General features: G+C 37.6%; 2 protein-coding genes across 2 annotated transcripts; both read right to left on the bottom strand.

Moving 5' to 3' along the window:
• Positions 1–3,136: 3,136 nt before the first annotated feature.
• LOC115218989 (putative zinc finger protein 702) lies at positions 3,137–21,698 on the bottom strand. The gene is made up of 2 exons (XM_029789028.2): positions 21,220–21,698; positions 3,137–4,019 (listed from the first exon to the last, which is right to left on the bottom strand). The coding sequence occupies exon 2, from the start codon at positions 3,985–3,987 to the stop codon at positions 3,472–3,474; it is 516 nt and encodes a 171-aa protein (XP_029644888.1). The 5' UTR covers positions 3,988–4,019; positions 21,220–21,698; the 3' UTR covers positions 3,137–3,471.
• Positions 21,699–49,011: 27,313 nt separating this feature from the next.
• LOC115219162 (zinc finger protein 883-like) lies at positions 49,012–50,907 on the bottom strand. The gene has a single exon (XM_029789268.2). The coding sequence runs from the start codon at positions 50,780–50,782 to the stop codon at positions 49,439–49,441; it is 1,344 nt and encodes a 447-aa protein (XP_029645128.1). The 5' UTR covers positions 50,783–50,907; the 3' UTR covers positions 49,012–49,438.
• Between the last annotated feature and the right edge of the window lie 12,659 nt (positions 50,908–63,566).

The following is a 63,566-nucleotide window of genomic DNA, read 5'->3' as shown; positions in this document are numbered from 1 at the left end:
ATATATATATATATATATATATATATATTATATATATATATATATGTATATATATATATATTTGTGTATATATATATATATATATATATATATATGCAATGTATATGTGCACATGCTTGTGACCAAGATTGTAGATTCTTTCTTCATAGTTATTGCCTTGTTGCATTTTTTATACCTCTTTTCTGCTAATAATTTTTTTTTATTTGTAGTCAACTTCAAAGAATCTTTATTTTCCTCTCAGCTATATTGCTTTGAAATTGATATTGTTCTTTCACCGAGTAGGACAGCTTCGAGACTTAAATATGCTAAAACATACGCATATCATATCAGCCAAAACCAAAGATATATAAAATATCAAATAAAGGACAATCACTTAATTTAGTTTACAATATGTTGGTTTATATTATATTGTCCCAGAAGGACATCATTTTATTTTTGATTACCACATCAATTCTTCTTGGATGGAAGCAATAATATTCTCCAGATCCTTATCATATATGATTCTGAACTAGGCATTGATGATTGCTTTCACTGAATGTTGACCAGTTTGGGAACTGATCCCTGTCTCGTGTGTTTGACTATAAATTTTCAATCTGGTTAAGAATGCAACTGTTTCTAGGCTCTTTTAGAATATATATTCTGTAGTCTTCCGACCATTTCATTCTAGATTATGCTATATGACATTGGGTATTGCATATCATCATCTGGAAAAGACTTTCTAACTAGAAAGGGTATGGCCTGGTCAGCCTGTAATGACATGCATAAGATCTGGTCATCAAATCTAAGTAGAGACTTCAAACTTGAAATCTTCAAAGCCACAGTCGAACCAATTCTACTATATGGCTCAGAAACCTGGACGTTATCAAAGAAGCTTGAGAGGCAGTTGGATGGAACCTACACTCGCCTCCTTATGAGAGCTCAAAATCTCTCGTGGAAGCGCCATCCAACCAAAATGCAAATATATGGGAAACTACCACCTGTGTCACCTCTTGTGAAAGGTAAGAGAGTCCAGTTTGCTGGACATTGTTGTAGAGTGGAAAAAGAGGCAATTTCTACTCTTCTCCTCTGGAAGCTATCTACTCGCAATACCAGAGGGCGCACACTCTCCTAACCTGATGTAATCTCCAGGGATACAGGCATCCAGCAACAGGACCTCCGTAATGCCATGATGGCCCGTGAAGTCTGGCGTAGCATGGTAAATTCCATTGTCTCGACCACGGTCAAACAATGATGAATGATTGCCTTCCTGAAAAATTACTTCGGTTGAATAATGTGGAAACATGTCACAGACCAAGTAAAATTATTACATTGCCAAAATAGCTTGGTATTTTTTAAGCATTTAATCCTTTAGCATTCAATTTGTCTGTCAAATAAAATATGAATTTATTCACATCGTTTTGAAATTAATCATACACTATCTTGTAGCTTTAAGATTTTGATGATGTGTTTGCTTGCTTTTAAAATGACTTTGCAGTGTGTGTGAGGCCTGATCTGGTCAGTTTCAATACAAAACAAGTAGAATATTTGGGCCTGCTTGAATGCCTAGCTTCAATGCTAAAGGGTTAAAGATCCATTTATAATTCCAGTATGACCAACACCTCAACATACCACTGACAGGATGCTTCATAGCTACTGTAATACAGTCAAGAAATATATTTTCATTGATCCTGTGTCTCACATATTTTAATCCATTGCTTCTGAAAACTGAAATCTTTGTCTCATCTCATCATATGGACATAAGGATTTGTCAGTCTTCTGCTAGCCAGCATTTGTGTTGCCAGTAAAAGATGTTTTCTTCTTTGAAAAAAAACATTCAGATAGGCGCAGGCGTGGCTGTGTGGTAAGAAGCTTGCTTCCCAACCACATGGTTCTGGGTTCAGTCCCACTGCGTGGCATCTTGGGCAAGTGTCTTCTGCTATAGCCTCAGGCCGACCAAAGCCTTGTGAGTGGATTTGGTAGACGGAAACTGAAAGAAGCCCGTCGTATATATGTATATATATATATGTGTGTTTGTGTGCCTGTGTTTGTCCCCCTAGCATTGCTTGACAACCAATGCTGGTGTGTTTACGTCCCCGTCACTTAGCGGTTCAGCAAAAGAGACCGATAGAATAAGTACTGGGCTTACAAAGAATAAGTCCCAGGGTCGATTTGCTTGATTAAAGGCGGTGCTCCAGTATGGCCGCAGTCAAATGACTGAAACAAGTAAAACAGTAACAGTAAATAGGCATTTTTCCCCTGGTAATCTTGCTCAATGCCTTTCATTGAAGAGTCTGATTCCATGTCTATAAGGAATGGATTCAGACTCCTACTAGCTGTTAAAGTTGACTGTATTTCTTCTGGTGTTTTTTGATAATTAGGTAAATTTAATCTGATAAAATGTTAGTTATCTTGTTCACTTGTTTTGCATTTTCTTCCTGTTCTTTTAGTAGTTTTTCATGCTATCATATTCTTCCTTACATCAGATTTCGTTGCATCTTATCCCAGTCTTCTTGTTGAAAGGTGTATAGTTCCCAAGGAATTACAACTGTTTTAGCTTAGGCATGTCCAATCTTCCCTAACACCAGAGACCACGATAAAGAATATAAAAGCAAATTCCAATGCTAGCCCTCTCCCTTTCAATATTTGATTAGTAAATGGAAATAGTTTGATTGTATTTCAAAAATGACTGGTTCTGGACAATTGTACTTCACTGCCCATTGGCTACCAGTTCTCTTTCATTTCTGACTGGCTATTGACTATGAAGTAACATGATGCGTATTTACTCCTGCATTCTTCAGTTTCCTGTAACCTTAGCTTTATTTTTATCTGTTTTAGTATAAACATATTGTAAATTGATATAAATTTCATAGCAACATGAGTTTAAGGAACGATGAAATATACTTCGAAGATGACAACAAAAATAATTATGGGCAGGAAAGAGACGTAAAAGCCATCTAACAATAACTGTAAAAAAGTGCCCAGAATTGTGGCAACAGTTTTATATATATGTGTGTATATATATATATATATTATATATATATATATATACACACACATATATATATATATATATATGTGTGTATATATATATATATATATATAATATATATATATATATATATATATATATATATATATATATATATATGTATGTATATATATATATATATGTATGATAATAGTAATAAGAAATTAAAGAAAGAATATTCAATGCCCTATAGTAGAATATTTATTTTATTTGACTAACTAAAATCAGTGCTGTCAGTGATTTGCAGTTTTCTTATGCAAAAAATTGATGTACTTTATCAGGTTGGTCACACTGGAATGAACTTTTGTTCCAGCATAATGTCCTGACAAATTACTTGAATGAATCACACAAGGAAACTGTAAGCGGTTAACAGTACTAGTATCAGTCGACCAAATTAGATGGGTATGCGTGTGTGTGTGTGTGTGTGTGTGTGAAGTTTAGTATATGTAACATCACAGACATTGTTAATCACTATGTTTTTCTTTCTCTTTTGGTTCTTGTTTTTCATTTGTTTTATGAGTTCTTTTGTGTCGCAGGAGGGTGTCACTACGTGCAAACTGTTGTATACATACATCACAGTGAAAGGGTTTCTCGCCCGTGTGTATACGTTTATGAATTTTTAAATAGTTTTTTTGTGCGAAATGCTTTGAACAGATTTCACAGTAGAAAGGCTTTTCCCTTTTGTGTGTTCTCTCGTGAATGCGGAGAGCGTCTCGACGAGCAAATTTCTTTGCACATATCTCACAATTGTATGGTTTTTCCCCAGTGTGTGTTCTTCGATGGATTTTGAGATAATTCTTCTGAGCCAGTTCCTTCCCACATAAATCGCATCTGTGACACGGATGGTATTCGTGGTTTGTCGGTGGGACTTTGGACTTTGTATCCAGAACATGGATCTTCTTGTGTTTCTGCAAAGTTTTACTCAGCAAGAACATTTTGCCGCAGGTTTCACAGGAGAATCGTTTCTCGATCGTTAACATGTTTAATACTGGAGGTGAATTGTCAGTTTAATCTGGATAAGAAAAAGAATATGTGTTAGTATTCAGTATTAAAATAGTCTTTTGGGGCTGAAATCATGAATGGGTAAATTTGCGAGGGAGAGATACGAACAAAGAATTTTGTTGCAAAGAAGCAAAGAATTTTAAGAACACCAATTGATAAATATATTGAAATAGGAGCACTCCGTCGGTTACGACGATGAGGGTCCCAGCTGATCCGATCAACGGAACAGCCTGCTCGTGGAATTAACGTGCAAGTGGCTGAGCACTCCACAGACACGTGTACCCTTAACGTAGTTCTCGGGGATATTCAGCGTGACACAGAGAGTGACAAGGCTGGCCCTTTGAAATACAGGTACAACAGAAACAGGAAGAAAGAGTGAGAGAAAGTTGTGGTGAAAGAGTACAGCAGGGTTCACCACCACCCCCTGCAGGAGCCTTGTGAAGCTTTAGGTATTTTCGCTCAATAAACACTCACAATGCCCGGTCTGGGAATCGAAACCTGGGAATCGAGTCCGCTGCCCTAACCACTGGGCCATTGCGCCTCCACATATATTGAAAGAAGTCCTAATGTAACCATTTTGTTACCATATTTCTGTTGAAAGGCTCAGTCTTTGTTTTAATTAATCATGAAATCAAAACAGAATTTTGTTAAATAACTTTTATCATAATTTAGCTGGTGTTATAGAATAGAAATTAACATGAGGTGCAACAGTGGCTGTGTGGTAAGTTGCTTGTTTACCAACCACATGGTTCCGGGTTCAGTCCCACTCCAAGTGTCTTCTACTATAGCCTCGAGCCGACCAAAGCCTTGTGAATAGATTTGGTAGATGGAAACTGAAAGACGCCCGTCGTATATATGTATATATATACATATGTGTGTGTGTGTGTGTGTTTATGTCTCTGTGTTTGTCCCCCCATCATTGCTTGACAACCGATGCTGGTGTGTTTACGTCCCCATAGCCCAGTAGTTCGGCAAAAAAGATCGATAGAATAAGTACTAGGCTTACAAAGAATAAGTCCTGGGGTCGATTTGCGCAACTAAAGGCGGTGCTCCAGCATGGCCACAGTCAAATGACTGAAACAAGTAAAAAAATAAAAGACATATATATATATATGTATATACATGTATGTATGTGTGTGTGTGTTTGTGTCTGTTTTGTACCCCATACACCTTGATAGCTAGTGTGTTGGTTTGTTTATGTCCCTGTAACTTAGCAGTTTGCAAAAGAGTCTGATAAAATAAGTACCAGTCTTAAAAAATTAGTATTGGGACTGATTCATTTGATCGAAACCCTTCAAGGCAGTGCTCCAGTATGGCTGCTGTCCAATGACTGAAACCAGTAAGAGATAAAAACTATAATGTGTGTCAACATGGATCACAAATGTGAAGATGTTAGATATTATCAGAATTAGGTCTGGAAATAAAGCTCAAATATTTTGTCCTAACCATACGAAAATATTTAACCCTTTGGTGTTTAAGCCAGCCATATCCGACCCAAATATTCTACATGTTTTACATTCAAACTGGCCATATTTAGCCTCTCACACCTAACCTACATTGACATTCTAAGAATAAACTAACACACCATTGAAACTTCAAAGCTGTAAGATAATGTATGATTAATTCAAAATGATTTGAGTGAAAAAAGTATTACATTTAACAGATTAATCTGAACACTAAAGGGTTAAAGGATTAAGGTCCATATCAAATTTTTCTGTTCTACACTTGGAATTTTTGCTTGTACAGACTACATACTGTTGTTCTGAAGATATATATATATTACAGTGAAAGTTTGGCCTGCTGGGAAGAAATTCTGAGAAAACCTTCTTATCTTGACTATTTGAAGTGTAGCCTTAAAGGTTATGCTTATACTGTTCTACATTTGTAGTGCACAGCGCCCTGTGTAAGCGAAACCTGGTTTGAGAATGTTAAAGAATTAAATTACTTCAGTCTCGTACAATCCCTGGGGACATTCAAAGAAACACAAGAGCGACATCAACAATAACAATAACACGGAGCAACTCAACCTTAAGAATAGGCTGAATATAAATAAATAACAAAATGAAGATGATACAACTTTACAGTTTCATACCAAAGCATACGCATGAATAAGGAGAAACAGATCAGCATAAAAAGAAGAGGAAGAATAAGAAATAAAGGAGGAAGAGGAAGAGGAGGAGAATCATCATATACTCTTAACCTTTTCCCCAAACCTATATGATCCCCTTAGTTTAAAAAATCCTTTAACTCTTTTGATACCATCCAACCTGCCTGAGACTGCTCCTGGTTCTAAAACAAACTCCCTGTTTTAAAGTGATGCCAATTAAAATTTTGTGTTAATTTGTTCCAAAACATTTCATTTAATAATTTAATGATGATAAAGTGATTTTACTAAATTCTTCCTTATTTTAAAAATTAATTGAAACAAATGTCGTGCATTTCAACAAATATATATATATGTATATATACATCTATATATCTATGGAGTCATATTTTGTAGCGAAAAGAAATAACGGTCTTTTGGCTGCTATTTCTAAATTTTTCAGTATGTGGTTAAGCAACTTGTTGCTAAACCCTTAATTATTGTTATAATTATATATAAAACTTCTTGTATAAGTTTCTACCGAATATGGTTCCTAATTATAAATTAATGATTTTTTACCCTATATCTATAATATATGTATATCATCATCATCATTTAGCGTCCGCTTTCCATGCTAGCATGGGTTGGACGGTTCAACTGGGGTCTGGGAAGCCAGAAGGCTGCACCAGGCCCAGTTTGATCTGGCAATGTTTCTACAGCTGGATGCCCTTCCTAACGCCAACCATTCCGTGAGTGTAGTGGGTGCTTTTTACGTGCCACTGGCACAGGTGCCAGACGAGGCTGGCAAACGGCCACGATCAGATGGTGCTTTTTATGTGCCACCGGCACGGGGGCCAGGCGAGGCTGGCAACAGACATGATTGGATGATGCTTTTTACGTGCGACCGGCACGGGGGCCAGGCAAGACTGGCAACGGCCACATGTATATATGTATGTGTTTGTGTCTGTTTTTGTAACCCACACACATTGACAGCTAGTGTGTTGGTTTGTTTATGTCCCTGTAACTTAGCAGTTTGCTTATACTATTCTACATAAAATGGTAAATTTCAGAAAAAGATTATACTTGATCATATCTGTCCCCTAAAGCTTATACTCTAGAAGATCTTTCAAACTGCTGTCCTCTAATAGTGATTACTGATTCAAGCACGTGCTCACGATTTTGAGGAGGTGAGGAGTTTAGTCAGTACCATTGACCTCTGTACTTGATTGGTACTTTATTTTATCTCAGAGGGATGAAAAGTAAAGTTGACTCTAGTTGGAGTTAATAATCCATTTTTGTTTTGGTAAAAAAACCAGCAATTTCAGAGGGAGGGGGGTGAGGCAATTACATCAACCTCAACTGATCAGTTGCATCAATGCTCAACTGACACTTTTAATTGATTCTTTTATTAGCCACAAGGGCTTACATAAAACAACATTAAAGGACATGTAACAACATAAAAGACAAAGCAAGATGATACAAAGGGTTTTTCTCATGTAAACAATAAAAAATTAAACAACGTAAAACTCCCAATAGGAAAGGCACTTTAAAGGTCCTCATGGAAAACCCCACAAAAGCCACGGGTGCTTGTTCAACACGACAAGAACCCTTCTCCTTTAATTTTTCACAGGTGTATGCTCAGAATTGGTCCTTTCACACTGACCATTCTTCTAACATATACCCTTTCAACAAACTTGTTAGAAGGCAACACTTCCCTCTCCACCCTCACTTTCCTCTTCAATTGAAACTTGAAGAAGTTGCTGAGGGCTTGGCCAAAGAGGAAAGTATCTGACTTTAGCCCTTTCAAATGAGTCCACCATACTATCTCTTTTGCTACAGCCACCAGACAAAAAAAAATTGCCTGCCCAAAGGAGGGTGATGGGGCAATCTTCACTATGGATTCAGATGATAGCCGGATCCATCGTACATGCGACAGCAGCTGTTCAATACAAACCCCCAGGTCAGCAATGCTTGGGCACTGGATGACGGTATGTAGAATGGTGTCATCGCTCTATGTGCACCTAGGGCAGGCCTGGCTGTTGGCACTTCTGTGCCTGTAAAGTTTATCCCGAAAGAGCAGCACCCCTCGGTAGCTACTGCCAAGCAAAGGATTTCTGGAAGTTATCCATAAGCCCAGGTCTAAAAGTTCTCCGAAACAGACTGGTTGATCCTCATTGATGCCTAGAGTTTCTGTGAGAACATCGTCGCATTTTTATGACTCTGAAAGGATGAAAGGCAAAGTCGACCTTGGTGGAATTTGAACTCAGGACAAAATGCTTAGCAACATTTTATCTGGCATGCTAATAATTCAGCCAATTCACTGCCTTGGTAATAATGCCGTATATTTTATTCATGAAAAAATATCTTTATTTCTCTTTCTCTTTTTTACTTGTTTCAGTCATTTGACTGCGGTCATGCTGGAGCATCGCCTTTAATCGAGCAACTCGACCCCGGGATATATACTTTTTGTAAGCCCAGTACTTATTCTATCGGTCTCTTTTTGCCGAACCGCTAAGTAACGGGGACATAAACACACCAGCATCGGTTGTCAAGCAATGCTAGGGGGACAAACACACACATATATATATATATAGACATATATACGACAGGCTTCTTTCAGTTTCCGTCTACCAAATCCACTCTCAAGGCTATAGTAGAAGACACTTGCCCAAGGTGCCACGCAGTGGGACTGAACCTGGAACCATGTGGTTGGTAAACAAGCTACTTACCACACAGCCACTCCTGCGCCTTTTTATTTCAGATTATATGTGAATGTTGACTATACAAGGTGGTATCAAAAAGTTCCTGGACTAGTTCTGTAGAACACCAACAGATGGCAGCACAGGTTTGCGTGCGCAGTGAGAGCTAGCACTGACCTCCATGAGACAGTGTGTCAAGTGACATTGCTGAATTTATTTTGCAAGTTGTGAAATTTATGCTTTTTTGATCATGTGTATGCAGTAGTCTGAGATTTTGTCATGGAGTGGAACAAAGAGCCAATGTGAAAATTTTTTGTTAAACTTGGGAAGTCTACTGCAGAGACACTGAGTATGCTTTGGCAAGCTTATGGCAATGAGGTTTTGGGTCGTACGTAATGTTTGGAGAGGCACGGGTAGAAGAACATCCCTGAAAGATGATTAGTGGTCAAGAAGACCTGCCACAAGCATCACTCCTGGAAAAGTATTGTGCATTGAAGAATTCATCCCCCAGGGCCAAACCATTGACCAAGATTTCTACTGCAATGTTTTGAAGCATTTGAGAGAGGACATTTGGTGAAAGTGTTCAGATCTGTTGGGCAGCGAGCTGGCAGAAACGTTAGCATATTGGGCAAAATGCTTAGCGGTATTTTGTCTGCCACTACGTTCTGAGTTCAAATTCCACCGAGGTCGACTTTGCCTTTCATCCCTTTCGGGGTCGATTTAATAAGTACCAGTTACGCACTGGGGTCGATATAATCGACTTAATCCCTTTGTCTGTCCTTGTTTGTCCCCTCTGTGTTTAGCCCCTTGTGGGTAGTAAAGAAATAGGTATTTCGTCTGCCGTTACATTCTGAGTTCAAATTCTGTCGAGGTCGACTTTGCCTTTCATCCCTTTCGGGGTCGATTTAATAAGTACCAGTTACCCACTGGGGTCGATATAATCGACTTAATCCGTTTGTCTGTCCTTGTTTGTCCCCTCTGTGTTTAGCCCCTTGTGAGTAGTAAAGAAATAAGTATTTCGTCTGCTGTTACGTTCCGAGTTCAAATTCTGCCGAGGTCGACTTTACTTTCATCCTTTCGGGGTCGATTTAATAAGTACCAGTTACGCACTGGGGTCGATGCTATTGACTTAATCCGTTTGTCTGTCCTTGTTTGTCCCCTCTGTGTTTAGCCCCTTGTGGGCAGTAAAGAAATAAGAAATAAGAAAGTGTTCAGATCTGTGGAGCGCAAGACACTGGATCCTTCAATGAACTCTCCACACTCATGAGTTTCTTGTCGAAAACATGGTATCGCTTCTGCCCTATTCGCCAGATTTTAGCACCTTTGAATTTCCATCTCTTCCCCAAGTTGAACATGCAGCTCATAGGTTGCCGTTGTAACACCATTGTTGAGATTCAGAGTGAATCACAGAAGATCTTTGACTTACTTACGGCAAATGACTTCCAGGTGGGATTCCAAAGGTGGCAGGAATGCTGGGACCAGTGTATTGTTGCATAAGGTGACTATTTCGAAGGAGCTGATGTTAAAACTCAGGTAAATAAGTTATTTTTTATTAAGCATTACTAGTCCAGGAACCTTTTGGTACCACCTCATGATTACAGGTTGTCGTTGAGCTTCAAGTCAGCCTTGATTGAACTGATTTGTGACAATTGGCATTCCAGTCATGACCAGCTCATCTCTTTTTAACCATAGTGTATCTAGGACTACATAATCCAGTGTATTCCTCTCTCTTTTTAAAGATAGTAGGGTATGAGTTAAGAGAAATTTGGCTGCTATTTCTAGCAGGCTGAGCAACCACTTAGGAACTTCTTCGTTGGCTTGTGCAAATATAGGCAGGTTGTCTACAATATCAAAGCAGTTTCAAGACAGAAGTCATTCCTTTACTCTTTTACTTGTTTCAGTCATTTGACTGCGGCCATGCTGGAGCACCGCCAGTACTTATTCTATCGGTCTCTTTTGCCGAACCGCTAAGTGACGGGGACGTAAACACACCAGCATCGGTTGTCAAGCAATGCTAGGGGGACAAACACAGACACAAACACATACACACACATATATATATACATATATACGACGACCTTCTTTCAGTTTCCGTCTACCAAATCCACTCACAAGGCATTGGTCGGCCCGAGGCTATATAGCAGAAGACACTTGCCCAAGATGCCACGCAGTGGGACTGAACCCGGAACCATGTGGTTGATTAGCAAGCTACTTACCACACAGCCACTCCTGCGCCTATGTCCCTCTTTTTTTTTTTTTTTTTAAATATAATAGAAGAATCCAAAGTATCATAGATTGCAAAAATGATTGTAAATTTGTAATCGAAGTCCAGCAGTAGATTTTGATATATTTATAATTTAAAAGACTAGACCAGGAACTTCTTGAGGTGGAGTGCCTGCCCCACAAGTGGGATTGGCAATATTTTGCTGGGGGTGTGGGACTTCAGAATAAGGGGTAAGTAAAAAGTGAATGAAGCTTCTGATGAAGTTATACTCTTATACTTGTTTCAGTCATTTGACTGTGGTCATGCTGGAGCACCGCCTTTAGTCGAGCAATTCGACCCCAGGACTTATTCTTTGTAAGCCCAGTACTTATTCTATCAGTCTCTTTTGCCGAACTGCTAAGTGACGGGGATGTAAACACACCAGCATCGGTTGTCAAGCAATGCTAGGGGGACAAACACAGACACACACATATATACGACGGGCTTCTTCAGTTTCTGTCTACCAAATCCACTCACAAGGCTTTGGTTGGCCCGAGGCTATAGTAGAAGACACTTGCCCAAGATGCCACGCAGTGGGACTGAACCCACAACCATGTGGTTGGTAAGCAAGCTACTTACCACGCAGCCACTCCTGCGCCTATATATCTATCATCATCATTTTAATATGCATTTTTGCCATGCTTTTGATGGAATTTGTGGTAGATTTTTCTCTGTCCAAACGCCTCTCCTGCCCCCAACTTGCACTCATTTCCAAGCAAGTTAATATTTCCCTGATGAGGACAGCTGTGTAAAAAAAGTGCCGATCTCTTAACTGTAGAGGGAACCTGTGGAAGAGTTAGACCCAGGAAGACATGGTTAAGCATGATCTTTGAAAGCTGGGCCTCACAGAGGCAATGACAAGTGACTGAGACTTTTGGTGAAACGCTGTGCTTCAGAAGCCATGTCAAGCCAAGTGAAATCATAGTTGTGGCCAATGACGATGCCACATAACTGGCACCTGTCCCGGTGGCATGTAAAAAGCACCCTATGAATATTTGGGCCTCACGAAGGTGACGACAAATGACCAAGACTGTTGGCAATATGCTGTGCTTGAGAAGACTTGTGAAACCACGTGAAATCGTAGTTGTGGCTGATGCCAGTGTCACACAACTGGCATGTAAAAAGCACCTATTATACTCTTGGAGTGGTTGGCATTAGGAAGGGAATCCAGCTGTAGAAACCATGCCAGATCAGATTGGAGTCTGGTGCAGCCTCCTAGTTCTCAGTCGAACCGTCCAATCCATGTTAGCATAAAAAGCAGAAGTTAAACAACGATGGTGACGATTATGATGACATACATATATATATTAATCCCTTAATCCCTTCTCGGCATCACCCCGCCATCTTTCATCCTTTCGGGGTTGATAAGTAAAGTACCAGTTTCGCACTGGGAGGGGCGGCGGCGATGTAATCGACTTAATCCCTTGTTTGTCCCCTCTATGTTTAGCCCCTTGTGGGCAATAAAGAAATATATATATAATATATATATATATTAGTCAATTTAGGGTAGCAAAAAAATTCAATAGAAATTTATCGCAACCAGCGGCCGCTGGTTGCGATAAATTTCTATTGAATTTTTTTGCTACCCTAAATTGACTAATTGATAATTTTCTGAATAATTCTGAGATTGAATCGGCAGTTTATATTTACTGTTGATAAGTTTGGCGCGAATACGTCAGTCTTGAAAATTTTAAGTCAGATATCCCGTAGGCATCAATACAGACGCCTCGTGTATATTTGTCTCTCCCAGGTCTTTTACTGATGAAGTGTAACCTATGGTAGATTGGCTTAATTTAATTTAATTAAGCTAATTTAATCATTAATGACACAGAAACGTTGCAACGTCTAAAAGGATGAATTAGGGTAAATGTTTTTAAATTTTCACCTAATTTCTGAATTACTAATACTTGGCGGTGTGAGTTATGGCTGCTCTTTCTGGTGGACGAGTGACCTGTTGGGGTCACTCCTAAATCGTTATATATATATATATATATATATATATAGTGTTAAACTAATACACCTGCTTGTTGTTCCTACATCTGCCTGCTACTTTTGTTTACTGTAAATTTGAACAATATATATATATATCATCATCATCATCGTTTAACGTCCGCTTTCCATGTTAAAAATTATAAAATTAGATCTACTATGTATGAATAATAACAAACCTGCCAAAGGACTTTCATAGTTTACTACTAAATATAGACACAGATACACATCGTTATCGTTTTAGTGTCTCTTTTCTATGCAGACACAGGTCTAACAAGATTTGTTGAGGTTGATTTTCAACAGCTGGGTGCTCTTCCTGTTCCATCTTCCAAATTCACTCACAAGGCCACGGTCAGTCTGGAACTATCATAGAAGACACTTGCACAAGGGATTATGCAAATGTACTGAACCTGAAACCATAGGATTTCAAAGCAAACCCCTTAAGCACACAGACATGCCTGCACCTCTCTCTCAATATGTATGTATATTCGGTAATCTAAGCCCAAATGAAACGGGTCTCTGTTAGAAGCCCATGAAAATTCATGTCGCATGGGACCAAATCAAACTGTTTTAAATAATGATACATGTATCTCCTACTAAATGTATTGGATGGGTGCCTTCTTTGTCCACTCATTTGAATATACATGCATACATATCTATTTCTTCACTACCCACAAGGGGCTAAACACAGAGGGGACAAACAAATGGATTAAGTCGATTATATCGACCCCAGTGCGTAACTGGTACTTATTTAATCGACCCCGAAAGGATGAAAGGCAAAGTCGACCTTGGCGGAATTTGAACTCAGAACGTAACGGCAACGCATTTTGCCCGGCGTGCTAACGTTTCTGCCATCTCGCCGCCTTAAAATACATGCATACATATCATCATCATTTTATGTCCGTTTTCCATGCTAGCATGGGTTGGACGATTCAACTGAGGTCTGGGAAGCCAGGAGGCTGCACCAGGCTCCAGTCTGATATGGCAGTGTTTCTACAGCTGGATGCCCTTCCTAACACCAACCACTCCATGAGTGTAGTGGGTGCTTTTTATGTGCCACCGGCACAGGGGCCAGGCAACGGCCACGATCGGTTGGTGCTTTTTACGTGCCACCGGCACAGAAGCCATATATATATATACACACACAAACATGCAAAAACACTACTTTCATGTATGTATATTAATCTCTACTCTCTTCCTCTCTCTAAATATATATATATATTTCTTTACTACCCACAAGGGGCTAAACATAGAGGGGACAAACAAGGACAGACAAAGGGAGTAAGTCGATTACATCGACCCCAGTGCAAAACTGGTACTTTATTTATCGCCCCCGAAAGGATGAAAGGTAAAGTCGACCTCGGCGGAATTTGAACTCAGAACATAACGGCAGACTAAATACCGCTAAGCATTTCGCCCAGCGCGCTAACGTTTCTACCAGCTCTGTTTATATATATATATATATATATACACTCATGCAACAATGTTGAATATTCCATTACTACATTTCATCTTCCCATTCTTTGCAGTCCTTTGGCACCTGACACACAGAACAACAAAGAAGCATGCATATCTTCATTGCGCTAAAGAATCCCTTCTACCTGTGTCACTTCCATATATTTCCTTTTTGGTAGTGATGGTGGTGGCATGGCTTTTACAGCTGGATGTTCTTCTTCTTACCAATGCATACACTGCATCAACTGGATGAAGTTTATAATGCCATTATGCTAGAATCTTGACTCTACATACTCTTGACTATAATGGCATGACAAGACTAAAGAGTCCCCTCTACCATATATTGTTTCTACTTGTTTCTTCTATGTGGTTGTTAACCCTTTCACAGTGAAATCAAATTTCATGGTTATTCTACTAATGATGTTAATTATTGCTTTGTTTTTCTGGAAGTCATGTTACCTCAATAAACTTGACGTGTCAACAGAAAATAATTGCAAATATGACATACCTCAAGAAAAGATATATCATCATCATCATTGTTTAACGTCTGCTTTGCATGCTGGCATGGGTTGGACAAATGACTGAGGGCTGGCGAACCAGATGACTGCACCAGGCTCCAGTCTTAATCTGGCAGAGTTTCTACAGCTGGATGCCCTTCCTAATGCCAACCACTCTGAGAGTGTAGTGGGTGCTTTTATGTGCCACCGGCACGGGGGCCAGTCAGGTGGTACTGGCAACAACCTTGCTCGAATTCTTTTTTTTTTTACACATGCCAACGGCCATATGGAGGTCAATTGAAAACCAGTTTTAAAATATGAAATATAAATATCTTCAGAAAAGTTAGTTATGGTATACTACTTGTTAATGTTTAATCCAAAGGCAGCAGATCTATAACAGCCATGACTATCTGGTATTTTTATGGGTATCCATGACTATATTATCCAGTGTGTCCTTTCCTTTTCTAAGAAGGGAAGTTATGATTTGAAGAAGATTTGGCTGTTATTTCTTGTGGGTCAAATAACCATATAAAAAGCTCCCTCATTGGCTCATGATACAGCAGTATCCTATTTTAGTGTAGAATTATCTTCCATCCAGTTAATACTATTGAAATTGAAACATCAGCTTTATGAATGAACCATTCTATTAGCAAGTATTATTACAGAGCCAACAAAGGAGCATCATGAATTCACTTGAATTGCAAGAAATACCAACCAAATATGCTTAAATACATTCTACTTCCTTGAAAAAAAAAGGACACATTAGTCACAGTTGGAACATCTTCCAGCATAGATCTTTTTGATCAAGGATTATCTGAGGACAAACAACAACGACAATTGATTTTTCTATAGGCACAAGGCCCAAAATTTTGGGAGAGGGTTCTAGTTGATTACGTCAACACTCAGCACTCCGACAAGTCATCCTAACGAGACGTCTGCATTGGCTGGGTCATGCCCTCCGTCGTCAACCAGGAGAATTCATCTATGAAGCAATTGTCCCAGCTCCCCTTCAGGGTTGGCGAAAGCGATGTGGTGGACAACGAAAAACCTGTCAAGGCTGATCTGGAACCCAACCTAGGACCCCCATGTCTACGGCGTTCGCCACTGGAATAAGGAGTGATTGGAGATCACGTGGTCGTTAGCCTCAAATCACAAGGCCTGGTTGGCGTTTGTGAGAGATACAGCATTGAGGATGAATGAAGCCGGCTCAACCCACCCCGGGTGAATGCTGTCAAGTCAAGTCAAGTCAGCGCTCATCTAGTACTTATTTTATCAACCCCAAAAAAGATGAAAGACAAAGTTGACCGCAGAGGAATTTGAACTCAGAACATAAAGCTGGAAGGAAAAGCCACTAAGCATTTTATCCAGTGGGTTATTGATTCTACCAGCTCACTGTCTTAATGCAACAACATTAAAAGTATTAGCTTTTATAAGTGAACTCTTGTGAAGGCTGTTTTATGTTTGCTTGTGTACTTCATTTAAGTTCCATATTTAATAAATGTTGAGTCTATGTCATTATTATTTCTTTACTGCATCTTCATTAAAATTACACTTTCTTTGTATTTCATCATCACCATCATTTAGTGTCCGCTTTCCATGCTAGCATGGGTTGGACTGTTATCAAATTATCAATGAATCATATTTGAAGGAATTTTGATCAGCAGCATCTTCAAGAGTTGCAGTTTTTTCTTGTATGGTTTAGTAAAATGAGAGACAACAGAGCAAATGGTCTTTCTGAAGACTTCCAAGACTGGCAGGATCAAGCGATCCTTGGATAAGAAATTTGGCCTCAATGCTTCTTACAGAGTGTACACTGGTTAAGACATTCAAAGGCTGGTAATCTGTCAATTTGGGTGATAGATTAGGTATATGTATATGTTTCTAGCAGGGAATGACTTACAAAGGCTCAAGAGGAACATTAATGGCATCAATCTCATTGGTTTTCAAGGGTCTGTAAAGGTCATGGACACTGCACCTTCCTCCTGACCTACCAAATAAATAACTCTTTCTACTATAGGCACAAAGCCTGAAATCCATAGGGTGGGGTAGTGGGCTAATCGATTACATTGACCCTACTGCTGCAAAGGCGGCAGGCTGGCAGAAACGTTAGCACACTGGGCGAAATGCATAGCCGTATTTCATCTGTCGTTACGTTCCGAGTTCAACTTTGCCTTTCATCCTTTCGGGGTCGATAAATTAAGTACCAGTTACGCACTGGGGTCGATGTAATCAACTTAATCCGTTTCTCTGTCCTTGTTTGTCCCCTCTGTGTTTAGCCCCTTGTGGGTAGTAAAGAAATAAAGATCCCACTGCTGCATTATTTTATTAACCCTGGAAGGATGAAAGGTAAAGTTGACTTTGGCAGCATTTGAAACCAAACCCAGCAAATAAATAAATAAATAAATAATTAGAAATCTATTACAGTTTCAACTAGCTGAATGGCCAATAATTATCCTGTAACTGGTGTATTATGCCATTGGCAAAAACACTTAACTCTTTATGGTCAAGACCTACCACAAAGAGATAATCTCTTACTGTTACCAGCGTTGCCCTACTGGCACTTGTGCCTGTGCTAGTAGGGTGTCAAGAACACCATCCGAGTGTGATCGTTGCCAGAGCAGCCAACTGGCTTCCATACCTGTGGCAAATAAAAGGGCACCATTTGAGCGTGATCGTTACCAATGTCGCCTTATTGGCACCTGTGCTGGTGGCATGTGTAAAAGGATTCGAGCGAGGTCATTCGAGCGAGGTCATTCGAGCGAGGTACTGCCTGACTGGCCCCCGTGCCGGTGGCATGTAAAAAGCACCCACTACACTCTCGAAGTGGTTGGCGTTAGGAAGGGCATCCAGCTGTAGAAACTCTGCCAAATCAAGATTGGAGCCTGGTGCAGCCATCTGGTTCACCCTCAGTCAAAATCGTCCAACCCATGCTAGCATGGAAAGTGGATGTCAAACGATGATGATGATGATGATGATGATGATGTTAGCTGCAGTGCTTGTTGTTTAACATCCAGTCAACCCTGATGAAGCAGACCAATTCCATACATATGTTTACCACCTCAAGCATTGGATTATAAGATATTGCTGTATACATATTTGACACAAGCAAGCATGCCAAACAAAAAGAAAAACTTTAAAAAATGGAAATTTGGAATTCACATGAGCAATTATCTAGGAGAACAGCTATTCGATTACAAAAAGAAAAAGTGATATGAAATAGAGAGAGAACTCTTCCGTCCTGGTGCAGACAATCTCTCTCCAGTGCTGGTTGTAAGGTAAAATGCACCAAGTCCATACTTAAAGTGGTTGGAAACAGGAAGGCCATCCAACAAAAACAGAAACAAAACACACAAAAACATGACATACACAACAGAGAAAACCACCAATCTTTGCAATTATGTATGTCAATGATTAGCAATTTTCTTTTGTGTGCACCAGATGAGACCAAAAACTGCAATAAGTGGTGAGATGCTGTACTGCAATAACCCATCAAGCCATAACTGGCATAGAAGAACATATGTAAAATGATGATGATGAAGCCTGACAAATTCTATAGCAAACTTGATTATAAATCTTAAATGCAAATATATTCATCCAGTTGCCGTGAAATATGTTATTTAGAAACATTTATTTTACGTTTTTCTTTATTTCAAAGGCATCCTTTAAGCATGGCTGTTATACATGTGAAAAGATTCTTCATGCTATAGCAGAAATGTGATGGGACTCTACTGAAATAATTGTTATCTTTTACATTTATAAAAGCCATGAAACCTTTCTATAATAAATCCTTTATATATTTCAAATCTTGGAGTGTCAGTTATAATATTCCTGGATACATTTTCAATTTTTTTTCCGTCGTTGTTAATTATAACTGAGCTTCATTTGCTGCAATTAAATATTATTAAATATTTTTTATTTCAGTATATTGCAGATGGTTGAATAGTGAGCAGGCAGAATAGTTAGCATGTTGGACAAAATGCTTAGTGGCATTTCATTTGTCTTTAAGTTCTGAGTTCAAATTCTGCTGAAGTCAACTTTGCCTTTCATCCTTTCAGGGCTGATAAAATAAGTACCAGTTGAGCACTGGGGTTGATGGAATCAACTTACCCTACCCCTGAAATTGCTGGTTGTATGCCAAAATTTGAAACAAATATATTGAAGATGGTTGTGTTGTCATCATCATCATAGTTTAAAGTCCGCTTTCCATGCTAGCATGGGTTGGACGATTTTGACTGAGGGCTGGCGAACCAGATGGCTGCACCAGGCTCCAATCTTGATTTGGCAGTCTGGTGCAGCCATCTGTTGTGTGGTGTTTATTTTTTTTTCCTTCACAATGATTGCAATATCTGATCAGATTCTAATTAAGCTTCAGATTTTTCTCTTTTGATATGCTTTTCAATTAACATTAAACCTAACTTTCTTGATTCTACTGGGTTTTTTTAACTTTAACTCCAACAATAAAGATATTCCTTTTAACTAACAACCAAGCAAATTAGTTGTTAATCCAGTTACAAGATATGTACAGTGCTCTAGGGTCACTTCTTGTTTTCAGTGAGTAAAAATATTCTACCTAAGGTAAAATTTAAATAAAAAAATAAAGATCCTTCTTTACAGCGGATGCAATGCAGGAGTTCTTCAGTAAATTCAAAATACCTTGTAAAAAAACTTCAATATTTGATATTACATCCTTGCTCTAAGACATTTTAAGCTTAATTCCAAGGTAAAATTTTGGTGTTCTGATATTGCAAGAGGAAGAAGCATGTTTATGTAGTAAGGTATGTGTAATTCAATTCACACCAAGGATATCTTCATTTTAGTTTGAATTTTATTTGTTTACATACCCATATCATTTGTTTTTAATGTGGATATAATCATACAGAATTGGGATTGGCTGATAAAATATAGATTTAAACATTACTAAGATGAAGGTTGTATTTAACAGTTAGAACCACTAGAAAAATAGTCTTGCACTGTAAGTAGGAAGGTAGTATGATGAAACTTGGTTTTCAGGGCAAACAATAGGCTATACAGAATGCAAGATACAGTGAGATACAGTTTAAAACAGTGATGCATGCTGCGTGCAAGTGCTGGGAACTAGTAAAGGCTACCAAAAGAATGAAACCAAAGAATTTACAGATCAAACAATGAGACAAAGCAACATGCCAATGTCATTTTATTTACTTTAACTTCCATTTCGTGATAGAACTACTGCATATATTGTAGCAAACCCTTCGTATTTATATTCTGGTATACCCACTCCGGGCGAAAATACACTGAATAACCATGACCTAATTTAGATGTCAACTGCACTCACTTGCAATCCGAGAAAGCAAGTAACAAGAAAAAAAAGGGAGAAAATAATAATTTTGAATGAAGGCAAACAATTTCTTTGTTGTGGTGGATCCATTGATCACTTTAACAAGCATCACATCTGGCAATAAACAAGATGCAAAGTCAAATAAATACGAAGAGCCGTAACCAATGGGAATGGCTAAAACCAGGGTAGAAGAAGGAGCATAACAATTTTGAGGAGATAATTTACTAATTTAAGAATGACTGTCACAAATATTTGACAGCCAGCAACAATAGTTTCTTCCTTATTATATAGACAAGTCTTTCAGTATTCAGAACGAGTTCTCCAATGTCGAATAATCTTTTAATTCCTCAGAGATTTGTAAAATCATTGACAAGATTATTGCTGTGTCTAAGTTTTCACAGTATTCATACCTTTTTTTTAAGTGAAAAAAAATGATAGAACCAAAAAGTTTACCAAATGATCAGTAGAAGAAGTAACGTTCATACTTCAATTTTCATTTTAATTTCTGAAATTAATATCTTTAGGTAATGTTTTTTTAAAGCCAATAAAACTTTGGGCCAAAGAAATTACAAATATCTCAATGGATGAACTTCCAGAAAGAACCGAATTTGCATTGAAGCCAAATAAGAAGAGATGGTTGAAATAATAAAATCATATAATCATCAAGTTTAATATAAAGTTTTTTGTCAGATTTGTCTAGCTCTTGATAAATTATTATTACTTGAGAACATTTATGTTTTCACTTTTTGAAATTCAGCACGCACACACGAATACTTTGGCGTAGAATCCACAATTATTTACAATATTGAAAGCAAATGAATATATGAAAAGACAAGTAAAAAACGTTGCAAACACAAACAGTGGAGAATGGACTTGCTTTAATAACTGACAACTCATTGACGCTAACCTTTCTTGTGCTGTTTGCTTCAGGTGGTGCTTGTCTCCAATCTTTCAAAGTAGCCAATACAAAGAAACTGGGTAATGATTTTACATTGACCAAGGACGATCTTAAGATGTGGTTGAACTCGGTTAGTCAATATTGGTAGTCGTTGGGATGTACATTTTAGTAAATATTTAATTTTCCACTAATTATCCATCGAATATGAAAGGACCCCGTTCAGAAAGATGAGATTCTATTTGTATGTAAACACAAGGGAGATAAAGCGAAACAGAATTGTGCAACTGGCATTTGGATTTATTTTAGCTTTTGTTATTAAAACGATTATTTCAAGTATTTCTCCCTTGTAAAACATCTACGAGTGCTTAACACTTAGATAAAAACACTGTTGGTTTATCATCCGACACGATACGACGGAACTATTTTAATAACGCAATAATTATACTTTCACCGGCTTCTTAATATTTTCTTTGAGATCGAGTAAATAATGAAACAGCAAAGAAGAACTAATACGCACAAATAAAATCCCTAAAAAAACTGGAATTGTTTCGTATGTGATAATACCATTTTAAATTATGCAAAGTATCATGACATACATCATATATTATGTTTATTTTTTATCGTGAAGCGAAATACATTAAGACCATATGGTCATTTTTCATTCATTCCGGCAAACTCTGTTTCTGTTACTACTATACAATTTAAATGTCAATATGTCAATTGTACTTTCTCCTTTTTTTTTTATTGCTCCCTTCACAGAAAACTATGCTAATACTGTAGTATTTAAACCATTAAAAAGAAAAAAAAAAGACAACAAAACAGATAATCGAAAAAGTATAACGAACAAATTATTTATTGAAGTAAAAGCAATGAATGTGGGATGGAAGATCCTGACAATGGGTGGCTGCACTAGAATTTCAATATTTGAATTTTTTAAAGAATATAGTGACATCATCGGGATAGTTACTACGGTAGATATTTAGCCGCTAAGCCAGCTTTGGTAGAGCGTATCTATCTGCGATCGAACGCGCTCCAGCCGTACCCATTCGGTCTTTTTCTCTTTTTTTTTTCTCCCCCATAAAGATCATCCAAGATTATGTTTTCCGTTTTTTATTTCGTTAATGACGCACAGGGTATTATCGAGGAGTATTTGATTGTTATTTCTAGCAGGCTAAGTAACCATGTAGATGCTCCCTCACTCATCAAACAGGAGGTGTCACACTGTATAACACTTTGGCTTGGGTTAATGTCCTCTACTATAGCTTTAGGTTCGACCCAACGTTTGTGAGCAAAAGCAGGGAGACGAAAACTCCGTCAGAAACTCATTCGACGATCTATATCTGTGATTCGAAGACTTGTCTTGTCAAAGTTACGCGGGATACTACTGTAGACGTTCAACATAAGCAAAACTTTGAGCTATTCACTACCCAATCTGCCGAAGGAGGTCAATAACATCATTATTGTTAACAGTGATTAGTCTGTAAAAGACATTTTTATACCGCTATTTTATAATTTATTAGTCCCAAGTTAGTCCTGATCGATAATAGTTGCTCTACAGTTATTTATATCACTTATAGTGACTTTGGATTTTTTTTTTTGCTTCCTTGATTAAAAAAAAAAATGAAGTGTTTTCCTTGTCATATTTCATAGAAATATTGTGTATATTTACCCTTCTTGCACAAGAACAGTGGATTGGTAGATTAACAGACGAATGCGTTACAGTACCTTTATATGATTTTCTATTGTTAGTATTTGTAACCTAATGTACCAATGTTAAATACCATTATATTTGTATTGATTGATTAGCATAGGCGTGGTTGTGCAGTTGAGAAGCTTGTTTACCAACCATATAGTTTGGGGTTCTATCCCACTCAAAATACCTTGGGCAAGTGCACTTCTATAATAGTGCTGGGTTGACCAAAACCTTGCATGTTGATTTGGCAGATGGAAACTGAAACAAGCCTGTCATATATATATCATCATCATCATCATCATCATTTAGCGTCCGTTTTCCATGCTAGCATGGGTTGGACGGTTCTACTGGGGTCTGTGAAGCCAGAAGGCTTCATCAGGCCCAGTCAAATCTGGCAGTGTTTCTACGGCTGGATGCCCTTCCTAACGCCAACCACTCCGTGAGTGTAGTGGGTGCTTTTTACGTGCCACCCGCACGTATATATATATATATATATATATATATATATATATATATTTTGCTTGGAGACACTAGGCATGTTATTAAAACCTGCCTAGACAATATCTCCAATGTATGAAACAATTAGTAGCTTATAACTATATACTGTGTACATTAGATAATATTTCTCTCTCACTGGGTGGAGTACTTTATTTGTTGATCTTACTGTAAGAGAAGAGTAAACTATATATATATATATATAGGCGCAGGAGTGGCTGTGTGGTAAGTAGCTTGTTTACCAACCACATGATTCCGGGTTCAGTCCCACTGCGTGGCACCTTGGGCAAGTGTCTTCTACTATAGCGTCTGGCCGACCAATGCCTTGTGAGTGGATTTGGTAGACGGAAACTGAAAGAAGCCCGTCGTATATATGTATATATATGTATGTGTGTATGTTTGTGTGTCTGTGTTTGTCTCCCTAGCATTGCTTGACAACCGATGCTGGTGTGTTTATGTCCCCGTTACTTAGCGGTTCGGCAAAAAGACACCGATAGAATAAGTACTGGGCTTACAAAGAATAAGTCCTGGGGTCGATTTGCTCGACTAAAGGCGGTGCTCCAGCATGGCCGCAGTCAAAATGACTGAAACAAGAAAGAAAAGAGGAAAAAAAAAAAGAGATATATAGTGGCTGTGTGGTAAGTAGCTTGCTTACCAACCACATGGTTCCGGGTTCAGTCCCACTGCGTGGCATCTTGGGCAAGTGTCTCGTGCTAAAGCCTCGGGCCAACCAAAGCCTTGTGAGTGGATTTGATAGACGGAAACTGAAAGAAGCCTGTCGTATATATGTATATATATATGTGTATGTGTGTTTGTGTGTCTGTGTTTGTCCCCCTAGCATTGCTTGACAACCGATGCTGGTGTGTTTACGTCCCCGTCACTTAGTGGTTCGGCAAAAGAGACCGATAGAATAAGTACTAGACTTACAAAGAATAAGTCCTGGGGTCGATTTGATCGACTAAAGGCGGTGCTCCAGCATGGCCGCAGTCAAATGACTGAAACAAGTAAAAGAGTATATATATATATAGTCTGAATTTTATAGTGTTAATTATCCATCACGGCTGGTCTTACCAATTGGTTTCATGTGAAATTATATAATGGAGTGTTAGGCAACAAACCAGTTATGTAATATACGCTTGTCAGAGATAGCCAACATGGAAGGGGAAATGGCAACCACTTTTAGACAACTCAAGCAGTATATATATATATATATATATATATATAGTTAATCCAAACAAGAAAGCACAAAAAAACACAGCAACGCGAGGACGTGGAACAAATATAGTATTATTGGACGCTCAGGAAAGAAGGAGCTCTTCGTCGGAAACATAGGAGAAGGAATGATCCAGAGAAGGGAAGACAGAGGAAAAAAAATCGCCACGTGTGTGTATGTGTGTGTGTGTGTGTGCATGTCTGTGCGTGTGTGCATGCACTCATGTCTTGACATTGCCTGATGGTTGTAAACAAGCTTCACTGTCATACAAGCAATGTTGTTCATTATCTGTTTTCCATAAAAGAAAACATGCGTGGCCATAAGAAAATATTACTTTGCTTGGAAACAGGTGAGCATTAGCAATGGTAAGGATATTCAACTGTAGCTAACCTGCCTTAATAAATTCTGTCTGATTCAAGCAAGCATGGAAAAGGGAGCTAAAACTGATAATGATTATAATTATTAACATATGTTCATATAACCTCTAATTAGGGGTTTGGGTTTGGGTTTTGCTCATTACATTCTGTTTATTTTATATTTTATTTGTTCCAGTCATTAGACTGTGGCCATGCTGGGACGTCACCAACTTTTAGTTGAATGAATCGACCCCAGCACTTAGACTTCAAGCCTGGTACTTATTCTATCAGGTACTTTTGCCGAACTGCTAAGTTACAAGATGTAAATACACCACACACACACACACACATGCACACACACATGCATACATATATATATATATAAGACAGGCTTCTTTCAGTTTCTTTCTCCCAAATCCACTTACAAGCTTTGATTGGCCTGGGGCTATAGTAATAGGCACTTGCCCAAGCTCTCATGCAGTGGGAGTGAACCTGGAACCATGTGGTTTGGAGGCAAGCTTCTTACGACACAGCTACATGTCTACTAATTAACTTTGGAATTCTGAAAAGCAAGGTTGGTTTGAGTAAGATTTGAACTGAAAATGTAGGCTGTGTGGTAAGTAGCTTGTTTACCAACCACATGGTTCCGGGTTCAGTCCCACTGCGTGGCATCTTGAGCAAGTGTCTTCTACTATAGCCCCAGGCCAATCAAAGCCTTGTAAGTGGATTTGGGAGAAAGAAACTGAAAGAAACCCGTCATATATATGTATATATATATGTGTGTGTGTGTTTGTGTGTCTGTGTTTGTCCCCCTAGCATTGCTTGACAACCGATGCTGGTGTGTTTATGTCCCTGTCACTTAGCGGTTCGGCAAAAGAGACCACTAGAATAAGTACTGGGCTTACAAAGAATAAGTCCCGGGGTTGATTTGCTCGACTAAAGGCGTTGCTCCAGCATGGCCGCAGTCAAATGACTGAAACAAGTAAAAGAGTAAAGAGTAAATGTAATTTAATACTGCAAGTCATTTTGCACGATGCTCTGCCAATATTAAATGAATAAATACCAGTTAGTGTACAGGGTTACAGGGGCTGATTTAATTGATTATACCCTTCCCTGAAAATAGCTGGCTTTGTGCCAATGGCAGAAATGAATATTAAAAGTATAAGGGCGTTAAAATATATATTCCCTGGAGTTAACTAGTTCTAAAATAAATCGGTTGTCTAATTTATGATGAAAGAAATTATAAAACAAATATTGTCTCTGAGAGTCTTAGGGAATTGGTGTAAAATATCCATGTCAGTATTTCACCGCAGCAAATGGAATTCTTAGTAAGTAAAACAGCTGCTCACTGGATGCAAAAAACAACAAAAAAAAAACGACAGTAAACTATTGAAGATGATGAAAAGTGATAAAAAGAAATTATCTTAATTAAATTACATCAAATTAGAAGGTTATACTCAACATGAGAAATACAGCAGAGATGCAGGAATTTTCTTAATGTATTTTTGGTTTTAACCAAGGCATGCTTGTTCTGTTTTCACTGGCTCTATGATGACATTTCTCTTTCTGTTTATTTTCTCTCTTTGCTCTCTTTTACTCTTTTACTTGTTTCAGTCATTTGACTGCGGCCATGCTGGAACACCGTCTTTAATCGAGCAACTCGACCCCGGGACTTATTCTTTTGTAAGCCCAGTACTTATTCTATCGGTCTCTTTTGCCGAACCGCTAAGTAACGGGGATATAAACACACCAGCATCGGTTGTCAAGCAATGCTAGGGGGACAAACACAGACACACAGACACACACACACATATATATATGTACATATATACAACAGGCTTCTTTCAGTTTCCATCTACCAAATCCACTCACAAGGCATTGGTCGGCCCGATGCTATAGCAGAAGACACTTGCCCAAGGTGCCATGCAGTGGGACTGAACCCGGAACCATGTGGTTGGTAAACAAGCTACTTACCACACAGCCACTCCTGTTCATTTTTGCACATTCTAATTGTAAGGTAGTAGAGAAAGCTGAGGGAGTAGAATGCATACGAAATATATTATGTTGTTCAGTTTTTTCTCTCTAATTTGTGAGTTCAAATTCTGCAGATATGCTTTATTTCAACCGTTACTCTTTTACTCTTGTACTTCTTTCAGTCATTTGACTGTGGCCATGCTGGAGCACTGCCTTTAGTCGAGCAAATCACCCCCAGGACTTATTCTTTGTAAGCCCAGTACGTATCCTATCGGTGTCTTTTGCCAAACCGCTAAGTTACGGGGACATAAACACACCAGCATCGGTTGTCAAGTGATGTCAGGGGGACAAACATATACATACACACATACATGCATATATATATATATATATATATATATATATATATGACAGGCTTCTTTCAGTTTCTGTCTACCAAATCCACTCACAAGGCTTTGGTCAGCCCGAGGCTATAGTAGAAGACACTTGCCCAAGGTGCCACGCAGTGGGACTGAACCCTGAACCATGTGGTTCATAAGCAAGCTACTTACCACACAGCCACTCCTATACTAACTGTCAAGACCATCCTCTAAAAGAGATGTCTTTGTAATAAATAAAGAAATATGCACACACATGCATTATACAGTGGAGGCACGTGGCTTAGTGTTGAGCTCATGATCATAAAATTGTCGTTTCAATTCCTAGACTGGGTGATATGTTGTGTTCAGTGGCATGTGGCGGTTGTTGTATTGGGTGTGCTGCTACACCCAGTGCCACCAAATTTCAAGCAGGGGTATAACAAAAGTTTTTCATTAAGATTTGTGATTAAATTAATGAATAAGATTAATATTTATAATGAATTTGCTATTTTTGATGGGTGTGCAGCACACACCTAGTACACCCAGAATATATGCCCCTGGTTGTGTTCTTGAGCAAAACACTTCATTTAATGCTTCTCCAGTCTTCTCAGCTGGCAAAAGTGAGTAATCCTGTGATGGAGTGGTGTCCTATCCAAGGGTAAATATATGCTCCACAGAAACGAGGAAACTGGCCCTATGAGTCTATATGGCTTGGGTAGGATGTACGCATTATATGTTGACTGAAGATATCTTTTTGTTGGTGGATGCCTAAATGTGAAGATTTAAAATTGGCATTGTGTCAAAGCAACTCATCTATGAAGTACATCAAATGCAAATGCAGATCTGCTATCAAGATGGGCCTGAGATGAAGGGAGGACTTTGATCTATGATTAAGTACTAGAGTAACCTCTCCATCCTCAAAGCAGGGCTAAAACACGGTACAACAAACTAAACAACTTGTTAATTTTATAGTTTTACTTGCAGCTAAGCCCGGTTTCACCCGGTCTGTTTGGATGATGTGGCTGTAATTGTTTTCGATTAGGCATAATCTATAACAGTGTTTGTCAACCTTTTTCGATTGGAGCCTCAGCTTCTAAGTAACTGGTTGTAACTGGTTGTGTGTGTGTGAATGTATGTGTCCTCCACTACCACTTGACAACCTGTGTTGGTTTGCTTATATCCGTGTAATTTCCAGGGATACAGGCATCCAGCAACAGGACGTCTGTAATGCTATGATGGACTGTGAAGTCTGGCGTAGCATAGTAAATTCCATTGTCTCGACCACAGTTGAACAATGATGATGATGATGTCCGTGTAGTTGTTCAGTTCAGCAAAAGTGGTTAATACAATAAATACTAGACTTTAAAAAAATTTTTTAAATAGAGTATTGGGGTTGATTTTTTTTTCTGAATCTTTGAGATTATGCCCCAGCATGGCCACAGTCAAATGATTGAAACAAGTAAAATGTAAAATATAGAAGATCAAAATAAGCACTGATGCTTATATAAATTTCTTTAGTACCCACAAGGAGCTAAACACAGAGGGGACAAACAAGGACAGACAAACGGATTAAGTCGATTACATTGACCCCAATGTGTAACTGGTACTTAATTTATCGACCCCGAAAGGATGAAAGGCAAAGTCGACCTCGGCGGAATTTGAACCCAGAACGTAACGACAGACGAAATACGGCTACGCATTTCGCCCTGCGTGCTAACGTTTCTGCCAGCTCACAGATGCTTATATAGCTGACTAAAACCTTTGAAGACAATTCTACAGAGTGGCTGCGGCTTAACCCTTTCATTACCATATTTATTTTGAGATGTTCTGTGTTTCTTTCAATTACTCTAAATATAACAAACAAATTAGTAAAATAACATAGTTATCATTAAACTAGTGTTAGAAACATAAATTGTGACTAAGGTTTGGTGGAAGATTTTAATTAAAACCTTATGAAAACAAGGCAGAGCCGGAACCGGTTTCAGCCGGGTTGGTAACAAAAGGGTTAAGAATTATTTCTCTATTATATATTTTAACCCTTTTGTTACCTTATTTCTGTTGAGGCGATCTGTGTTTGTTTCAATTAATTTTAAATATGATAAAGAATTTAGTAAAATAACTTAGTTATCATTCAGCTAGTGTTAGGAACATAAATTGTGACTAAGGCTTGGTAGAAGATATTAATTCAAAACTTATGAAAACAAGACATTTGTACCACAGAGCCAGAGGTGGTTTCAGCTGGGTTGGTAACAAAAGGGTTAATGACTAAAAGGAGTCAAAAAATATCTTGTAAGGGTTAGGGTTAGGGTTAGTAAGATCCTGTTAATGACATTCGGCTTTCAATAGTTATATTCCTTTAGCTGTAAATATAAACTGCAAGGAGTTCATTTAGTTATAAATACAAAACTGTGGAGAAGTTTAGTTTATCCAATTGCAGTTAATGGCTTTTTGATGGGATCTGTGTGCAGCGTGTTATAATGTTCATTCTTTTGTGTGTTTATTTTTTGCAGCTTATCATGGAAAGATTGGCAGCTCAGATAGGGCTGTCGTAATTCATGATGGATTTAAAGTGTTACTTGTATACCATTGTTATTGTTTCCAGATCTTTTTGGTTTGAAAGGCAGTTTTTTAAAATAATTTCCATGTAATTTTTGTACTGGTAGAATGTGTTTATAAAACATTTTTTTCTCTTGGCTTTATTGAGAAAATTCTATTGTTTGTAAGATATTTGTTGTTTTTTTTCTTCAATTTCTGCAATTTCAACCAATCACTGACGTCTATTGAGGTAAAAAAAAAACATTCTGTGCCGTATGAATATGTCCTTCGTTTAAGAAACAGATTGTGTTTATTTTACATTTGTGAAGAAAACAAGATACCCTTTCCCCCACCCCTAACCCTAACCCTAAAACAGATTGAAATGCAATAGATCGATACTAGGCTCATAATTATGGGTGATAATTTCATATGACACCGCTAGAAAAAACTGCCGTTCAAACCGAAAAGATCCTTGTTTCCTTCTGTTGGTCTTGTGTGACATTGGTGAGCACTCTAAATATTATTTACATTTTTACTTTTGTAGAAGAGGTTATCTTTGAGCTGCAACTTCCAAATAAAAACCAGCTACTATATTTAGGTTTTATTAACACGTTTATTTACAGACTGATGTTAAAATTGTTACTTTACAAAAAAACTGTTGTTCTAAGTACCAGTATTTAGTGTATGAAAATGTACGCATGGTGAGAGGAGAAATGTATGCTCGGCAGGAGATGATCTTTTCACATGAGGTTGGATGGCATAACTACTGGCTAATCAAAATAAAAGTTGTAAAGACCTTAGAATGTTGTCAGTTGCCCATACCTGTTATAAATGGTATTGATGTTATTGTGTCTATTGATATCTAAACTGAAGGCGCATGGCTCAGTGGTTAGAGCATCGAGCTTACGATCGTGAGGTTGTGAGCTCGAATCCCAGACCGGGCTGCATGTTGTGTTCTTGAACAAGACGCTTTATTTCACATTGCTCCAGTTCACTCAGCTGTAGAAATGAGTTGCGACGTCACGGGTGCCAAGCTGTATCGGCCCCTTTGCCTTTCCCTTGGATAACACTGGTGGCGTGGAGAAGGGAGGCCAGTATGCATGGGCGACTGCTGGTCTTCCATAAAACAACCTTGCCCAGACTTGTGCCTCAGAGGGTAACTCTCTAGGTGCAAATCCATGGTCAGTGTCTGACCGAAGGGGGTCACAAAAAATCAAAATAACCTCTATGAGCCCTCTCTGTGTCTAGCTCTTCTGTATTGTATTTCTTGCACATCTCAGTTGATAACCATGATTTGGCATGAAACTACATGAAAGTTTTCTCTAATCTTAACATCACACAAATGCACCAGGACCACAATTAGCTAAAATATGACTTAACTCTTTTGATACCAACCCGGCTAAAACTGCCTCTGGCACTGTAGTACAAATGTATTGTTTCCATATGTTCTGAATTAAAATCTTCCACGAAACCTTAGTCACAATTTATGTTCCTAACACCAGCTTAATGATAACTAAGTTATTTTACTAACTTCTTTGTTATATTTAAAATTAATTGAAGGAAACACAGAGCATCTCAAAATAAATACGGCCACAAAAGGGTTAAGATCACCTCATGTAGTCACAGCCAAATAAGGAAACTTGATATGTTGTGGTCCTTTTTTGTTACTTGTTCAAGGGTTTTGAATGCTGAGTCTTGCTACACTTTTTTTATTATGTTTTCTATGTGCTTTATAGAAAAGTTGTATGTAACACCAAGTATTTATGATTTGTGTGTGTGTTTGTGTTGTTAAATGTGATGGTTTTGTTTTAATTGACATTCTCTGATGTTGCTGGTAAAAAATGAGGCAGTGTGTTTGACAGGTGCTATCTTTAGTCTTGTTTTTTGGTCATTGATGTAAGATTGAAATAGCTACGTAGCTGTATCTGGAAAATGGTGAGGATAGACACAAGCATGCCTGTGTAGTTAAAAAAGCTTGCTTTCTAATCATGAAGCCTCAGGTTCCATCCCATGATGCAGCACCTTGAAAAAGTGTCTCATAATATAGCCATGCACCAACGAAAATCATGAGTGGATTTGGTAGACAGAAACTGGAAAAAGCCTGCCATATATATATATATATATATAGGGATTTTTCATCAAGAGTAGAGTCCACAAGAAATGTCCAGAAGAGAATCCGTAAAGGGTAGATAGAAAATCCAGTGGAGAAGTTCATGTGTGATAAGAAATGAGAGGATCAACTGGTGCGACCACGTGAGTGTGATATATAAAGGGAGAGTTTACGAAAAAAACAAAAGACGAAGACAGGTGGTGTACAAAACAAACATGTATTAGTATAAGGCTCAGGAATAGAAAAAGTCTTTTACGTTTCGAGCCTACGCTCTTCTACAGAAAGGGACACAGAAAAAAACAAGGAGAGAAACAAAATGTGTGTAGTGGCTAAGGATATATATAGTTGATATTTACAGAAAGCAGAAGATGAAGACAGGTGTATGAATCACAAGCAGGTGTATTAGTTTGACACTTGGGAAAGTGAGAAAGTCTTTTACATTTTAAGCTTACACTCTTCAAATGAAAATAATATGGGGAAATAAACAGAGAGAATTTATATGTGTGTGTGTGTGTGTGTGTGTAATGTCATTGTGTATACACAACAGAGTGTAAGTGCCTTGAGAGAAAAGTTGAGCATAAGAAGCATCAAATGTGGTGTGCAAGAGAGATGCTGCACTGGTATGGTCATGTGTTAATTATGGATGAAGACAGCTGTGTGAGGAAGTGCCTCTCCCTAACTGTGAAAGGAACCTGTGGAATAGGTAAACCCAGGAAGACATGGGATGAGGTGGTGAAGTATGATCTTCGAACACCCGGCCTCACAGAGGCAATGACAAGAGACCAAGACCTTTGGAGATATGCTGTGATTGAGAAGACCTGGCAACTTAAGTGAGTTCGCAGCCATGCATGTCCGGCCCAGTTAAGAGTACCCCTGATGTGTCGGGTGGTATGATGTACTTGAGAAAACCTGTTGAGTTGAGTAAAGCCAATATTATAGCTGTGGCCAGTGCCCCCTGACTGGCCCCCATGCTGGTGGCGCATAAAAAGCACTATCCAAATGTGATCGACACCATGCCCACCTGACTGGCCCCTGTGCTGGTGGCACATAAAAAGCACTCACTACACTCTTGGGGTGGTTGATGTTAGTAAGGGCATCCAGCTGTAGAAACATTGCCAGATCAGATTGGAGCCTGGTGCAGCCACTGGCTCTCCAGACCTCAGTCAAACAGTCCAACCCATGCCAGTATGGAAAACGGACGTTAAACAATGATGATGATGATATATATATATATGTGTGTATATATATATTCTTTTACTTGTTTCAGTCATTTGACTGTAGTCTCTTTTACTGAACCACTAAGTTACAGGGACGTAAACATACCAACATTGGTTGTCAAGTGTTCTGATATCTGATAAGGGTACATGCTTGCTGTCAAAATGTTATTTGATGTTAATATTGCCACATAAAGTATAGTGTGACTGATGTTGCCCTTGATATAACTAATTACTTTACTTAGTGTTTAACTGCTACAAATATTTGCCAGTTTTCTGTTGTTCTACAGTTTAATTTCTTTGTAGTTTTCTTCTTTAATCCTTTCATTACCAACCCGGCTGAAACTGGCTCTGGCTCTGTAGTACAAATGTCTTGTTTTCATAAGTTTTGAATAAAAATCTTCCACCAAACCTTAGTCACAATTTATGTTCCCAACACTAGCTTAATGATAACTAAGTTATTTTACTAAACTCTTTGTTATATTTAAAATAATTGAAAGAAACAGAACATCTCAACAGAAATAAGGTAACAAATAGGTTAAAGTCACCATAATATTTTTTAACCCTTTTGATACCAACCTGGTTGAAACCACCTCTGGCTCTGAGTACAAATGTCTTGTTTTCATAAGTTTTGAATTAAAATCTTCCACCAAACCTTGGTCACAATTTATGTTCTTAACACCAGCTTAATGGTAACTAAGTTATTTTATTAAACTCTTTGTTATATTTAAAATAATTGAAAGAAACACAGAGCATCTCAACAGAAATATGGTAATGAAAGGGTTAATTTGACTCAAAGATATATTTTACTTGTGTTAGCTGTTGGCATACTGTGTTTGAGGTTATCTCTAGTTTCTTGTATGTTAATCAGGTTACTCTTACTCTTTTACTCTTTTACTTGTTTCAGTCATTTGACTGTGGCCATGCTGGAGCACCACCTTTAGTCGAGCAACTCGACCCCAGGACTTATTCTTTTTGTAAGCCCAGTACTTATTCTATCGGTCTCTTTTTGCCGAACCGCTAGGTAACGGGGACATAAACACACCAGCATCGGTTGTCAAGCAATGCTAGGGGGACGAACACAGACACACAAACACACACACTTACATATATATATATATATATACATACATACAACAGGCTTCTTTCAGTTTCCGTCTACCAAATCCACTCACAAGGCATTGGTCGGCCCGAGGCTATAGCAGAAGACACTTGCCCAAGATGCCACGGAGTGGGACTGGACCCGGAACCATGTGGTTGGTAAACAAGCTACTTACCACACAGCCACTCCTGCAATTTCTTTGTATTTTTCTTCTTTAATTTGACTCAAAGTTATGTTTTACTTGTGTTAGCCGTTGGCGCACTGTGTTGGAGGTTATCCCTAGTTTCTTGTATGTTAACCAGGTTGTCTATTTCTGTTGTGTAATTTAGGTTGTAATATCTTTTCTTCTCATACTGACTTGTTGGATACAGTGCTTGTAGGAGAGTTAAAACAATTAAGCAAAAATAGACAAATGCAATTAAGAATGGACAATTGTTTATTTTAGCATTATTACTAACAAGCTGACATTTAAAATGTTGGCAGTAAACTTGCTATTTTTCAAATTGTCCCCTGTAAAACAAAGGTATTAATTATTTTGATAATATTTCTTGTTAATTAAAAAAATACTTGCAATTACACAACCACTTTGTCAGCAGATACACAAAAAATTATATAGAAGTTTCAATAAATTATTGCCAAAGATTAATCAGCAGTGTATATTTTAGATGCTGAAATATTTTTACATAACCAATGAGAGAGAAAACAATGTCTTGTAAAAACAGAAAAGTAAAACACTAGAGTCCAAGTTAGACTTGTACACTTTTACATAGGTTTAGTAAAAAAAAAAACTGACATAAAAATATCTTTGCATATATTTTATGCTCTATGACTAGATATGACCTGCAAATTATTATTACTGAAAGCTTAATATATGACGACTGATGATGAATATAATCCTTTCTATTATAGGCACAAGGCCTGAAATTTAGGGGAGGGGGATAGTCGATTTCATCGACCCCAGTATTCAACTGGTACTTATTTTATCGACCCCCGAGAGGATGAAAGGCAAAGTCAGCCTTGGCGCAATTCGAATTCAGAATGTGAAGACAGGTGAAATACCTATTTCTTTATTACCCACAAGGGGCTAAACACAGAGGGGACAAACAAGGACAGACATAGGTATTAAGTCGATTACATCGACCCCAGTGTGTAACTGGTACTTAATTTATCGACCCCGAAAGGATGAAAGGCAAAGTCGACCTCGGCGGAACTTGAACTCGGAATGTAACGACAGGTGAAATACCGCTAAGCATTTTGCCTGGTATGCCAACAATTCTGCTAGCTCGTCACCTGAAACTGATGATGATGATGATGATGATGATAATAATAATAATGATAATAATAATAATAATGATAGCAACAACAACAATCCTTTCTATTAAAAGAACGAGGCCTGAAATTTGTGGGGCAGGGACTAGTCGATGACGTTGACCCCAGTGTTTCACTGGTACTTAATTTATCAACCCTGAAAGGATGAAAGGCAAAGTCGATCCCAGTGGAATTTGAACTCAGAACATAGTGGTAGATGAAATACTGCTAAGTATTTCGCCTGGTGTACCAAGAATTCTGCCAGCTCGTTGCCTTAAACTGATAATAATAATAATAATCTTTTCTACTCTAGGCACAAGGCCCGATAATAATAATAATAATAATAATAATAATAATGATAATAATCCTTTCTACTATAGGCACAAGGCCTGAAATTTCGGGGGAGGGGACTAGTCAATTACATTGACCCCAGTTCTCGACTGGTACTTATTTTATTGATCCTGAAAGGATGAAAAGCAAAGTCAGCCCTGGTGGAATTTGAACTCAGAATATAAAGACGGACGAAATATCACTAAGAATTTCACCCAGCTCACTGCCTTAAATAATAATAATAATAATAATAATAATAATAATAATAATAATGATGATGATGATGATGATGATGATGAAACATCAATATCTTAAGTAACATATATCTATACACTTAGATACTTACTAAGAGTTATTTAATTAAGATGGTATTTTTAAACTGAAAGTAACACTTTAAAATTTTTGTAAGTAGAGTAATATTACCTAAGACAGTATGAAACATTTATATTAGTTTAATGCAGAGATTTTAGACATTCTTAAATTATAAAAAAAAAAGAAGATTTAAAAAAACCCCAAAAAACTGAAGTTTCATTTGATTAAATAGAATATTTTTCAGAATGGTGTTCAAGAAATATTGTTTGTTTCGATACAGAATGCTTTATTAAAATGTAATACCAGTGGTTCGGATGTTCTCTTCAAAGTGATATTATTATAATTTATATATGCACACAGAGATATACATTCATGTAGACATGCCCAATAGACACACACACGCACACACATGTACACACACACATGCACACACACCCTTATGTATGCACATGTGTCTACATTTGTGTGGGAATAGAGTAAAGCAAGACACAACCTTTTTTCACTTGCAGTAGACTTGTATTATTTCCAAAATTCAGTGGCACCCCTGAACTAAAAACATAACTAAGAGTATAGTATAGGGAAGCTGACATGGTTATTTGACCTGCTAGAAGAAGTGGCCAAATGTCCTTTAAATCAAACGTACAGACAAAGATAACTTTATTTTGACATTGTAAATTACCAAATCATGTAGACAAAATGATAAATATATTGAGGTTATACAATTAAAGAAACTGTAAAAAATTTTTTTAAAAATGTACAGGCTTTCAGTGGAATGAAACTCAGAGGATATACCACAAGTTCTCAACAGCAAGACTACATATTGTCAGACAGGCAGCAGAAATGGTAAATTCAATGATTAAAAAAAAAAAAAGGATAAATCTTTTGAATGCTATTATTATGCTGCAAAAATCCAAAATGAATTACATTCATTTAAGTTTTGCAATAATATAAGACGAGCTGTAAAAATTGGTCCTGTAAATCAAGATATTAATTTGTTCAGTTAGATAATAATTAAAAGATAATCAGCTATGCTGCCTGTCCTATGATATGTTTTAAACATATAAATATACTTAGATAAACTGAATGCCTTCATTTACAAGCTGCACTGGTGTATTAGCAATATAAGATGTATATATAAACATACACAAAGCAAATGCATAAACACTCACACCTAAACACAAACATGCATATACACCCATAAAATTATTAACCATCTTACAAACAATAACTCTGAGCACCTTTTCAAACTCCACCTGTCTAACACCTGTGGACAGGTTTACAAAGTCAGAAAACAGCACAGCTCCCATGACTTTCAGAAACATTTGTTTGCACTTAGAGTTGTTGAAGCATGGAACAAACTGCCGGCATCAGTTGTTAGTTGTCGGAGCACTGCATCCTTCAAAACTTCCATGCTTTCTGAGATTCGCCAACACTACACCTGATTTTCTCCCCTCCATACACACGCTGAAGCATGGAACAAACTGCCGGCATCAGTTGTTAGTGTCGGAGCACTGCATCCTTCAAAACTTCCATGCTTCCTGAGATTCGCCAACACTACACCTGATTTTCTCCCCTCCATACACACGCTGAAGCATGGAACAAACTGCCGGCATCAGTTGTTAGTTGTCGGAGCACTACATCCTTCAAAACTTCCATGCTTCCTGAGATTCGCCAACACTACACCTGATTTTCTCCCCTCCATACACACGCTGAAGCATGGAACAATCTGCCGGCATCAGTTGTTAGTTGTCGGAGCACTACATCCTTCAAAACTTCCATGCTTCCTGAGATTCGCCAACACTACACCTGATGTTCTCCCCTCCATACACACGCTGAAGCATGGAACAAACTGCCGGCATCAGTTGTTAGTGTCGGAGCACTGCATCCTTCAAAACTTCCATGCTTCCTGAGATTCGCCAACACTACACCTGATTTTCTCCCCTCCATACACACACAAGCATGTATCTGACTCATACACTGTTCGCTTTCCAGACATTTGTACATTACTGCATATACTTTATACGCACTGTTTGACAAGTTGTGGTGCACCTGAGCACTGTTTACAATAATTTCATTATTATTATTACTATTATTTTATACATATATATTTTGTTTGTTTATGTTATGTCATACAAAAACATGAATACTGGATACATAATTATAACAGGTATTTGCAGAGTTTAATGAATAAACCTTTAAGTAATGCCATTTAATCCTAATTACACCACACAATAATTATGTGTATACATAGATGCATACTTCCTTCCCCACACACAGTTGACTGTTTTTTCATTTCAAAAATAAACATGCACTTTATTTTAATGGACCGAGGAAGCCATAGGATAATGCACAAGCAATCAGCTCTTAGTGCACTGCTTCTTATAACAGAGACAACTGTAAGCTAATGAAAATCACTATATAATCTCTTTTCTATTGTCATTCATTGATTGACATTATGGTCTGTACTCTTTTGATGCTTTACTCTAAAACAAGTACACCGGGTTTTCACAACTTGTTAATAGTATTCCTACGCCTAAGTGAAATTGCCATATTTCAATCCTTAATGGCTACCTCTGATGAGTGCAGGGTTACATAATTGGACTGTTACCTAACACTCAATTGAACCCCTAGTGCGAAACCAATTGGTGAAATCTGCTGTAATGGCTATATAATACTGTACACTCGGATTAATATATATATATATATATATATATATAATACAAATAAGAAAATGGAGAAACAAATTCGATGAACGAGATGAATTTGTTTCTCCATTTTCTTATTTGTATTATGAACTTACAGTAAAAATATTTTTTTACCTTCACCCATTTAATACAGTATTTGAATTAATTGTATTGCAATTAAAAGCATTTATGTACTAAGAATTTGGGTACTTTACCAACTGTATATTGGATAATTGATATCCCATAGTGGGTTATATTCATAACCCCTATCTTACTTTGTACTATATATATATATATATATATATTTATGAAAGTCTTAAGTGAAATATAGAGCTCTTACAGTATTGATTTATGTGTACTAAAATATTAAATCATGTTTGCGTATATATATTATTCATATTATTTCAGATACATGTGGACGCAGAAACCATGATCACAATTGTACTACAGAATTACAAACAGCAGAGATAAAATACATTACACTTTCACTGATAGATTCAGTATTGCAAGAGCAACGTGTAACATGATCAATCCACTTCTTATTCTAGAGTTAAGAAGCAAAAATTTGTCAAGTAGTTTTACATAACTTCATGCGTCCCCAAAGTCCATTCCCTCCTCACCGTGGTGGGGACGCTGGCAACGGGTAGTGTCAGAGCTATGCCGTCAGGAACTTCGGTTCCTGGTAGGGCCACCCAAGGCGGATTGGTCTGACACCGAGTGGTATTAGGGCCACAACCCGGTAAACGGGGCTCTGGTGAAAAATCCTCTGAGTGTCTGTTTCGGCAACCGGCGGCTCCTCGGTCGTTTTGTCCCTGCATCTGCGAACAATCTGCGGCAAACAGGATGTCTCTACATTCGGGATTGTTGGGGACTGCTTGTGAAAATCATATTCCCACGAAACTTCTTCCATGAATTCTCAATGGCGAATACAATGGTCGGTCTGCGCCGATGGAACTGTGACTGGCTTGCTATCTCCAGTGAACTGGCGCAGAGCCGTCGTGCGTGGGCTGCCATGGTTCAAAGATGCCTCGAGGGTGGTAGAAGAAGCTGACTCAACCCGCCCAGGGTGAATGTCGCCACAAGTACAAGTACAAGTACATAACTTCATAAATAGCCAGCTATCACTGATGAGGCCAAGAATGCAGTGTGGTTGTGTCGTTGACCAGAACTCAGTATACTCGTGTGGTTGAACACCTCACTAGGCCCTTGGCTACCTTTAATAGGATTCACTCTGTTATAAGCACTCTGACAGATGTCTAGCTTCAGGATGACCCATTTCTTTCTGCTATTCTTGAAGGCTCTACAACATGGCTATTGCTATTGATTATCCTCCTTTGACTATTAAAAAAAAATCTCACAAAAAAAACAAAAAAAATCACAATGAAGAGTTGTGATAGGCATAGGAGTGGCTGTGTGGTAAGTAGCTTGCTTCCCAACCACATGGTTCCGGGTTCAGTCCCACTGCGTGGCATCTTGGGCAAGTGTCTTCTGCTATAGCCACGGACCAACCAAAGCCTTGTGAGTGGATTTGGTAGACGGAAACTGAAGGAAGCCCGTCGTATATATGTATATATATATATATATGTATGTGTGTTTGTGTTTGTCCCCCCAACACCGCTTGATGACCGATGGTGGTGTGTTTACATCCCCGTCACTTAGCGGTTCGGCAAAAGAGACCGATAGGATAAGTACTAGGCTTACAAAGAATAAGTCCTGGGGTCGATTTGCTCGACTAAAGGCAGTGCTCCAGCATGGCCACAGTCAAATGACTGAAACAAGTAAAAGAGTAAGAGTAAAGAGTTGAAGACAGAGGGTCAGAAATAAAGACTTCCTCAGGGATTTGCTGTGGTTCAGTTAAATTTTCACTTTATGTATGTGTACAGAATATTCTCCGTTCATAAAGCAAAATGTAAATATATATATATTTACAGTTTGATCTTTTGTTTGCTTACCACGCAAACAATACAAATATTGGTTTCAAATTTTGGCACAAGGCTAGCAATTCCGGTGTAGGGGTAAGTCAATTGCATTCAACTCCCAGTGTTCAACAGGTGATTATTTTATTGAAAGAGTGAAAAAACAAAAGTTGACCTCAGTGGAATTTGAACTCAGAATGTAAAGATGGACAAAATGCTGCTAAGCATGCTAATGACTCTGCCAGCTTGCTGCCTTAACGGACAAAATAAATATTACAATAAATAAATAGAAGAAAATCATAGATTATCGGTTAATCTGTTCTGTATGAGAATTTGTTTGAACGTGACAACACTGTTTATGGTTGCTAGATGTCTATGATACCAACTCTTGAAAAATAAGAAGCATTGCACCAAATCGTCAAAGAAGAATCTAGAACTAATGTATTTGAACTTAAGAATATCATAATCAGGGATGGACCATGGATCCATGCTTGACTTCTATGACTGCTCAAGCAAATGCTATAACAGAGTGAAAGAATACTTTGATATGTACAGGCGCAGGAATGGCTGTGTGGTAAGTAGCTTGCTTACCAACCACATGGTTCCGGGTTCAGTCCCACTGCGTGGCACCTTGGGCAAGTGTCTTCTACTATAGCCTCGAGCCGACCGAATCCTTGTGAGTGGATTTGGTAGACCGGAAACTGAAAGAAGCCCGTCGTATATATGTATATATATATATATATATATGTGTATGTGTGTGTGTATGTGTTTGTGTGTGTGTATGTGTGTCTGTTTGTCCCCCCAACATCACTTGACAACCGATGCTGGTGTGTTTACGTCCCCGTAACTTAGTGGTTCGGCAAAAGAGACCGATAGACTAAGTACTAGGCTTACAAAGAATAAGTCCCGGGTTCGATTTGCTTGACTAAAGGCGGTGCTCCAGCATGGCTGCAGTCAAATCACTAAAACAAGTAAAAGAGAGAAAAAAAGAAAAATGAGAGAGGTATAGCAAAGGGATTAAAGTGAAATATGATTTTACTTAGTAAAACTTTCTTTTATTATCTTAGCATCTGAATTTAAATGATTTTCAAGTCATAAAGAAGAATTTACTTTCTTTCCAAAAATAGCAGGAAGAATACAGTTCACAATAGAAAAACTGTATAAGTTAAGATTAGGTTACTTAAACCAACTAAGATTTTAATCAGACATCCATAGAGAAAATTCTATAGAACTCCTTGGAATTCTGGTATTGTTTATCACACATATGTCAAACAAAAATTAATATCAATATTATTTGCTGAAGACTGTCAGCTTGCCATTGGAATATATGAGATAACATGTGGAGGCACATGGCCTAGTGGTTAGAGCAGCGAACTCGCGATCGAGGGATCGTGGGTTCGAATCTTAGACCAGGTAATGTGAGTGTTTATGAGCGAAACACCTAAGCTCCACGCGGCTCCAGCAGAAGATAACGGTGAACTTCTGCTGACTCTTTCACCACAACTTTCTCTCACTCTTTCCTCCTGCATCTTGCAGCTCACCTGCGACGGACTGGCGTCCCGTCCAGGTGGGGAACTTATACGCCAAGGAAACTGGGAAACCGGCCCTTATGAGCCAGACATGGATCGAGAAGGAACACAACTAAAATCTGTAGAATAGAACTTAAAACAAAATATTAAGAAAAATAACCTCAACGAAGCATAAAAATAAGGAAGTTTATGCCACCATTATGTGTAACTTTAAAAAAAAATTTTTGGAGAAAAAATGGAACATAACTTATCTTTTAGTAGCAAATAAATGTTTGAAGATTATTTAGTTCTATTTCAAATTGGTAACATGATGTTTAGAATTACATCAGTGTGTATGGAAGAGAAGTTGGCGAATAGAATAGAGAAACAGATTTTCTCTATGTACAAGAATTGGAAGGAATACATACAGTTTAAATAAGGCAAACAGAACACATGTAAAGAACACCAGATGTTATTGAAGAAAGTTTGAGGAAAGAAACGAAAAGAAAAGAGAGAAAAGGCTTTCCATTATTCATTCTTTCTTCCTCTTTAAATATTTTTAGATTTCTGTTTTCTGGTTTCACAGAAATTAAGTTACATTGACATTGCAGTTGTCTTGTATATATATAAAAACATAATCTCATGTTTTGATGTATATATATATGTATATATATATAATATATATATATATATATATATATATATATGTACGTATGTGTGTATATGTGTGTATGTATATATATATATATATATAATAAGGAAAAGGAGGCAGTTAGAATTTTGGATAATTATTTATTTAGCTATTTCATTTCATTTTGGAGAATCTATCAGAAATCATTTCTGTTGATTCTCTGAAACGAGATGAAAGTGCTAAATAAATAATTATCCGAAATTCTGACTACCTCCTTAATCTAAATATATAAAATCTGTACACCACCTCAAGCAATCTACACACACACACACACACACAATTGCATATATATGTATGTATATATATATATATATACAAGCATGTAGATGTATAAATAGGCATGTATACACACACGTATATAAACACAAAATTATGCATAAATATATGTACAAGTATTTATACATATAAACACAAGATTTTATATATATATATATATATATGTGTGTGTGTTCATAAAACAAAGATGAATAAGGATATAGTAGAAATATAGAATAAATTTTCAATTACTTAAAATGATCTCTGCTTCTGGAGTGGGTAAACAAATCCTTTGGTGGTAATTGTTATCAATTCCAAACGAAGAAGGGAGATAATTACAAGAATCAAGAATTCTCTAAAAATCGACAGGCATTGAAGGAAAGGCCAATCAGATTGTCTTGAAGACAAGAGAACAACTGTTCACAACTACTGAGGTAGTAACATGTCCACAACTGTGGGTATGTGTTTCTACCTCAATAGGTGTCATCAGCACAGTAACTGTCCTGCTTTATCTTCAGCAGACAAGACACTTAAACATATTAAAAAAGAAAAAAGGTAGAACACATTTATGGCCTAATAATCTGCATACACGTTACAAAAAAACCCCTAAAATTTAAAGAAATAACTCAGAGTAACAAGTGGAATGTATTTGAACAACAAAGATGAATAAAGATATTATAAATAACATACAAAATAATGATTTATTGAAAACTCTCTACTTCCAGACAGAATAGACCAATTACTTGGCAGTAATTGGTATCAATACCTTAATTCATTTTTGTAGTTCAACTACATTCCACTAGCCATTCTAAATCATTTCTAGTTCATTTTTAATTCATATATATATATATATCAGTTATTAGATATGTTCATGAAATACAATATATAATATGTTATAATATAATATCGTGGAGGTGCACTGGCCCAGTGGTTAGGGCAGTGGACTCACGGTTGGAGGATCGTGGTTTCGATTCCCAGACCAGGTGTTGCATGTGTTTATTGAGCTAAAAATACCTAAAAGTTCCACGAGGCTCCGGCAGGGGGATGGTGGTGGTGGCAACTCCTGTTGTACTCTTTCACGACAAATTTCTCTCACTCTCTCTTCCTGTTTCTTGAGTAATGCTGTGATGGACTGGTGTCCCGTCCAGCTGGGGAGAACACATGCGCCACAGAAACCGGGCCCATGAGCCTGGCTAGGCTTGAAAAGGGCGTAAAGAAAGAATATAATATTATACAGGGTGTCCACAAAGTCTGGGTACATGGAGTAAATAAAATCATAACATAAGGAATTAGATATAAGAAATAATAATTTCTTAAAGTATGCGTTAATCCCCATGTGCCCAGACTTTGAGGACACTCTGTATATATATATATATATATATATAATAATAATATTAGGGAATAAATCCAAACTTACAGGGAAAAATTAGATTTAGGATTAAATCCAATTTTATAGTATAAATATATTATATTATATTATATTATATTAAATTAGAGATAAAACCACTATTAGGCAAATCTTTATCTTTTATTAAACTTTTAATACTTTTGATATTTAAAAAAAAAATTAATTAATAAATAAAATATATAAATATAAAAATATACATACATACATATATATATATTTGTATATATATATAAAATTTATAAGTTTAAATTATTTAAATAGTTTTTTATTTTTTAATTAATTTTATGTATTGGCTTATGTTTTTCACTGTTTGATTTGCCTAATAGTGGTTTTATCTCTAATTTAATATAATATATATATATTTCATGAACATACAAACTTATGAAAATAGTTGTAAACATATGTTTGATGAAATAGTATTACTGGAAAATCTGTTGACCAATGCAATGTTGAATCAGTCACATAGTACAATAGGTAGCATGGATACTATATAATAGGAGAGGGTATCACAATTTCTATATTAAGAAAATAAAATTACTACTCGTGTATGTATCTTCAGATCAAATATTACAATACTAAAAGCAAATGAACTTTCATAATGGATAACGTATGACCCTTTTACTGGTTCCAATCACTGGATTGCTGCTTTGCTGGGGGTACCCCTTTCAAGTGCTTTAACCAATCATATTGTCAATCCATGGACTCATTTTGGTCAGGTACTTATTTTATCAGGATTTATTTATCAAATGGATAAGTTTTATATCATTGGCATAAAGCGATATAACACACACACACACACACACACACACACATAGTTCCATTTAAAATAGATGTAATTGCCATCATTCTTATGTGGAACTCTTAAAGAATATTGGAATTTTTGCCATTGGTAGCACTGTTAATCCACAAAGATTATACACCCACCCAAGTGCAGAGTTGTGTACTCATTCTCACTGCCTGATACTCTCTTTCTCTCCCTCTCTCTCTCTCCTCTCTGTCTCTGTCTCTTTCTCTCACACACACACACACACACACACACACAATAGGCCTCCGACACACTTTCTGCATCCCAATCCCAAATTTCATACAGGCTATGTCTACACATATAGATTAACCCAATATTGATTTTAATTCCAGGAATAACAACAACATCAACAACAACAAAAATTACATATTGATAAGTAATAGTTTTGCTTATAGAAGGATTGTTTTCATCTTGTTTTGCCAGATTCCTGATATGAAATCGTGTGTTGAAAAAGATATTCTTATATTTCAAGATAGCAATTTTTTCATTGTATACTGTCAACTTAATGTGACAGTCCCGTAAAGGGAATCACACCACTGCTATTTAGCCCTAGGAAGCATCGACGCTTCCTGTTGGCTTTGACACATTTCCTGTGTCCTTATATTTGCTAAGGGGAGACAAGCACCCCCAAAAGCTAGGCCTGCATCTAGAGACATGCATGTTTTTGAGTCTTGCTCGTCATCAGTCTAGGGTAGCAAGTCCTGCTAGTTGAGGTGTTTGCCAAGCCTCCGCAAATATATATATTTTCGGTGAAATCTATTCACTGATCACCAAAATTAGAAATATTAAATTTCTAAATATCTCAAAGAGATATGAGCGGTGGTGGGGCGATAGAGCGGTTGTATACAGTCAACTTAATGTGACAGTCCCGTAAAGGGAATCACACCACCGCTATTTAGCCCTAGGACGCATCGACGCTTCCTGTTGGCTTTGAGACATTTCCTCTGTCCTTATATTTGCTAAGGGGAGACAAGCACCCCCAAAAGCTAGGCCAGCATCCAGAGACATGCATGTTTCAGAGTCTTGCTCATCATCAGTCTGGTGTAGCATGGCCTGCTAGCTGAAGATACCTGTCTAGGCTTCGCAAATATATATATTTTCCTGAAAATATATATATATTTCTTTACTACCCGCAAGGGGCTAAACATAGACGGGACAAACAAGGACAGACAAAGGGATTAAGTCGATTACATAGACCCCAGTGCGAAACTGGTACTTTATTTATCGACCCAGAAAGGATGAAAGGCAAAGTCGACCTCGGCGGAATTTGAACTCAGAACGTAACGGCAGACGAAATACGGCTACGCATTTCGCCCGGCGTGCTAACGATTCTGCTAGCTCGCCGCCTTTAAATATATATATTTTCGTAAATATAAGGACATAGGAAATGTGTCAAAGCCGACAGGAAGCGTCGATGCTTCCTAGGGCTAAATAGTGGTGGTGTGATTCCCTTTATGGGACTGTCACATTAAGTTGACTGTATACAACCGCTCTATCGTTCCACCACCGCTCATGTTTCTCTGAGATATTTAGAAATTTAATATTTCTAATTTTTGCCAAAAAAAAACAAAAAAAAGACACACACACAGTGCATTTTATTTTATATTTTTTATTTTTATCTAGTTTCAGCTCACAAGCTGTGGCCATGCTGGGGCACTGCCATTTATTCATGCTTCACTTCAGATTTATATATATATAGAGGACATAAAATAAGAACAATAATAAAATAAATCTGTTGTGAAGAATGAATATATAGTGCATTTATTTATTTGGCAAAAGGAAAAAAAAAATGACCAGGCATAGGAGTGGCTGTGTGGTAAGTAGCTTGCTTACTAACCACATGGTTCCAGGTTCAGTCCCACCGCGTGGCACCTTGGGCAAGTGTCTTCTATTATAGCCTCGGGCCGACCAAAGCCTTGTGAGTGGATTTTGTAGACGGAAACTGAAAGAAGCCTGTTGTATATAGGTATACATATATATGTATGTGTGTGTGTATATGTTTGTGTGTCTGTATTTGTCCCCCCCACAACCAACATCGCTTGACAACCGATGCTGGTGTGTTTACGTCCCCGTCACTTAGTGGTTCGGCAAAAGAGATCGATAGAATAAGTACTAGGCTTTCAAAGAATAAGTCCTGTGGTCGATTTGCTCGATTAAAGGCGGTGCTCCAGCATGGCCCACAGTCAAATGACTGAAACAAGTAAAAGAGTAAAGAGAGTAATCCTGAAACACAACAATTTCTTTTTATCTGATTGGCTAACATTTGGCATAAAATCGATTCCTCTCTTGGAAGTTTTTACATTGCATTAATTCATGGATTTAATTGTATTAAGATTAAAAAATTTGGTATTAGGTCTATGATCTTATTTTGCTTCATTGTTTACTAGCAGTATCACCTGGCGTTGCTCGGGTTTGTGAGGGAAATAACTATATAAGCATTTTTAGAGAGTTATAGCCAAAAAATAGCAAAAAAATGCATTAAAAATGGAAAAAATGATGGTAAATTTTTTTTAAAAATCGTTGACTTATCGTAGACATTTTTAGAGAGTTACTTCCCTTATATAATAGCGAAAAAATGCATTAAAATGGAAAAAAATGATGGTAAATTTTTTTTTAAATCGTAGACTCATCGTAGACATGCGCTAATACCCAGAAGGGCTCGATATGAATCACGACTATAAGATAAACTGCACCGCAAAATGTGGGAGTAGTTAGGAATCTAAATCGTAGGAGACAGACACACGACTTCTCTTTTATATATAAAGATTAAGAGTAAGGCAGGATGCTGGTGGAATCAGTACAGTGCAATGCAAAATGCTAACCAGCGTTCCATGTTTCAAGGCCACTAAGATGGACTTTGCCTTTCATCTTTTAGGGATCAATAAAATAAGTATCAGTTGAGCACTGGGGCGGGGAGGGAATCAATGTAATTAACTTCCCCGCTCTCCTCAGAATTGCTGGCCTTGTGTCAAGATAAGAAAGAATTACTTGTTGAGTATTGTCAATTATATTTTAAACGATAATTTATTAATTTTTTTTTTGCACGTGTTTGTTGGAATGTAGTTATCATCTAAGAAAGCTTTGTCTTTACTCTTTTACTCTTTTACTTGTTTCAGTCATTTGACTGTGGCCATGCTGGAGCACCGCCTTTAGTCAAGCAGATCGCCCCCAGGACTAATTCTTTGTAAGCCTAGTTACTTATTCTATTGGTCTCTTTTGCCGAACCGCTAAGTGACGGGGATGTAAACACACCAGCATCGGTTGTCAAGCGATGTTGGGGGGACAAACACAGACACACAAGCATATACACACACACATACATATATATATATATATATATATATATATATATACAGATATATGATGGGTTTCTTTCAGTTTCCGTCTACCAAATCCACTCACAAGGCTTTGATCGGCCCGAGGCTATAGTAGAAGACACTTGCCCAACGTGCCACGCAGTGTGACTGAACCGGGAACCATGTGGTTGGTAAGCAAGCTACTTACCACACAGCCACTCCTACTCCTAACAATTTCTTTTTTTTCTTTTCATTCAAAAGCTTATCTGAACCTGTTCCTCTTGACAGGGACACTAACACAGCCCTTATGTTAAGATCTTCTGTTTTACTTAACAGACAAACCGTTGGGGATAACTAATTTGAATATTGGATTGTTTGTTAACAGATTTTCCAGTTGTTCAGCCAAACATATATTAACTGAAATAATTATGTATCCATATAAAACACATACAATCACACATATAACTCAGATTTATGACACAGGATTATTTTGAAGTTCTGAAACCATGCATATATCTATGTGTATATATAGATGAATCTGTATTAGATTTGGTATAAAAGCCTCTGTTTCAATAGAACATGTAAAAATATACATATTTTAATAAAATTCTATCTAAATACATAAATATTCCAGCATTACAAATCACAAAAGTGGTTATACTTCTTAGGTTCTTTGATACAGTTTTGGATCTAAATCAATACTATGGTTGGTTTGGCCAATGCCACAGGGCAGCAGACTAGGAATGTTTTGTGAGCTACTGGAATTCCACCGGGATGAAGCAATTGGGAAATTTCGAGATGACCAGTTGTAACTATTTTCCCAAGATGGAGTGATTTGTTGTACATAGGAGGGCGGAGTCATCCAATTTGGGATGGTTATTGGCTGGGGACGAATGGCAGTAGCAGAAGAAGGGGGTAGTGATGGTAGTGGTGGTGGTGGTGGGAGTTGCTGTTGTTGGGGCATATTTCGAACATTGAGATCAGTAGGGGACGTGCTAGCCTGGACATCTGGCGATGAATTTGGATTCTGGATTTGTGGATGGTGTTTTATGGGATGGTGCTGAGATTGTTGGTTGTTATAATGTTTCCGGTAACTATTATTGTTGCCATCTGCATCAGGGTAGTAATTGTTGGTTTTGTTAGCGGTGGTGCTGTTTTTGTTCAAAGGGGCATTGCCTGATGCTGCATGGATGCGTTCATGGTTCCGTAAATTTGTAACTTGTGAGAAGGATTTCTTACACACTGAACAGACAAATGGTTTTTCACCGGTATGAATACGTTTGTGATTATCCAGATTAGCACGTTGACTGAAAGCTTTAGAACAAGTGGAACATGTGTAGGGTTTTTCACCAGTGTGAACACGTTCATGATTTCGAAGGTGTGTTACTTGACTGAATGCTTTTGCACAAAATATGCACACGAAGGGTTTTTCACCTGTGTGGATACGTTCGTGATTACGTAAGTTTGTAACTTGGCTAAATGCCTTGGAACACATTGAACACACAAAAGGCCGTTCTCCAGTATGAATCCGTACATGATTGTTTAGGTTTGTCAACTGAGCAAAAGCTTTTGAGCACCAGCTGCAGTGGTAGGGCCGTTCACCTGTATGTGTGCGTCGGTGGTTATCAAAGTTGGCACGTTGGGCAAATGTTTTTGAGCAGAATTCACACGAATAAGGTTTAAGCCCCGTATGGGTGATTTCGTGGGTTTTCAGATGAGCACGCTGAGAGAAGGCCTTCCTACAATACATACAATAGAAGTGTTTTTCATATGCTGAAGACCGTTCATGGTTACTGAGGTTGCTGCGTCGACAGAAGCCTTTCCGACAAATATCACATCGGTAGGGTTTATCCCCTTTGTAAGTCCGTTTGTTGCAAAAGTTATGATTATTAGGGGTGAGTGAGTATTTTCCAATCTGGTGGTTATTTGGTGAGCCCATCGTGGGAGGACAGAAATCAAAATTGAACTGACTTCCCATGCTGCCGTACATTGATTGGACAGAATACATGATTTATATAAATAATTTATTTATCTCACAAGTTGCTATGTTTAAAGTGGCAACATTTTTCTTAATGAATCACTGACAGAATATTTCAACTTTTCATTAAAAAAGTAATTAATTGAACAAATAGTTAACTTGCGCAAATCAAATATTGTTTGTATATCAAGTTTTATGAATAAATACGTAAATAAATAAAAGTATTGAGTTAGGTTGAAATATATGAATGAATAATGTTTGTGTGTAAAATATTTACTTAGGTTTATGCTATTTTAATTAATTGATTGATAATAAAAATAAAATAAAATTATAAATATCAGAGTTTATATCTTTTAGAAGATATTTATTTCAAATTAAAAAAATGGTTTAAAAAATAACTCGTTAACATATAAAGAGTAAATCAAATAGTTTGCTTTTTACATTAGAGAAAATATACTTAAATATACTAAAATATACTTCAAGTGGTGGCGGCGGGTGAGTAGCATAGAAGAAGACAGGTAAATTTCTCAGGTAAATTATTTTGAATGAAACTCTTACAAAGTGAAAAAAAAAAGAAAAAAAAACCCCAACAAATAAACAAACAAAAACAAAGTAATTAATGATTTATAAAGCACTAATTATGATCTATTTGTGGTATTGATGTGATATGTCAGATTACAGCTTTTATACATAGGGACTTGGTATCTGTAGTTTTGTAACATGTCTATAATCATGAAATGTGTTTAGTTTATCACTTAAGGAGAACACAATCTCTCATGTAATCAACAAGTTTTTAGCTTAACCCTTTCATTACCAACCCGGCTGAAACCGGCTTTAGCTCTTTAGTATAAATGTCTTGTTTTCATAAGTTTTGAATTCAAATCTTCAACCAAATCTAAGTCACAATTTATGTTCCTAACACTAGCTTAATGATAACAATGTTATTTTATTAAATTCTTTGTTATATTTAAAATAATTGGAAGAAACACAGAGCATCTCAAAATAAATACAGTAATGAATGGGTTAATGTTTGGGACACATATTATAGAAGATTTACGCATTGGAATCATATCTTGTGAAAATAACAGAATCAAATCTTTTGAAATTAATTCCACCTTCAAGCTTCCGTTCCAGGAAATATTTCTCTTTGCAGTAAAACACAACGAGATAGATTTACTGCTTGCTTCTTTGTTTTTCAATCCTGTATTGTATGTTTTTTTTTTTATAATTTTGTATTTTTTGATATTTTGAAAGATGATGTTGGTGGACACTAGTTAAAGTACCGTTAGCTTGCTAATCTATATAACCAATTTTATGTGTTTTATAATCTACAATAAAATTCTAAATACAACAGGGAATATAAAAACATTTTGCTTTTGAAGATTATCATTATTTTAATGTTATATATTTTTAAATTAGCTCACAAAACCAATAACAATCAACACCAATCTAAAACAAGACCATACCATTTAGCATTAGTATTTATGTTATATATATCTTAGCTACTAAATAGTATGAATGCAATTACAACTCATCTCTCCTCATGGCACTCAAAGTTATTTTATTTATTTCTTACAAATATGATTAAAACATTTTTTTTTATGATTCTAGGCATATCCTATGTTTTTTCTCTATATTTGTTAAAGATTCAATCAATAACAGTGGGAAGTTGTATTTTCTGAACCCATTCAAATATTTTGTATTAAAAGATAAAATTTGACCACTATTTAAACATTGTTTGTAATCAATGCTAAAGTTTGAATGAAAAAAGTTACGGAACTCTAACCGGTCAATAATACCGAACCCTATTTGCTTTGATATAGAAATGCAGTTGTTTAGAGCTTCTCTGCCTAAACAATGCATGTTAATGAGTACATCATGGTGGTTGAAAATTTCTTTTGTCTGTTGAGTGGAAGCCATATAATTTGTCTATTTTTAACAACAGAATGGGTATCATAAATTTAGAAATATTATGAAAGAGCAGCAATCTCGTTATAGTTGAAGTCATATAGCAAAGTCATAGTTTGCTTTTTTTTCATGTGGAAAATAATAGAAGGCAAAGAGAAATTAACAAAGATTTTGTTAGGTTTATGAAAAAGAATATATCTTAAACAGAACTTATTCATTCCGTGTTGTATTCTGAAAGTGATTGATGTTAGCTAAAGAGACAAAAATCTGATTTCTTGTGCATCAAAATTATCATTAAGATTTAACATCAGTTCTTTGAAGAAATATATATATTTCATAAATATACAAAATTAAGGGAAGTTTTTCATGTTTTGAATCACAGATAAGAATTTAATTTTATATTTCAAAGAATAAACTCTCCTTTATTGTAAGACATTTTCCTTGGTGAAAATAGTAATTTCTCAATCAACGTGAACAAATATAGGTATTCAGTATTCTATAAAAGAGTAATTTCAGGTGTTCTGGGAAATTTTGGTAAACCTGCAGCATAAAGAAAAAATATTTAAATGTAAATATAACATTAAATTAATTGAAATAATTTTAAACAAACATCATTTTTCAAAAATATAAAATGAAAATATGAATTTTTGATTTTTTACTTCATTGTAAAAACATGAGACTGATAATAACAAGGCAAATGCTACTTAAAACAACTTTGGTTTGGAATATATTAACATTTTTACTCATGACTGCAGTGCCATATATGAGTAACCTTGACCTTCAGATTAATAGTAGGAACATGAAGTCATATCAATTTTGTCATTGATGTATAAATGCAATAGTCAGTGCTAGGAAGTGCAGAGCCCAATTAGAGAATTGTCAGTGGAACCCTCTACTTTACAAAAGCTGAAGATTGATGTTTTATACTATACTATGCTAGGCGCAGGAGTGGCTGTGTGGTAAGTAGCTTGCTAACCAACCACATGGTTCCGGGTTCAGTCCCACTGCGTGGCACGTTGGGCAAGTGGCTTCTACTATAGCCACAGGCCGACCAATGCCTTGTGAGTGGATTTGGTAGACGGAAACTGAAAGAAGCCTGTCGTATATATGTATATATATATATATAAGTGTGTGTGTATATGTTTGTGTGTCTGTGTTTGTCCCCCCAGCATTGCTTGACAACCGATGCTGGTATGTTTACATCCCTGTCACTTAGCGGTTCGGCAAAAGAGACCGATAGAATAAGTACTGGGCTTACAAAGTATAAGTCCCGGGGTCGATTTGCTCAACTAAAGGTGGTGCTCCAGCATGGCCGCAGTCAAATGACTGAAACAAGTAAAAGAGTAAAAGAGTAAAAAGAGTAGTCCCAGCTAAAAAGTATTGAGGGCTTGAGACTCCACCATTAGCCACAATGATATACTAAAAATTAATCAGAACATCCTCTGCTTGAGCTTGTATATGGGGCCCTCTCTTGGTGTGGGGCCCAATTTGAACAAATCTGTCTAATTGGCTTAAAATTGGTCCTGGCTATAGTAAAAGTATGTTAAGTGCATTTGGCATTGTATTGCAAATTGAACAATGAAGGATCTGGCAGTGTTTCTACAGCTGGATGCCCTTCCTAACGCCAACCACTCCGTGAGTGTAGTGGGTGCTTTTTACGTGCCACCTGCACAGGGGCCAGGCGAGGTTGGCAATGGCCATGATTGATTGGTGCATTTTACGTGCCACCGGCACGGAAGCCAGTCAAGGCGGCGCTGTTATCGGCCACGATTAGGATGGTGCTTTTTACGTGAATAAATAAATATTACATTTGACAGAGTAATCTGAATGTTAAAAAAAATATTGATCTGGAAAGGATGAGCACAAAAAGCCTCAATGAAAACAGCAATCAACCAATTCACTAGTTTAGGAATTTGGTGTTGAGGAATGAAAATACTTTTCAAACAAAAATCTGAAAGAAGAAGTTTTTAGAGAAGATAAACTTGAAGCAAATACTTTTGAAACAAGCAGGAATGGCTGTGTGGTAAGTAGCTTGCTTACCAACCACATGGTTCCAGGTTCAGTCCCACTGTGTGGCACCTTGGGCAAGTGTCTTCTACTATAGCCTCGGCCTACTAAAGCCTTGTCAGTGGATTTGGTAGACGGAAACTGAAAGAAGCCCGTCGTATATATGTATATATTATATATATATATATATATGCATGTGTGTGTGTATCTGTTTGTCCCCCCCAACATCGCTTGACAACCGATGGTGGTGAGTTTACGTCCCCGTAACTTAGCGGTTTGGCAAAAAGAGACCGATAGATTAAGTACTAGGCTTACAAAGAATAAGTCCTGGGTCGATTTGTTCGACTAAAGGCGGTGCTCCAGCATGGCCACAGTCACATGACTGAAACAAGTAAAAGAGTAAAAGAGTAAAGAGAGTAAACTGAAATCCAGCCGATGAGTTACAAGAGCCTACAACTGCTTCTGATGGTGAAAATGCAAATATACTAAATTTGGGACAAAAAAAAACCTCAAAAATTTTTACAGAGAAAATGCAAATATACTAAATATAATCCATGCCTACTTTCTGTACTAGATCAGTGTTTTCAAACTAGGGTTCTGGAAAAAAATTCTAGAGTTCTGTGAGATCTGGTGTCTTTTAATAAAATAATTCAATAAAAATTTATTTTATAAAAAATATGGCACCCATCATTTTGGAAGGTGGATCTTTTCGGTTTGAACAGCAGTTTTTAAAAATAATTTCCATGTAACTAAACACTTTTAAACTTCGTATACTGGTAGAATGTGTTTAGAAAACATCTTTTTCTCTTGGCTTTATTGAGAAGATTCTATAGTTTGTAAGATATTTGTTGTTGTTTTTTTCCTTCAATTTCTGCAATTTCAACCAATCAATGACGTCTATTGAGGTGAAAACATTCTGTGCCGTATGAATATGTCCCTCGTTTAAGAAACAGATTGGGTTTATTTACATTTGTGAAGAAAAAAAGATACCATCCCCCCCACCCCTAACCCTAACTAACCTTAACCCTAAAACAGATTGAAATGCAATAGATCGATACTAGGGTCATAATTATGGGTGACAATTTCATATGACACCGCTAGAAAACACTGCCATTCAAACTGAAAAGATCCTGGAAGGTTTATGAAAGTTTTCTTTTTAGGCATTGCTGTTTGGTAAGAAGTTTGCTTCCCAACCACATGGTTCCGGGTTCAGTCCCACTGCGTGGCACCTTCGGCAAATGTCTTCTGCTCTTGCCTTGGACCGACCAAAGCCTTGTGAGTGGATTTAGCAGATGGAAACTGAAAGAAGCCTGTGACACACACACACACACACATGTATCTATATCTTTATGCGTCTGTGTTTGTCCCCGACCACTGTTTGCCAACTGGTGTTGGTGTGTTTACAACCCTGTAACTTAGCAGTTTAGCAAACACAGACCTACAGAATAAGTACCAGGCTTAAGAGAAGAAGTACTGGGATTGGTTCATTCAACTAAAATTCTTCAAGAAGGTGCCCCAGCATGGCCACAGTCTAATGATTGAAACCGGTAAAAGATAAACGATATAAATATAAATTCTCTCTCTAAAGCAATTTACGTTTTATTTAATTTCGTTTGCAAGATTCTTTATATGAGTTCGTGTGTTGAAGCATTTTCTATTGTGTCTGGGGAGAGTCATTTTCTTTTTGTGCCTTATAATTTAACACACTCACCGGTAAAATTTCCACATTTTTCTTATTTCTATTGTCCTAAAGTTTTCGTTGCATCTTGAAAAGGTTGCAATGAAAATTTTAGGACAATAAAAATAAGAAAAATGTGGAAATTTTATCGGTGAGTGTGTTAAATTATAAGGCACAAAAAGAAAATGACTCTCCCCAGACATAATAGAATGTTCTTCATTTAAGGTCTTATCAAAACTACAGTGAATGAAAATTGGCCACAAAAGATTGGTATGCATTCCACGAGTTTTGGAAAATCAGATGAAGCTTTTGTAACAAAATATATTTGGCGACCATTGTTTTAGAGAATTAATATACTAATTCTACTCATTGTTGGTGTCTTGGTCACGTCACGCGAAGGGAGACAACCCCGATTTTATTGAAGTTATCTTTCTTGGTTACAATGTACTCACGAAAGCAGAGGTGGGAAATTACTTGTTGGAAGGCCACATTAAAATTAACTGCATTTGACCAGGACACATTTGAAAAGGGGAGAGAAAAAAATGGCAATCCTGTTTTCTGGTTTAGAAACAGGCTAATTCGTTTGGGAAATTTAGATTAACAGATTTTGTAAATACACACACACACACACACACATATGAAGAGGCGCAATGGCCCAGTGGTTAGGGCAGCGGACTCGCGGTCGTAGGATCGCGGTTTCGACTCCCAGACCGGGCGTTGTGAGTGTTTATTGAGCAAAATCTCCTAAAGCCCCACGAGGCTCCGGCAGGGGATGGTGGCGATCCCTGCGGTGCTCTTTCGCCACAACTTTCTCTCACTCTTTCTTCTGTTGACCTTGCTCGCTTAGCCAGCGGGGTGGCGTCATTTGAAGGCTAAAACAATGCGAAGTGCATTGTAACGAGCGATGTGTAGCAACATCTGATAGCCTGGTCGGTCACGGTGATCACGGTGATATATATATATATTTATATATACATACATACGTATACACATGTTCTTCCTCTATGGGAGTTTCTCCACCGTGTCTCAACCTGTTAGAAATAGCAGGAAGACATTGGACAATATATGTTCATAGAAAAAAAAAAAGAAAAAGAAAAAAACGACGAGGGAGGGAGCTTCTACATGATAGCTCGATCTACAAGAAATCTCTCTCTCTTTCTGTCGCTTTCACTCCAAAGGAAAGACTCGTTAGATAATGCAGTCCTACATATCCCTCTTCGGTAAAAGACAGGATGGTCACGGCTGTAATGACTTTGATCGTTGGTCTTTTAAATCACGACTGTCTTGGAGGCAAGCTAACAAACTACTATAATCTGCGTTCGTACCAATGTGATTGAGAATGCGTGTGTGTGTATAAGAGAGAGGGAGGGGGAGAGAGAGAGAGAGAGCAATGAACTAAGGCAAATGAGGAGGGGGAGAGGGACTGAAAGTCGGAAAGCGATATCTACCTGAACGGTAACGTGCAATGTTACTCGGGATTCACGCTTGAAGCCATGATACAAACGCAATGAAAGCATTACAAAGAAACGAGGGATCACACATCTCCCCCCCACTTTCATCACCGCTACATTTTTCAAAATCATATAAACCATTTTCCCCTCACTTCTCTTTCTTTCAATACAATTTACAGAGATGTTCTTGCATGGCATGGAAAGTGTTTTCATCTGTGATCGTGAGTTGAAACTAAAACGATTTCAGCGTCGACGGCACGAGTTAGCCATTCAGAAACACACAAAGACTGTTAACTTCACCTAAACATTTACTGCATGTAATATGGTGTCAAAATTTTCGTTGCTCGAAACTGTGGCCTTGGTCACTGACAAAATTTGTGCTCCAAGTCGCAGTTTCGAACGACGAAAATTTCGACACCGTAAATGACACTCCATCTATTATGACGCTGAGAGTCCCAGTTGATCGGATCAAGAGAACAAGCTGCTTAGGTTGACGAGGGAGGGATGACCTTCCTTTGCAAATACCATAAGGGCACAGAAAGTGTGCCTAAAGCCAGCTGGAGACGATGTTCTCCTGGGGTTACAGTAACACCCACCCTTAGTGGTTAGCCATATTGAGATGGCAAGTATACCTCATATATATATAGGGAGAGTTTACGAAAAAACAAAAGACGAAGACAGGTGGTGTACAAAACAAACAGATTAATATAACGCTCAGGAATAGAAAAAGTCTTTTACGTTTCGAGCCTACGCTCTTCTACAGAAAGGGACACAGAAAAAACAAGGAGAGAAAAAAATGTGTGTAGTGGCTAACGATCTATCATGGATGTATATATACATACACACACACACATTACATAATTATGAGTATTTGCTTATAGTAGAGTAATACTGTGGTATGTAGTCACTCCCCTGAAACTAATACTCAGAATTAAATGATTCTGACCTGATATTACGTGTATGTAGATAAAGAAAAACAGAATTGGGTGGATGGGTTCGTTGAATCGTAGCATGATGGAAAGATGCTAGAAAAAGAAAAGGTGTGATGATTTAAAGAGTTTGAGAAAGGACTGGTCTTGGATGTCAGTGTGTGTTTGTTTGTGTGTGTGTGTGAGAGAGAGACAGAGAGAGAGAGAAAGTGGGGAAAAAAAGGGAGAGAGTTCGTCGAAGGTATTTAGCTGTGGGGCTAAATGAAGGCGGCGAGCTGGCAGAATCGTTAGCGCGCCGGGCGAAATGCTTAGCGGTATTTCGTCTGCCGCTACGTTCTGAGTTCAAATTCCACCGAGGTCGACTTTGCCTTTCATCATTTCGGGGTCGATAAAAATTAAGTACCAGTTACGCACTGGGGTCGATGTAATCGACTTAATCCGTCTGTCTGTCCTTGTTTGTCCTCTCTGTGTTTAGCCCCTTGTGGGTAGTAAAGAAATAGGTATTTAGCTGCGGGGCGCACTGTTTGAAGGTGACAGAAGAGACAATGCTAAGAATAGGGCAACTTTCGCTCATGGTGACTGGAAATTGTACCTAGTGATGGGATTATGAATGTAGAGTAAAAAAATGTTTATAACTTTTGTAAAATACGTACAGTGTGGAGCTGCAGTTGCCTTAGTCAATGAGCGATGGATTTTGCGTGGCACCTTGGGCAAGTGTCTTCTACTATAGCCTCTGTGTTTGTCCCCCCCCCCAACATCGCTTGACAACCGATGCTGGTGTGTTTACGTCCCCGTAACATAGCGGTCCGGCAAAAGAGACCGATAGAATAAGTACTAGGCTTACAAAGAATAAGTCCTGGGGGTAGATTTGCTCGACTAAAGGCGGTGCTCCAGCATGGCCACAAGTAAAAGAGTAAAAGAGAGAGTAATTCTAAAAGTCTATCTTACTTTAATAAGTACTAGGCTTACAAAGAATAAGTCCTGGGGTAGATTTGCTCGACTAAAGGCGGTGCTCCAGCATGGTCACAGTCAAATGACTGAAACAAGTAAAAGAGAGAGTAATTCTAAAAGAATTGCCTTCACTCTGAACAGGACGCCAGTCCGTCGCAGGGTCAACTCCAGGTGTCACGGGTATGCATTTTCAGTTGAGTGTAGTGGAGCAACGGGAAATGAAGACACAGCGTATCGCACGGTTCGAGAACCGAACTAATGCCAACCAAACGATCGTTAGCTCAAAACCCTAACTAAGCCACGCACCTTCACAATTTTTAACAATCAGTTACGTAGCTAGAGTGCATGTCCCAAACCTATTTCTTTACTACCCACAAGGGGCTAAACACAGAGGGGACAAACAAGGACAGACATAGGTATTAAGTCGATTACATCGACCCCAGTGCGTAACTGGTACTTAATTTATCGACCCCGAAAGGATGAAAGGCAAAGTCGACCTCGGCGGAATTTGAACTCACAACGTAACGGCAGACGAAATACCTATTTCTTTACTACCCACAAGGGGCTAAACACGGAGGGGACAAACAAGGACAGACAGACGGATTAAGTCGATTACATCGACTCCAGTACGTAACTGGTACTTATTTAATCGACCCCGAAAGGATGAAAGGCAAAGTAGACCTCGGCGGAATTTGAACTCAGAACGTAACGGCAGACGAAATACCGCAAAGCATTTCGCCCGGCGTGCTAACGTTTCTGCCAGCTCGCCGCCTGCCGACCCCTCACAGCCAATTCAGGGTTATACAGCAGATTCAAAACGACTACTCCTGCCAATAAAAGCGTCGCCTGGGGCAGCCGATTCTTTTCCCACCTAGCTTACAGTTAGCTGTAGTGTTTGTTAATTCCCATCTAAATCTTCTTTGAATTGCAGCTATAGATACTGTATTTGCTTAGAATATGAAGAAGACAACCAAATGACAACCATGTCAGTGTGCCAAGAATTTGCACATTCTAGAAAATAAAACACCCATTTTGTATTTTCAGAATAAACATTTTTTACTCGTAAATTTCGACGGGTTGATTGTATAAATATGCTTTATGAAAAGTGAGGTAAACAGAATGAGATGCTTTTATTTTTTGGAATTAAGATGCATTCACCAATGTTTATTTAACTTCATTAATCTTACTGGCGGATAAAAAGAAAAAAGAAAAAGAAAAGAAGCGAGAGAGAGCGAGAGAGAAGGAAAGAGAGTAAGTATTTCGTTGAGTTTAGTTTTCCTATGGGCATTAATGACAGAAGTGAAGTGAAATTCCAGAATAGTGAATCAAAACTGGATGAGTCAAGGTAAAGTACTAGCAAAATATATTCGAAACCGAAAGTAGAGGTTTACAAGCGCCAAGCCGAACCTAACTTTAACCCGGATCACGTGACACAAAGTTCGACCCTTCAGCGTGACGCCTTGGGTAAGTGTCTTCTACGATATACTCGATTTGACTGAAGTCGTGTGAATGGAACTTGAAGGAAATAGTTCCATCTAAATTAATTCTTGAAATACAACCCCCCTCACACTCGTGCAGAGGTCGCATCCCTGTTATTTTTTATACTTAAAATCAAGTGCGACTTGTACACGAGTAAATACCATACATGCATACATACATATATATATGCATATATATACGTACATATATATATATACACACATATATATATATATATGTGACTTCGTCTGTATCACTAGCGATTTTTTTTCTCTGTCTTCCCTTCTCGGGATCTTTCCTTCTCCTATGTTTCCGACGAAGAGCTCCGCTCGAAACGTCAAACCCTCCTTCTTCCCTTCTTTCCTGAGCGTCCAATAATACTTTATTTGTTCCACGTCCTTGCGTTGTTGTTTTTTTGTTTTCTTGTTTGGATTAACTATATATATATACATACATACATATATACATACATACATATATATATATACATACAGACATATATATATATATACATACAGACATATATATACACATACATACAGACATATATATACACATACATACAGACATATATATATACACATACATACATACATACATACATACATACATACATACATACATATATATATATATATATATATATATATATATATGATTGGGCAAAAGTAGGTATACGGCTGCTTGTGGCTCAAGCATTCGCTCAAAGTCTCCAGAAATCGAAATAAAGGGTTCCAATGAACCAAGCATCTCCCACAAATTCCTTAGTCACCTTATGTATCGCTTAGGTAAAAAAAAGAAATAGAGAAATGAAAAGAACATTCTACTCATATTAAGCAACTTTATATCTACCTTTGCCCACTCCTGTACGTGTGTATGTGTATGTGTGTGTATATATATATATATATATATATATATATATATATATATATTGTGTGTGTGTGATAGTGAATTTATGTTTGTGCTTAAGAGACCGATGTTGTGTCAAAAAGTGAGACTAACATCTTAGCCCTGAAGCTATTTTTTGTTACTTTCGAATTCCACTCGTCATACGTAAGAAGGTTTTCATTTTGTTTTCGTAATTCTTAATAAGATCGTTCCCTATCAAGTTCCCTACAGAAACTTTAACAAGATTCCCTCTTCCCTAATCTCAAATTACCTAAGAAAATGGAAGAGAGAGTTGTATACAGGGGAGTAGCGAATTGGCCACAAGCCAAGTTGTTCTTGAAGTATAATACCCTCCTGAGAAAGAAAAAGAAAAAAAAATCCTGCTGAGAACGGGAACTAAGGTAAAAAAAAAAAAGCCAACAAACACTTGATATAGATTTTTATTGGAATGGAAAATGGAAGCACTCCGTCGGTTACGACGACGAGGGTTCCGGTTGATCCGATCAACGGAACAGCCTGCTCGTGAAATTAACGTGTAAGTGGCTGAGCACTCCACAGACACGTGTACCCTTAACATAGTTCTCGGGGATATTCAGTGTGACACAGAGAGTGACAAGGCCGGCCCTTTGAAATACAGGTACAACAGAAACAGGAAGTAAGAGTGAGAGAAAGTTGTGGTGAAAGAGTACAGCAGGGATCACCACCATCCCCTACCAGAGCCTCGTGGAGCTTTTTAGGTGTTTTCGCTCAATAAACACTCACAACGCCCGGTCTGGGAATCGAAACGGCGATCCTACGACCGCGAGTCCGCTGCCCTAACCACTGGGCCATTGCGCCTCCTACAGATTTTTATTAATGGGTTAATCGAAGGCGTTGAGCTGTCAGAATCGTTACAGCGTTTGAAAAATTGCCTAGTTTTGGGAAGGGTTACTAATCCTGGCTCTTTACATTCTGGGTTCAAATCCCGCCGAGGTCAACTTTACCTTTTATTCTTTCGGAATCGACAAAATAAAGCACCAACAAAATACTGAGCTCAGTGGTATTGACTAGCTTCTCAAAATTGCTGTTCTGCATCAGAAACCATTAATGGGTTTAGTCAGAAGAGAAAATACCATGACCATTTTCCATGTTCTCCAAAACAAATGAAAGAAAGGAAGGAGCTGTCTTCAGACTGGATATCTTGCCCGAATGTTTGCAACAGAAGTAACTCTAAAGGTACCTGTTACACATTCATATCTATGTGTTTATGTATGCAGAATACATCCCCACTTTTGGCACTATTTTGTTAGTGAACAATACAAACTGTGTGTAAAGTATATTATGTATCACTACGCTGAATGTCGAGTCCGTGTAACACGAATACTAAATAAACACGTAAACAATAACAATGGCTTTCATTTGATTGTCTATCCCATTAGAACACAAACTACACATAACAGTACCCATGGGCCAGATGGCGGGGTAAAGCAGGATGACGGCTTAAGTCTATCACTCCCAAAACGGAAACAGTCCATCAACGGACT

The sequence above is a fragment of the Octopus sinensis genome, linkage group LG14 (assembly GCF_006345805.1).
Source record: "Octopus sinensis linkage group LG14, ASM634580v1, whole genome shotgun sequence".
Classification (NCBI taxonomy): domain Eukaryota; kingdom Metazoa; phylum Mollusca; class Cephalopoda; order Octopoda; family Octopodidae; genus Octopus; species Octopus sinensis.
Note: the sequence above shows the minus strand (reverse complement) of the source record. Positions and strands in the feature narration are given on the sequence as shown.

What these genes read in the sequence shown, in the direction of transcription:
- LOC115219162 (XM_029789268.2), bottom strand. Translation starts at nt 50,782, where the DNA reads ATGTATTCTGTCCAATCAATGTACGGCAGCATGGGAAGTCAGTTCAAT.
- LOC115218989 (XM_029789028.2), bottom strand. Translation starts at nt 3,987, where the DNA reads ATGTTAACGATCGAGAAACGATTCTCCTGTGAAACCTGCGGCAAAATG.